Raw genomic sequence first — 72,089 nt, 5'->3', positions numbered from 1 at the left:
GTGTGGTGAATGATTTTAAGGTTAAAGTTTTTAAATACTAATTCAACCCCCCTCCCCTTCTAAGAGTTTATTTTTCCTATTGTATGTCCAAAAATTGGTATCAGAGCATAGTTCTCTAGAAAGTAAATTTTTGCATCTTTGAGGAAAGATCTTGGAGATGGAAATATACAAGTTAAGAAAGACTATTAAGAACCAAAAGATTGAAATAAAACTTGCCCTACATTAGCTAAATGAAGCAAGAGATGAGTTAAAACAGTCATTGAAAAGAAGGAAAGAGATAGCTATTGAAGAAAATGACACACATTACCAAAAGAATAACACTACTAAATTATTTGCAGGTGGAATAAAAGTGAATTTGATGCAACAGTTGTACAGATCTGATGGAAAAGAATGGAACCTTAAATGAAGAGGTTAGAAATCTCAAGATAGAACAAGAACTCTAATCAGTATTTTTGTGTGAGGTAGTTGAGCAATAAAAGAAAGATAAAGAGGACAAAGTCATGATTGAAGATGACAAAAGGATATTGACCAATAGACTAGAAGAGAAAACATCAGAGGTTAATAGGATTTCTCACATGAAATTGGAAACATTGAATAATATGATGATTGAAAATCATGAACTAAATAGAAAAGATATTGAGATCATAACACTGAAGTTATAGAATGAAAAACTATGAAATGATCTGAAAAGTGAAAAAGAGTTTGCTAAAAGATTCAATAGACCTAGTGAAGCTATCAAATATTTTGAGAAACTGATGAGATCTCCTAGATCCAACAGTGATACTACTAGATTAGGTTACACTAGTACTAAAGAAGGAGAATCATCTAGAAGTGTTGAAGAAAGAAGTAACAAAGGTAAGAACTCCATAGCTAATTGTTATAATTGTGGTAAGATAAGTCATACTGCAAATGTTTACAGGAGCAAGACTGCAAATCAGAATCCTAAGTAGAAGTTCATGGGTCACTTCCACAAATGCAACAAACAAGAACATTAGGCACATGAATGAAGAACCAAGACCATAAGCACACAAAGATTTTAAGGTTACAGCTATAACTATTAGAAGTATGGACATAGAGCATATGAGTGTAGATCTAAGCCTAAACATTCATCAAAAAAGTAGACAAAGATAAATCACAATGGAAACTCTTATAATTGGGATTATAATACTAAGTACAGTTGTCATTATTCTCAAGAGTGTGGACATGTTGCTGAAAATTGCAAAGAACACATTTTAGAAGTGATTACAAAAGACAGTTGAGTCAAACTAAATGTTTTAGTTGTTTAAAGATTGGTCACATAAGCAGGAATTGTCCAACAAGGTCAAAGGCACCTAGCAGTGAGTTCAACAAAGGTAAAGTAAATGCAGATGTTGAAAATGTTAGAGATGAGATGAACAAGACATGGAAGAGAAAGGAAGATTGTAGCACATCAAGTTCAAATGGGATCACTTCACCCAATGGGTCAAGTGATCACACCACCTCCAATTAAGTAATTAAGAGGTATGTGTGGGATTGATATGTAAAAGAAATACTATACATCAGTTCCAAGGTTTTAGTTTTGAAAATATTATATTTGCATGAAGAAGGACACAAAGTGTTGTTTAGAATCTAGAAGAAATCTTTAAGTTTTTTCAATTTTCATGTTACTGTCAAGCATGAAAATTTTCACTATGGTTGTCAACGAAATATATTTAGTGTCGAGCTATCACAAGTGATAGTGTTGATCGAGCTCATAATGGTTGCTAAGCATAAAGGAAACAACATGGAAGTCGAGTGAGTTGAAATTTCTATTCAAATCAAGCTTATAGTTGTGTAAGCACTAATCATTAATTGCAAAGTTTTAAGGTTTATATGATCGATTTTCACCTCATTTGACATCATTCAAAATTGGAGAGAGAACAAAGAGCTAAAGGCAAGTTGAAGAGATCATTCCAAGCATTTGCAAAGTGAATTAAACCAACCATTTGACATCATTCATTAGATTTGTGAAGGTATTTATCATGTGTCAAGCTACATTGTTTGAATTTGTGCAAACCCTAGATATTGGAAATGGTGTCTAGTTCTTTTGCTACTAAGGTCAAAGAGGGAAAAGAAGTTTGAAATGTTCAACTTATCAGTAATGAGATTAGACAACCAAATTCAAGCCAATTCTTGACATTTCTTATAAACAAGACCTATTTGGTGTGTTATCCATGATACCACCATAAGTCCTAATGATTCAAGATGTGAGATGTTGTTACACATGCAAGGTGGGTAGTATAGGAGATATGGAAATCAAAAACCTATATGTAAAATTTTGTGGAAATGGAGTATTAAAGGAGGAATACAAGATTGTAGAGAGAAAAGGGTTAACCCATGCCCTAGAATTTCCAAACATCTCTAAGACAGAATGGATTAAATTGTCTTGAGTAGAATTTGTGATAATTTTGTATGGTTAGAGAATGGACCGATCAAGATCACTAAGAAGATTGTGTAGAGGGTAACAATGTAACTAACCCTAGACAAACCCAAAACAATGAGGAGTGATCCAAAAGAGGTCACTGAGAAAAACATAGGGGTAGTATGGAAAAAAAGCAAGGATAACTTTAAGAAATTCCCCTTGAGAAAAAAGTATAAAATTTTGGTCAATCGAACATTAGTTCAAGTGGGGCGGAAATTCTATTGGCAAATTTTTTATTTTTAAGTAGGAAATTTTTTAACTTTATTGGCGATTATTTTTCAACCATATGAAAAATCTATAAAATCTTGGTGACTCTTCATTACTAATGAAAATTGTGGAAAAAAGTACACATACGTAGAAATAATGACTTTATTATTATTATATGGAGCCTAATTAATTATCAAACTTTAAGGTTAAATTTAGCCCACTTTTATCATTACAATTTCTCTCCAAATTATTGAATGGTGGTTTGGGGAAGTATTCCTATTATTTTTAATCATTGGATGATCCTAAATCAATGGATTGAATCCCTTTTCAAGCCAAACTTTTAATTTGATACCAAGTTTTAAAGAAAGTTTCGAAAGCAAAGACACATGTCCCCAATCAATATATTTTGTGGAAGAGTGAGAAAGGATAAAAAGTTTCAAGAAAAGTCTTCAAACTAGAGACACATGTCATATCTACATACTTAATCTTTAGTGTAACATAAATTTCTACCAAATATTGGCAAATATGACCATCAATTAAGACAAGCCTTGAAAATTGTAGGAAAAAGTATTTAATTTAGTACGTAGAAAAATTAGTTTTCATTAGCAAAGTCATCACTAAAATATAAATACTTCTATATTTTTATTGGTGATTAGCCTAAGCATGAGACCTAATTTTGGTAAAGTGTAGGCGACATGGACACCCCAAAAGTACAAAAAAAAAGAGGCAAATTTGGGGTCATCGATGAGTGAGATTAACCAATTGGTGAATATTAGCCACTAAAGTTATCCTTGAACAAAAGAGGAGTGATAATTGATACAATCACAGATCCCCTAATTGCTTTTGTAGTAAGGATTATCTCACACAAATTCTTTCAATCTAGCAAGTTAAATAGTGTACCTAGTATTGTTTTTGATGTGGGATACAAGATAGTGAAGAAGGGTCATACTTATGACCTTGCCGAGCTATAGTTGCAATAATTACCAAAAAACTTGGGAGCCATAAGGAAAACCAAGAGTGCACAATGCAAGTTTAGATCAATACTTCTATGTATATTTTTCTATGTGTAGAACACATTTCCTTCCTTTGGAAAAATTGCATGGAAGACAAATAGGTTTATTGTAGTACAAATAGGAGAATACATTGAGAAAATGGGAGAAAATTTTGAGTCTTTTATGACTAGTTATTTTGAGGACTTTAAGAAGTATATGAAACAAAGACACAGGATTCTAGCGTCACTAGTTGAGAAACATTTTAATGATGTTTTCTTTCTAGTTGATAATGACTTCACATATGTATAGGTTGCAATTCCAAGGGTAAGATGGTTAAGACTTATAGGATACAAGATCAATGTAGATGAGGCATCTACAACAATTACAAATTTTCTTGTAGAAGAGGTAGATACTAAGGCTACTACCTTTAGAAATTATGATGTTGCAAAATCAAAAATTACTATGGACTTGAAGACAAAAATAGTAATAATAAAGAAGAACAAAATTGTTAAGAAGCTAAAAGAAAACTTTGGTGAAGGAGTAGAGGAAGATGAAGAAAAATAAGACAATGAAGATGATGAAGAAGAAGTTCCTACTCAAGCACCACTGGACCTAACACAAGGTCAAGGAGAAGATCAAGATGAAGAGGAAGTCAAGCTTGAAGAAGGTGCTAAGGGAGAAGAAGCCAATGAATCACTTATAGCCATAGAAAATAAGAAGAGAAAATATAAAGCTCTAGTAGTTAGTAAATCAGAGGTTGTAAAACCTAAGCGTATAGTTCCAGCTACTAGAACTAGCACAAGAGCAACCGCTAAGAAAGTTCAAGAAGTGGCAAAGTCAAAAGAGATGAAGGCTAGAAAAGAAACACAAGATGATGAGTTTATGAAGATACCAAGGAGAAAATATGTTTCTTTAGTTGAATCAAATGAGGAGAGGATAGAATCCAATGATAATAGCCAATTCCAAGTGGTAAGTCATAGTTCTTCCTCTAATTTGGATAATCTATGGGAAAATATAAAGAATAATGCAGATTTAAGTGGATCTTCACACATTGAATTTGATAAGCTTGGAAAGTTATAAATGGATAAGGAAGAAGATTCAGTATATGCCATGATGGCAATATTTAAGATGACTCCAATTGAGATTTCCAACTCACTACCAAAGAACTTATATGATAGGGTTGAGCAAAGATGGAAATATAGTCTCACAACAAAAAGTAATATAAGAGAGAGACTACACTTGCAAGATTGATGCCAAATTTAGATGGATCTGAGATGAAAAAGGTCATTAAGAAGTATGCAGGGAGATTTTCTCCAAAGTACCAAGCATTCTATATTTTGCAGAATAAAATTGAAGCTATTGTTCCATAAAGTACCCAAATATGGAAGGTAATTTATGGGCTAACAAAACCTAAGGTAATTAAGTAGACACCTATTGAGGTAGGTGATGAAAAAATGGACAAGAAATAACTAAGGTTACTATAGTTGATACTAAGAAAGGTGCACATGTGGAAGGAAATGAGACAAATATAGATGCATAGGAAATAGATGAAGATGAGTAACAAATAGAATGGAGTATACCATATATACAGATGTCGAGTGCTAGTCCATAACATGTGACACAAGAAAACACTAAAATAGTAAAGATTAAGGATGTTTCTGACAAAGTGACTTAGAACATCAATCCCCTAATAGAGGAGGACATACATAAAATATTGCAAGACACCACCACCAAAGCACAATTATGCGATCATCCTATATTGGTGAGTGTGAATGAACTTAAGAAGGCAGAGAAGGCATCTACAGAGGTGGAAATACAAGACATGTCAAAAACACCTCGATTTACTATGATACAACCTACATTACCCTTTGTAGTGTATCAAAAAAAAGAGCCATCTGTGACCAAGATCAACAAATTGGTACACAATGTGCTAGTACCAGAAGTTGCTATAGAAGAACAAGATGGAACACTAGTTCAAATAGGTCTAGCAGCTACTCCTACACCTATAGCACAAGTTCAAGGTGAAATTGAAATTAAAAGGCAAGAAGAGAAGAGGATTGAAGATTCAGACTTGACTACATAACCTGAGGAGCAATTATCAATAAAAATATTGGTTGATTTGCTACCAACTGCTACTCCTCCAAGTCAAGCACTTCACAAGTTAAATGTAGAAGCTACACCACTACAATCATCAAGGCTAAGTTCTAGTACATCCAATATAGATGAAGTTACATTATTTGGTGATGTAAACTTGGATGAAGTGATTGTTCTACCAAAGTTTGACCTTGCAACTATCACTATTGAACAAATGGGCATACTACAGGATGCACTTGCAAGGAAAAAGCAACAAGAATTGTTCAGAAGGGAACTTAGGAAGAAGAAAGCATTCCAAGACATCAAGGAAATATTTCTTGATCCATTCAGCCTGCCAACACCTAAAGAAGAAAATCCTATCATGGAGTAGTTGGTAAACATTATAGAATAGATCAATGATGCAGACTTGGATTCCAATGTAAAATTACTTGAATGGAATTAGAGAAAATTTCAAGGAAAGTTAAATGAAAAGATATCAAGTGCTATTGCACTTAGTCAGGTTGATTTAGCAACCAAGATTGACAGTGTAAAGAAAGTCTTAGAGAATATTTTCTCACTTTGCACTAAGTTGTGTGATACAACTCTATTCACACAAGAAGTGTAGCACCATATTGACAATTTGGAGGGAGATATGAAGAAAATAGGTACAAATCTACCTCATTCTCCAGCTCAAAGTTAGAGGCACTTTAGGAATTTGATGAATTCCTAGGGTCAGTTGGCAACTCTGCATACTCAAGATGCAAACATTCAAACTACATTGATCAACATTCAATCCATGCTGACCCCACACATGAAAATACTTCACAAGGAGCTAGCCTTTGCAGAGACATTAATACAAAAAGATTCCCATCTTTCAACAGATGAAGGCTTAGTTCATCTTGCTGTCAAGTTAGACATCCAAATCAAATCATTGGAGGTAGCTTGTGATAACTAGGATGTAGCTCTGAAAATAATACTTGAGGTCCACAAAACTTTTTTGGACAAACACACTATAAGTGTAGAGCCCATGACATAAGTGTCAAAAGGGGGAGAATATATGATAAGTAGAGATAAGTTTTGAAGATCAAGCAAAAACCAAGTCAGTAAGTCAGCATATGCAGAATCTACTCAAAATGAGTATTCAAATTTTTAGGTCAAAATGATACAATCAACTTAGGAGGAGTTATTAAATTTTGAGGTATGACTAATGAGTCATAAGTTTTGCAAAAAAAATGAAGTTTTGAAATTTTGTATGTAAGTGGATATTATCTAAGCTATACTTGAAAGACTAAGGTTATTCATGCATGACCAAGTATTTTGTGACTCATGTCAAAGGGGGATATTGTTAATCTCATATTGGTTTTGACATATGAGTGACAATATAATTAAGTCATTTAAATAGTTCATTTTGAATGAGTAATACATGTCAAGCATAAGTTGTCAGATAGTATATGTCAAGTGAGAGATATTCAGTAAGTGTTGAGTAACTAGTAAGTGTCGAGCAGATAGTAAGTGTTGAGTAACTAGTAAGTGTCGAGCAGATAGTAAGTGTCGAGTTATTCAAATACTAAGTGATCAATGGATGTTGAATCATTTAGAGGCCAAGTTACCACATTGAAGTTGCAGTTGATGCCAAGCATCATGGACTTCAAGTGTCGAGTAATAAAGTTTTGACATAGTTGTTTGTAATGGCACAAACTATTATATAAACCATTTTTCAGCTGACTTGGGGATTGTTTTCTGATCTTAGATGATAAGGATAGATCTTTATTGAGAATCTCCATGTAGTACATGAAACCAATTAGATAAAGGGAAGGATTAAGTGATAATATGGGTGAATCACAATCATTCATTCATATCTAACCCTAAGTCACGTAGGTCTTCTTAAGGAGGACAAACCCTAATATTTGATTTGTATGTGGAAGGATAAATGGAGAAGTTTGCATGTGCAAATAGAGTATTCATGGTGACTAAGTAATTATGAATTGAGTTACATTGCAGAATCAATTAGATGAAAACAAAGGAAAGGAATTAGAAGACAATAGAGATACATTTGATCAAGAAGGATCAAGTACACATTAGGAAAGAGGTGATCTATCATCAAGCAATAGAGTGCTAACCGAAGGATTATTATTGAGACATTCTAATAGGTGAAATCAGTTAAATCTCTTAACAAAGTAGTCTTAACAGGCTGTTGTAAATCCTTTAACAAGGTGTTTACTTCATTGTAAGTCAAAGTCCTTTTAAAAGGCACACTTCTAATAGGGTGTTGAAATCCTTTAATAGGGTAAGATCTAACAATCTTGTAAGCCTTTAATAGGGAAAACCTTTTACAGGGTAGATCATGTTTCATGATCAAAACATTATAACCTTCATTGGATACACTTTATGAGTATAGTAGTGGAGATTTGTGGGTGTCATCCTCACCCCAGTTTTACATTCTCCTTGGAGGGTTTCTAGGTAACCGAATATCTTGTGTCATACATGTGTTGAATGCTTACTTACTTTCGAGTTATGGATGTATATGCTTAATTTGGTATTTTAGTTTACATGCATAGATTGTGAGATGGATGTGTGGTGAATGATTTTAAGGTTAATTTTTTTTTAAGTACTAATCCACCCTGCCCCCCCCCCCCCCCCCCCCCTCTTCTCTCAGAGTTTACTTTTCTTATTGTATTTGTATTTTCAACATTTTTGGCACAGCATGATCTTGCGCATACCCTGCTTGGGGTTGATACTAACAATTCATTCAATGCAACAAAATAGTGGGGTTGAATATTCAAGCAAACTAAAAATTGATGCAAGGCATTGTTATGCTAATTTCCAAGATAACTAAGTGATTGTTGTCATGAATCAAAGATAAAAGAAAATCCTAGCTAATATTTGGCATTATGGCTCTGGTTAGCCTAAAAGAAACTAACATTTTTTAAGTGCATTGAATCCAACCACAATTCACTAAGCCAAATAAAATAAAATAAATCTCAGAATGACTTGCATTAAGTATATTGTTTTCTTGGCTTAGGGTCTAATTAGAATGTATATCTTCATTAAGTAAAAGGAAGCTCCAACAAAAATTTCATTATGCTCTCACATATTATTGTGATGTTTACTATATTTAAATTACATCTCCACTTGAACCTGAAAGCTTTGCTCTATAATAGAATAGTTTTGCAAACTGTTAATGTTTTATGTAGGGAGAATGCAGAGACACCTACCAATTAGAGACTCCTCAATCTTTTGCATAGGGAGAATGCAGATCAAGGGCATAGCATGGCAATGGAATTGCAGAACAAGGGCACGACATGGAAACAAAATGCAGAGAAAGGGCACGGCTAGGAAATTGATCTCCACCCCATTCAGAGCTCTCCACACTCTTTCACAACTAATCTCCACCCTATTTCGGAGCTCTCTACACTCTTTCATGTGCATCTCTCCACAATCGATCAAATGGGGAATGATTAATGTCTCATTTTCTTTTTTCTTTTTTTATTATCATGCAGCCATCACAATTATGATGCTGACATCAGTACAACAATGACATTAGGGAAACTTGTAAAAAACAACATAAAAATCAAAAACAAATCACACTACCATCGCAATTTGACCCCAAATGTTGTAGTGTCAACCTGCCAATTGAGGTTCAATTCCATATGATAAGTATTGGTGAAGTTATTGTAGATTTTTGGTATATATTTTTGGTACAAAAATTTTGGGCTTATTTTTGAAGGCCTAAACATGCCCGAATGAGGCCCGAAAACTCGAAGGATGGGCACTTGCACAAAATCGGGCCTGTAGATCAAAAGTTGAGGACTTCGAAAAGGGGTTATAATAGAAAATCAGAGCAACGGTTTAAAAGTTATGGCCTTCCAAAGTTGGGTCAACCAAAACTTCCAAAATAAATGTGAAAGGTGTACTTGGTCAACTCTATATGTATTATTAGGGTCTATCAGCCTTAGGTATTAAGTTTGAGTGTCTAGAACCTTCTTCGGTGGCATAAAATTGCCTATTTAATAAATGCATGTAGATTTTCTAGGACAACTCCGGGTGATAGTTCGCAACTCTATGTTGCAAATTATTTTAATGAAGGCACCCATGTGGGTTTGCATATTGTGTTTAGAAATTATGTATTTCCACATTTGCGGTGATAATAAGAAGCACATATTTTGTTTTCGACAATTATTGTTATTTCTTTGTTTATGTCATGTGTTTGTGGTGTTAAGGGGAGTGCCCTTCATCATGAATGATGCTCATTCAATTTGATGTAATACATAATAAGTCTACTCAAATGATGTATGAGTTGGCAAGATAACAATGTCAAACAAAATCTTATGTCATAAACAATCTAAGAAAGGATACTTCTTTGGTGTGCTTAGCTTGGAGGAAGGATTAATTGTACAAATTTTAAAGATAATCCAATGCCCAATTTAGATATGAAGGAAGATATTTGTGTCCTTTTGTACATTCCTCTGGTGCATAAGAATTATTGCATCAGTTGATTTGCAATAAGACAAGAATTTGTATGTGTTGGACGACTTGGTGAACTATAATTGTAGGGAATATTACAATAGTCAATGTTTAGTTTTACAACCATCTTTGTGAATAAATTTGATGGGTTATTTGTGATAGAATCAACTTTTCCAACTCATATCCATTTATTCCACCAATGACGAGCAAGTTTTTTTTCTCATGTTTGGTGATACCTTCCTTTTGTCAATCTTGTTCAAATTATCTAATTTTTGAATATGAATGTAAACCATTAGAAACTATGCATATGCACATATTAAATAGACATTAACGTGGCTATAGAATATGCTAATTTTTGTTCAAGAAGAAAACTATACCTTCTATGATTTTAATTTTGGGATATTTTTGAGCTTGTATGACCATGCCAATTGATGTTGAACCCACTTCTTTCAATTTTTGTTATTTCCTTTTCATGTAAGTTGTGTTGAAGTGTACCTAGATTGGAAACAAAAAAATTCCATTATAATTTGTTTTAAAAAAAAATTGTAGTAGACATTTATTTACAATGGATATAGACCTCTTTCTGAAGGTAGAGAGTAGATCTCCAGTATTTCCCATTTTTTTTTAAATTTGATCTGTACGAGATTAAAATTAGTAGGTGATTAGTAGTAGTAACTATTAGGTAATAAAGTTGTCAAAAATATTCAAGCTTATCGATATGAATACTATGACAATATTTTTCCTTTCCTGGGCAACCATTTGTATGCTACCTTTGTCTCCCTCAATATGTTGTATTTGGTTCAAGTAGACTATTTGAACATGGGATCATTTCATTTGATATCTTGTTATTCTTAGGCATGCCTTTTTCTATTGTTGGTTATTGCCTTAATTTTGTTAGTCACCTCAATAATGTTTCTTCTCGTGAAATGAGTACTTTGGCTAAATGAGAGTACATTGTTACCTAATCTGGAAGAGCTTGTACTTAGTATTTTATTTTTAGTAGTCACTATTAGGTAATAAATAATAATACAGTACAATCTTGTCAATATGAATTTGATGCAGGAACATCTTGGGTCTTTGAGCAATCTTGCATCAACCAAAAATATTTCCAGCTCTTTTGTACTAGTATATTGTTCATGAAGTAGTCATTGTTTCTTTTTTTTCATGTTGCGCACAGTTATCATCATGTTGAGGACCTAATCTAGATCCTTGTCCTAAGTGTGTAGATTCTTATGTTGGATATTTCTTGAGTTCTGTGTCATTTTTCAGGGCTCTATTTTCTTGTTGTTTACACCTTGCATAACATGTTGATCCAATTGGCATGATTTCAGTGACTTAAGTTGAATCTTGTGCAGTTAGGAGCCAACTCCTAGCACGTGTGGACCTACCTTCAAGTGTGTGTGATTTCATATGACCATTTGCATAGGTTTTGTTTACTCTTCCAAGTATGGTCATAAATTGTAATTAAATGCTTGACTAGCCAACTTGTGGCTTAGCTGGCTATAAAAGAATCTTGTTTAGATGTAGGAAAGGTATTTTTTTGAAGCTAAGTAGTTAGAAAAGGATTCCAAATAAGAAGATGTGAGGTAAGGCTATGATTTTGTATATTTATTTTTTTGTTCAAGACCGCAACCTAGAAGACCTCACAATGGGGGATCTTGTGGTTGTTCTATTTATGAAGTTAAATAATCACACCTAAAATATGTTGCATCTAGCATTATGTTCTCTGTGGTTTAATTGTATTAAAGTGTAGCTTCCATGTGTAACTCTAAGTAGAGGTGTGAAGGATTCAAGTTGGGTTTATTCCACATATTTTTTTAGACTCCCTGCACCGTCCTTGTGTCAGGTGGTATCAGAGTGAGTTCTTTATTGTGGCTTGGATCATCGAGAACCTTGTTGAATTTGGTTGTAGGGTGGCAGATCTGAAATATGACCTACAACTTGCATAAGGTTAGGTTCTTGCAGGAACTATTAACAAGATGGTCCATGGCAAATGAAATGTTAATAATGTTATCATGGACATGTTGATGTAGATTCCAATGAGACTTGAAGTTGTGGAGACAATGTAGAGACTTGAAGTTGAAGAGGTGTTGTTTCCAACTTTCATAATGTGTTGATCCAATTGGTGTAGTTGTGGCATATGTGTCATCTTGCACAATTAGGAGCTGACTCCTAGCACACATGTGGACCTACCTCCAAGTGTGCATGATTTCATATGACCATTTTCGTGGGTTTTGTTCGGTCTTCCAAGTATGGTCCTAAATTGTAATTAAATGCTTAACTAACTGACTTGTGGCTTAGTAGGCTATAAAAGAATCTTAGTTAGATGTAGGACATGGATTTTTTTAAAGCAAATTAGTCAGAAAAGGGATTCCAAATAAGAAAACTTGAGCTAAGGCTCTGATTTTTTATATTTCTTTTTTTTTTTGAGGCCGCAACTCTGAAGGCCTCATAGTTGGGCATGTTGTGGTTATTCGATATGTGAAGTTAAATAATCACACCAAAAATATGTTGCATCTGGCCTTGTTTTCTCTGTGGTTTCATTGAATTAATGTGATTGCTTCCATGTGTAATTCTGAGCATGGGTGTGAAGGATGCAATTTGAGTTTATTCCACATGTTGTTTTAGACTCTCCCTACACCCTCCCTACATCATAATTTTGTTGAACTAATTTTGCATAAATGGCTTAGCTTTTTTTGTATGGTAATTATATGAGATATTTTTTCTCTATAATTATGTTGTTTTGGCCATTTGCTAATTTGAATGCTCATTGATGATAGTGTGATAGCTCTATCTAAAGTTGTATGTGATTCTTCTTAGATAGATGACATAGTGGTTCCTTGTCATTTGACTTTACCCATATTGTTTATGAGCCAATCACCTTTAGAATGTGTTAGAGATGTTACAATGGCCATTCTAGAAGACATACAATTGTTATCAATCAAGGTTAATTAAGTTTGTCATATTCCTTTTGTAATGTAAGTCATTTTCATTTATTCATTATTGTGAAAATCAATGTAATAAGTCGACAAGTATTTATTTCTAAAGGCTTAGTAAAATTTGTAAATTATTTCCTACATTGAATATGAAATTGAAAAATGAGTAATTCATTTTTTAGAAGCATTAAACATAGAATAACATATAAGAAAAACAAACCCTTTTTTATGGGGGAGGAGGTATGTAAATCTTCATCATCCTTAGTTTGAGAGTAGAGCTATAGATAGTAAAATATATTATTTGTCGTGCTCGTAATAGTTGTTAATTAAGTACTAATTATGGCTTTATTAGTGTGAATAATGTAGACGTTGTCAATCACACCTTTCCTTACTATTTTGACAACGATTGCAGATGAACCTCTTCTCTTTCCTTATAATGTTGTATGGATTCTTTTTCATTTTGGGATAGCAATCAAAAGAGAATGGTGGTTGTATCAATAGCCCCTGTATGTGTTTTTACCTAAGATACTAGGTTAAAGGTGAGGCCTTGGCATTCAACTTTACCAATATCAATTGTTGCCTTCTTAAGTGTCAAGCCTTGTGATTTGTGTGTAGTGATAGACCATGTCATTGATAGAGGATTTTTCTTACAATTATCTCATGTTATAGGTTGAATTGGTATTGTTTTTGGGTTTTTTTTCATCTTGAAGTGAACCATTATAGTTGTCAAATGTTACAATCACATATGTTGGTAATTCTAGTAGTTTTGATCATGTGTAGTAGACAATATATTTGACTTCTCCAAGTGACCCATTTACAAGGCTAGCTTGGATCCATATGTTTTCATTAGCATTAAATGTTGAGATTTTCTTAGTAATACTTCTTGAGGTGTTTCTTAGCATTATCAATATTACCCGATTTACATTGTGTGCTTACTATAAGGCTCAATGCAATAGGGACATTTAGTTGTTGCTACCTTTTTCTATTGTGTATTGTTACAAGTTCATTTGTTGGGAATGAGTGGATGAATAGGTCAAGATCTTGTTTAGTTTTTGTTAGGTTCTTGTTTGTTGTTTATCACTAACAATTCCCAATCCAATTGTTTTGGTTATGTGTTGCACATATTTTGTAATGTTTCTCAAAATTGTACTTGCATTTGATTGCCACCTTCTTATTTGTATATTTTTTACAATGTTACAACTATATTAAATTTTTTCCATAGATTTTTCACAGTTGTATGATATGTGTAGATCTGTTTGTCCATCATAGGCAATAGTTGTGCAAAGTTGCCTACATGTATGATACTAATGCCCTTGAAGCGAAGATGTTGATTTTGGGGTATTGCTTCATGGAGCCTACCATCAATTTTATAAGCATCTTTGGCCCAAGGAATCTCATCTCATTGATGAGAACATTTCTTATATTTTTCATTTCTTCTTGGAGAGATGCTAATGGTTATACTTGGAGAGGTCGCATGTCTTTGATTGAAATCTTTAGGGTTCCATGTATTGTTGAGGCTTGTAAATTAAATGCAATTATTCCTATTGGAGCAAGAACAAGGAGTGGGTTTACATCTTTTCCTTTCTTTGTAGTGTGTTTCTTATGCAGTTGATGAAATATATATATTTATTCAATTAATACAAATCTATTTTATTTATTATTCTTAAGATTTAAATATCTTATTATTGTTTATTTTAATTTTATTATTTTTATTCAGATTTATACTAGTTATTTTAATTATATAATTGTTTTTTTTTTTCAATGAGGATATATCATGTTTTATTTAATACAAATCTATTTTATTTATTAATGTAGAGAATTAAGAATCTTATTATACTTTATCTCAATTTTGGTACTAATTTTTTTAGTTATTTTAATTAACAAATAATAGATAACAAGATTTTTAAAATTTTATTGTTATAAAGAAATAAAATTATATATTTTTTCAATTAATACAAATCAATTTTATTTATTATTATGGAGCTTTATGAATTTTAAAAAAAAAAATTTAATAGATTTTTTTAATTAATTAATTATATATTTTTTAATGAAATAAAAAATATGGAAGAAATTTATTTTATTTTTAATATAAAAAGTAATATTTAGTTTAATATATAAAGTTTTTAAAAATTAATTAAAGAGATTGATATTTATTTTATGAAACTATTTATTTAATTTTAATATAAAAAGTGATCTTAAATTTCGTTTATACTGTAATATTGTAATTTATTTAGTTTAAATGCAAGATATTATCATTGATTTATATTTTTACATTTTATTTGATTTATACATTTTTTTTTATATTAAAAAAAAAAAACTTTTAAGGTTCTATACAATTAATTTTATTATACAATATTATTATTTATTTTAAGTATCAAATTGATTAAATGAAAAGGGAATTAATTTGATTATTTTAATGAATAAAAAACAGATAAAGAGGAGTATTTCAAATAAAATTAGAATAAATAATGTTGAACATTATTTTCTTAATGTTAATAGATTTTTGGATCGCTTATTTTGCGACTTCTAAAGTGGTTTGAACACATGAGACAAATTTTCAGCGCAAAAATACAAAGTATCCCACATTAAAAACCAATGACTAATTAATTTTTTATCAAATATTTATGCCTACCTTAGTAGACATAATAGAAACTGCCATTGTATTCATGTATTCTTAATTTTATTAGTTGTAAAGTTTTATAATTTTATAGCTTTATGTATTTTATAATGTTATTAATTTGTACCATATGAATGAAACGTGACAGCACAATAATCTATCTGACAGATCGTTATATCATGATTACAGAATTTGGCCTGTACATAGTGAATCTCCTCCAGACGAATGATTACTCAAATAGATAACATATAAGAATAATCTCCTATGCTCTATTTCAACAGAATTTGGCCTGTATATTGTCAATTTCCCAGAGAACGAAACAAGTCTGTACTCTATTTCAATTTAATTCTTTGACCGGGATAAATTAAGTCAGGGTTCTTTATTTCAGAGTTCATAAAGACTACCTCCTTCCAATTGGATTTGCCAGCTCTTTTGGATATGTCTGATAGGGTATCTCCTTCCTTAATCTCAGTTTCTTTGCGTTTCCTGCTGTTCAGCGGCAAGCAAAAGACTAGAAAAAATGGCAACCATAATTTGAAAATTGCTAATAATGAAACATTCCATCTGTACCAAATTTCTTGCTAAATTTTTTTCATCTTTTTTAACAATTTGTAGTGTTTTTGAAGGCGAAATGTATCAAATGTTTTATAAAGAGAAACCAGAGAAACCAGTTTTTTTTATAAAAAAAATAGAGAAATTATATTCCTGGGTGAAGACAAAATAGCTTACTAAAAAAGCCAAACTTTTTTCAGTCAAGTTTTGAATTTATACCTATTCCACAATCGTATTGCCCCCATGGTTACTCCAACTGCTATTCCACCAGCAAAAACTGAGACCCATAGCCTCTTCCTGCGAGACTTTCTTGTGTGCTTATTTTCTTCTGATTCATCCTTTTCAAGGCTTCTTTTTCCCTAAGAAAATCATGGGAGACTTTGAAAGTAAATATTTAGAAGCTAAGCTTGTCGAAGAGATTTTACTAAAAAGTTGAGATATCAGGCAGTAGCACAAATCAAAATATAAATTGGAGAGCTTAAGATTAAACGAAGCAGGTTAAGGGTTGCATTACAATTTCCTTTTGTTGGATTTTGTAATAATTGTCATGGTCATACTCAGCCAATGATTGAAGTTCATTTCCACTATCACTAGCAATCAATGTGTTCTCCTCTGGAATTTCAGATGGCTTGAAGTTTCTAGTAGGACAGTAATCAGAATTGATATAATCTTTGTCGAAGTCTGATATGACAATGTCCATATTACTTGCCTCTGATCTATTTGGCTCAACAGCCTTAATGTTATTCACCATTTTAAGATTTCCAGCATTATCAACAGCAGCAATATGTGGTTTCAGAGGTTTTCCCAAGTGATTGTCAACATTATTTGGCTCTATCCCATTGCTGTCATTGACAACACTATCATCTTCAATCGCAACTGTACAGTTGATATTCCTTGTTTTTTCATTTGAAGGATTGCCAACACAAAAATTGGCAGCTGTAAGCACATTTTTAGAGTCATTCTTGACTTCATCTGTTTGTAACTCACTGTAAACATGGAGAGCACTGTCTACTAAAGTCACAAGTGGACAGTTGATATCCCCTGTCATCATACATGCAGCATTATCAATACCTACAGTTTCCATTCTTAACATTTTTATGTAGTCATTATTGATTTTCTCTGATATCAGCATATTCCCAAAATGGGCATTACTCTCCACTTCACCCATAACTGGACGGTTGACATACCCTGTTTTAATGTGCACGGTATTGTTAACTCCTACAGTCTCTAGTTTTAGCATATTTATGGAGCCTTTGGCACTGTCATCTGCTAGTAATGCATTCCCAGCATCATCAACATTATCCTTGTTGGCCACAACTTCACCATTGATTTTCACATTTGTTGAACTAAAAGTATCTAATGTTAATACATTTCTGGCATTCTCATCAATATTGTCTGCTTCCAACTTATCCCTAGGATTAACAATGCTCTTTAGCTCAGTTCCAAGTGAACAGTTTGTAACTCCTGTTTTTACATCCAGGGCACTGTCAAAACTAACAGTCGCTAATTGCATCATATTACTAGTGTCATCGACAGCATGAAGTGATTTGAAACCATTAGCAGTGCAGGCTCTATGATCCTCTGCAATCACAACTGAACAGCCATTATCCACCATTTGCACATCCATAGCACTGTCAATATCAACAATCTTTAAGTTCACCACATTGGAAGACCCATAGTCAATATTAACTGCTTCCAACCCATTCCACTCAATAATGCTAGCATTTTCAGCCACAACTCCATCATTAGAACCCCTTGCTCTCATATATACACCACTATCAAAAATAGTATCCGACTTCAACACCTTTTCCAGATGATTAGTAACATCTTGCAAACCATTCTCAGCATTGACAGCACTCTTTATTTCAGTAACATCGAGGAAGTCAACATATCCTGTTTTAATATTCAAAGCATTGTCAACACCAATGTTATCTAGTTTCAACACATTTTTCAAATCATGGTCAAAATTATCTGCCCCAAATCCATTATCATTATTTGCAATACAATCTTCTTCAGTCACATCTGTACAGTTGGTTTCCTCAGCTTTGATATTCAGAACACTGTGAATATCAACACTCTCCAACTTCAGGACTTCTTTTGAATTTTCATTAACATTCCTAGCATTGGCAACACATATTTCTTCAACCATAGCTGCATAGTTAATTTTCCCCATTTGCATATTTGCAAGATAATCAACATCAACAATGGCTGGATTCGGCACATTGATAATGTCACCATTGACATTATCTGATTTAATCCCATCCCCAGAATCAACAATACATTCTTCTTTAGTCAATACTAAACACTTATTCTTCACTTTCATATCTCCAGCATTGCCAACCTCAACAGACTGTCTGGAGTCATTGTCAATATCTGCTTGTAAATCATTTGCAGTATTAGCATTATGTTCATCAGTCACATTTGTAAAATTGATTTTACTTGTTCTCGTATGCCTAGGATTGTGAATATCAACAACCTCTGACTCCAAAATAGTTTTGTAGTCATTAACTATAGCGGCTTCCAACCCCTTCTGAGCACTCAGAGCCCCATCTTCAGTGTGTGCATATGCGAAGTTTATATCCTCTGTTTGCTTATACGCAACACTGTCAACAACAAGAATCTCTGGTTTGAACATATTCATGGATGCATGAACAACATTATCTGTGCCCATTTCATTCCCTACAGGATTGACAAAGGTATCTTCTACAACTGCGAATGTGCACTTGATATCACCAGTTTTCACACTCATAGCTCTCTCAGCATCAACAATATCTGCTTCCAAATCATTTTGGCAATCGTCAATATTATATACTACAAAACTGTTACCTGCAGGGACAACACTATCTTCTTCATTATCAATTGCACAGTTGATATCACCTGAATTTATATTTGCAGCACTGTCAACAACAGTCTCTGCTATCAGCAAATCTGCAGATTCATCACTGACAATATTTGATTCCAAACCCTTCTCAGAAGTAGCAACATGCTCTTCTTCAATCTCCACTTTACATGCACTATTGAAACTACCTATTTTCGGCACTCTAAAACTTGTGTCCACCATATCAACACTCACTCCATTTAGTGTGACTCCACAGTCTATATCCAGATTCTTCCTGTTCACACACCGATCAATGTTAACACTGACTTCTGGAGAGACTTTGTCATGAAATAGACTGTATGCTTTATGTGTATATTTGAGGCCAACCTCCAAGCTCTCTAATTCTGGTGCATTTGTGGGGTCGCCATCAAATTTCTCTTTGTGTAGGACTTCGGTATAGACATCCATCCTATTTAGTTCCCCTTGTTCAGTACCTTTGGAGACAGACACGGAAGTAGAACGTTGGTGTTCCTCATTAGCATTGTAACTCATGAAATCTGCTATTAATGAAGAACCAGTGATCACAAGAAAAGACTCCGTTGGACTTGGCATGGAGTCAACATCCATGCTATCTCCATTTGGCATATTAATTATCGCCGTGTCAGCAATAGCTGTTTGTAAGGTGTTTCCATAATCTGTTTTTACATCATGTATAAAATCTATATCAAAATATTTTGTTTGTGGTTCATGAATGTAACAACCAATAACATCATTGGCATGTAACACTTCTGTTTCATCAGTGTAAATGCCTAATGCTTGTGAAAACTTCGTACAGTAAGAATCCACACTCTCTCCTTTCAATGCATTTTCATGACTGGAATGCAACCTCCCTAATTTTGGTGCATCAGTGGGTCCAACATCAACTCCCCATTCTTTTGGCACATTTTTAGAATCAGCTTCCATATCATCTGTACTTCTTTCTGCAAAATCATCAGAGACTTGTACTGAACTTGAATGTACATATCCAACATTAACAGTGTCACTCAGATGGTATGAATTATTATTCACTTTAGACACAGAGGAAGGGACATTGATATTGTGCAAAAGCTCTACTTTCAGGCAGTCCACATCAGTGCCTCCTGTTTTTGAAACATTCTCATTCAACGTATGAAGAATGGCTTCATTTGGCATGGTTACATGGTCTATATCAACAGCATTTAGTTTTCCCTTGCTTGCATAATCCATGGCTAAAAACTCACTTTCCAGTTCATTTACATTGTAGTAATTAACATCATTGATATGAATATCAGACACGGTTGCTGGATTGGTATCACAACTAACTGCCACTGGTCCTATATTTTTCATTTCTCCATTGACAGGATCATTTTTATAATTAACTTTATCTCTGGGATATTCATTAAAACAGATTCCATCATTACTTAATGGAGTTCGAGGATAGTTAACATCAGTGGCATTAGTTACAGTCAAATGACCTGATTTTTCTAAGTAAATACAGAGAGGATCTGTTAGGAATGTATCTTTTATTCTAGAACATTCACTGTCTTTCTGGTCACTATCATTTTCTGGTATGAAAGGAGCATTAACATCACTGAGAGAATCCCTTACAGATGAACCCCCTAATGTTGAACTTTGGGAATAAGAACCATGAAATGTGGATAGTGGACTTCTTGGAGACACTGTTGCAACACTATTCTCTTCCCAAGAAAAATACGAGATTTCAAAACCATTAGATTTTAATTTATTTTCTGCATCATCAAGGTCCTCAGTTGTTACTTCAGGTGGACTGGCAAAGAATGGCTGATTGATCTTTCCAAAAAAGAATCAAGTGATCAGATATGAGTATAATTAGTGCATAAAATTGTCACTACAATAAAATACATAAACTGCATACCATTCTGCCCAGCTATATCTCAGAATCTATAATTTAGAGTCTTTTATATTTCTACTAACCTTTGCTGATCCTTTCTTTGTTTCTGGATCAAGGTAGGAAGTTGTAACTGACAGACTATACATGTCCTGCTTTAAATATTTTTGCATAACATCAACCATGTCTGGGGGCATGGATAGTAGATCCGTGACAAGATCAAAATCAGGCACCTGCCACAAAAGCAATTAGATCTTTGTAAGTCCAATAATATTTTTGAAATCTCAGACTGCACGAAGTTTTGAACAAATCCTTCAAAATACGTAAGGGTGAGAATATCTGTAAAAAAATCTTACATCTAAATCATTTGAACGGGCTTTCTTTGATAAAGCTCGAATGCATAGACAAACTCTTCGAACATCTCTCTTCTCCACAGCATCAGGCGGAGAGAATAGATCTACACTAGTGAGCCCCATCTTCTTACAGATCTGTAATAAAACAGTTTTGTTATCTTGGTTAACAAACATGACAAATAAGACCATAGCTTCCTTAATTTTCTTTAAAAAGTGCAATAAGCCAACTGAAGAGCAATTACAAACTCATTCGCATGACATGATTCAATAAAAAGGAAATCAATGTCCCTAAGATTGACAGTTGTATCTTGTCCCATTACTAGTCTCTCACAAGATGGGAGGTTATGTGACACTTTCAAAATGTGTTCACTGTTCCACATATAGATCATAACATTTGATTCCAATGAAAGCATAATATTATTCCTTTTATCCAGATATCGAATTCAGAAAGGAGATACACTATGCATTTGAATTTAAAATGATCAAAGGAAAACCTACGTAAAATGACAATACCTTCAGAAATGCATCCGTATACGAATAAGGCAAATACTTGCCACTCTGCTTTCCAAAGTGATTTGCTTCTGAAACTGGAGAGTCAATCTTTGCGGCAAATTTATTTTCCATCAGTTTACTGATCAACTTCGAAATTTCATACCTGCAAACTCATTAAAGAATCACAATAATTTTACTTTGAAAAACATAGATCAATTGTACATTTAAACATAAGTGGAAAAGTGATTAACAAGATACAAGGTGAAAATGATGTAATATATCTTTAGAAACATTAATTTTTTTTTTTGAAAAAGAAAGTAAGAAAGAAAAATTAAGCTAAGCCAGCAACCTGTACTGGACATTCATCAAGATAAACAACATATTGGAGTGAGCTTGTGAAATAGGTAGCAGTTGTGTGCCAGTGGGCAAAACATGATTCATTCTAAGACTTGAAATTATACACAAGGCAACTCACTGTAATCGCATGGTAGATAAAACCTTGAAATGGTATAGATGAGGGATGGAAGCATATGTAGAAGGAGAGATATAAAAAATGAATATTAAAGTTAGTACGTATTTCCATGAAGCATCTATCAAATGCATGCTAATTTCAAACCCCTGTAAAACCTTGCTCGAGGCATTATCCTGGCATTTCTATATCAGTAAAACTTTCTATTCCGATAGTTATATTGTATCTGGAGTGCCTGCATTGCCTCTGTTAATCTACAAAGTGCCACAGAATGATGGATTTTCACCATCTTTTATACAACAAAAACGTAGTTTTAACGTAGTTTTTCTATTTATAACTTACAGGATTTCTCCGTCTGCAAGTAAATCTGCAACAGTTTCTTCTTCATCATAACTTTTCTCTAAAACTTTCTCTATCCATATTTTAGCTTGTGTCTGCAATTAAGGAAAATAAAAAAATATGTCAAATATAGAATAATACCATTATTAAGTTTGCAGGTGAGGAAAACGTTGAAAAGAGTACCAAACTATCACACTAACTGTTAACACCAAAACTTATTAGTATCAGAAATTTAAAAAACTCTGGAAACAGCGGATTATGGCAGTTGTTCATTTTATCAACTTCAAACTTCCAGATCACAACAAATACTACGAGCAAATGAGCAAGGGTTTAATCTTCTTAAATTACATACTAAGGGCGACAATTGAAGCCAATTGAAGGTCCACTCCGCTAGTTTCATACCCATTTCCTCACACCTCTCACCTGAAGCACTGAGTCCAGAGTTCAAAAATAATCATCAATACCATCGTCATAGCCACAGGCTGACCATTGAGACAGTACATGGCACTACCTCTTGCATATTTCTTCTCAAGCGTAATAGCAAGTATGCAGGATGATTTCAGGAAATGCTACTAACTCCAGCATGTTCTGCTCAAAGCTTATAAAAGGCATTTAGGCCAATTTGCGAGGGAATCCCAATCAGGGTAAGTTTCACATTTGGATAAAAAGTAATATAAATTATTAAAATCCACACTACCATGGTGAGTAATCTAAAACTCCATGAAATCTGCAAGGATTGGTAATTAATTTTCACCAAATTTTAAATAATAAATTAGTTTGGCTCAAATTTGAAGTCCCACATAATATTTTTATAAGCGCATTACAACACATTATTAGGAAATCCTCATCATGTCTTCTTTTATAATAGAAAAATATTATGTTACAAAGGGAACAGATTTCTACGAAAAGCAGCAATAATTCTATCCACTAGCACCCAGTAGTCAGAAAAACAGCAAAAATATCACTCCACAATCAAGTGCCTCATATATCATCAATGCTGCTGAACAGAACCGAAAACAGGACCTTGTATACTCATTTGGTTTTATTTAAATCCTTGAATTTGGGTTAATGATGAACTTGTAAAGATCTCTCTGACAACTTCGCCACTTAAACCACAATAAGTATATCACAGATTATACACAGAATCGCAGTGACAAACACGAACTCAAAACAGAATTTTTACCGTCAAAAATTCAGTGTCCAGGTCTCTGAAACTGCTGCCGGAGGAAGTACAGCTCATTCTTCTCGAAGACTTCTTTCCTTCTTGCGAAGAACTCATTTTTTCTGCGAAGTTAGGTAGAGCGGGAGAATTCTATAGCGATGATGCAGTGCGCACTCATAGTACAGTGGCTCTAATTCCCGGTCGCCATGTTCCACATTTCATGGCGGTTTTCTTGGGTAGCGGGTTGCACAAAAAAGCCAGTTTTCGTTGACTGTACGCCAAATATTGAGGGATGTTCTGATGCCCTTTTCTGCCATTACGTTTTACTGTTGAGCTTGGAAAGGTTTTTTTCGTTCTTATTCCACGTCCTTTGTCCTGTTATTTTGTTCACATTGATATTATGTATGTTTGTGATGGTTATTATTGTACTGGCAAAGGAGGGGAGGAGGGAGGGGAGTTTTTTTTACCGGTTTATGTGTTTAAACTAGCACTATGAAGGTTTTAGTGATTTAGATTATAAGTTGTTTTCTTTCTATCAAAAAGTCACATTGGATATGGTAGTTTACACAATGTAAACTTATTGAAGTAGAAATATATTCCAATTTTCAAAGGGGGCTAATGGTTGGAGACATAATCCATCGAAGGTCTTCACTCTAGACAAAAATGTGAATGCTAATCCCCACCTTAAAGTCTTGCCAATGTCAACCAAATTGCTTTCTTGAGAGTCAACCCTTGAGATTTGTGTATGGTGATTGATCATGCTTTTGCCATTGGTATTGGTCTTCTAGTGCATAAGGACATCGGTATTATTGGCATATTTTGGAGTCTTCATCATTCTATGATTCATCTATCTATGTTACAACAGACAATAGTACATCTAGCAGCTTTGATCTAATACTATAAACAATGTTTATTACCTCACCTAATAGTTCGTTTAGAAGACCTACTTGTGTCCAGATGCTTATTGTAAGCGTGATCATTTGACCTTGGCAAAGTAATGCTTGAATTGCGAGTTGTTCCTCATCTATAATTGTATTTGTAGCCATACTACATAGGTGCAATGGTTACATCAATAGAAGGTATACCTTATTATTTGCAATTTACTTTGACTTTTTCTTCTTTTCCTACTTTTTTTTGCCTTTCCTTTATGCTTCTCATCCATATTTTCTTCTTGGTCTTCTCCTTCTTTATTATGTCCTCCTCACCTACTACTTCTCATCTTCCTCATACCTCTCCTTTTTCTTTTGTTTTTGCTACTACTCCTTTTGCCCCTCCTTCTCCTCCCCCCTCTTCTTTTGTCACTCCTCCTCCTCCTCCTCCTCCTCATTCTCCTTCTACTCCTCATCCATGTTCTTTCATACTCCTTGTTCATCTCCTCCTCCTCCTCTTGCATCATCTCCTTATTCTTCTCCTTCTTCTTTTCCTTCTCCCCCTTCTCTTTCTCCTGTTTTGGGTATTGGTTTTCCTCTTTTTGCTTCTTCTTTTCCCCCTCTACCTCTCTACTCCTCATTTCTTCTTCTTCCACCTCCTCTTCCTCTTCCTCTTTTTTTTCCTCCTCCTCCTCTTCCTTCTCCTCCTCCTCTTTGTTCTCGTGTCCTCCTCCTCCTTCTTCGTCTTCCTCTTTATCCCTATCCCCATCCATATCCTTGTCCTCTTCTTCCTCCTCCTCTTGTATTCTTCTATAAATCTACAATACTAACTTTATGTAAAACCTAGTCATTATTTAACTATAATGCAAATATTTTCCTCATAACCTTAATTTTTTTCTAACCATAATAAACTCCTTGTCATATCCATAATCCTATATTCATCTAATTGATCGCTAGTCTGAGTCTAACCCTAACCTAATTTGAGCCCTAATGCTAACCTTAATCATAATCTAATATTAATTTTACTAAATAATTAGAAGGTGGTAATTATTATATATATGAATATATACTTTAAACAATGAAATAATAAATAATAAATATATGACTAATTATATTGAAAATATATAACATAATATAATGTATAACTAAATATAATTCATATTAAAATGTAGATTTGATGAAGGTTGTTCCCCTTAATTCCACAACACACAGCTGAAACAAGAAACAATGAAAATTGAGAGAACATATGGGCTTCTAATTACCACCGCAAATGCATAATTATATAATTACAATATACAAATCCACATGGGTGTAATATCCCAAAACTAGTACATTGTCATTCTGAACCAATTTCAGTGCATTAGTCTCCAACAAAATTTCTTAATCAACAAAGTCCTATTTTATTAGGCATTTCTGACCAATTATCTCTACTTGATCTTAGTATCAAATTGCAAAGAAATCCTAAAATTGCAATAATCACATATCTTATTTAATTCCTAAACATCAACTTAATTTGGCTAAATAAACCCTCTAATTGAATTAATTTAATTATAAGTCGTAGTACTTTAATTAAAAAAATTCACCCCCTTTAGCTAAAACACATGACATGAGGAATTAAATATATTTGATTTAATTAAATACCCTCATCCTAATTATTGAATTTAATTATTTAATTGATTAGAATATTCAATTATGAGGTCACATTTAAATAATTAAATCAAATATTCTCTCTAGTTCTAAATTGGAAATTATGAGTTAACTTTGAACCGAAAAATGAAAAAATCAGTTCACTCCTTATTCTCTCCAAAAACAACCAGTTAACTCTTTCAATTTTGGAAACTCTTGAGTTGAACTGAACTCTCTTTTAATCTGAATTGTTCATTTGCTTCAATATCAATTGTCAGTTGGTTCTGAGATTTTATAAAAGAGACCTTATGCCTCTCATTTTAGGGGGATGCAATTGATGAGTATTGAACCTGAAGCAATTTGAGAGCTCACCATTTGTGCATTCAAAGCTTTCTCACATTTTCTTGTTTTATTGTTTCATTCTAGATTAATATGCATACATTTAGTTTAGTTCACTCTTCCTTTCAATAGATTAAATTTGCATAATCATATAGATTAATTCATAATTGTGCATAAAAAATCTAAAAAATATATCTTAATTGCATTTCTATTCTAGTTTAATCTTGCATTCATCTATATTAAAATCCTCCATTCTAGTTGGTTTGGTTGCTAAACTCTCGATTCTGAGAGCAAATAGTAAAACCCTATCTGGATAAAAGGCAATAGATTGCCTTGTGTAGACATTTAGGGTGAATAACCTCATGTTCATTCCTGAATGAACTTGACAAATATTGACCATGTTGAAGTGTGTGGTTGAATCAGAGGCCCATATTTAACACAAACTATTAAAGTTGATAAAAGATCAACCCCATAGCTCTCAAGAATCACCTGCATGCAAACACCTATCACAAAAAGAGAGAAGCAAAAGTTATGGAGGCTAAATTCCTAGATCCAAAGAGGAGGCATTCTTAATGTGCAAAAAAGAATTTGAAAATTGTATTGAATGAATGATTATTACAAAGAGAGATCAATCCTTATAAAAGGAGATCAAAACCCTAAAAGGTAACTAACCTAGGTTACATAATAATAATTAATAAAATAATTAATTATTATATGCCAAAAAATTAGCTTAAGTAAACTCGAGATAATAAGTGACATAATAATTAAATCAACATGATTTAATTAATAAGAAAATACTTTAGTACTCTAACAACCCCCCTTAAGATAAACTTAGGGAATAGCTAAAAACCTTGAAACTTGTACTAAAAGTAGATTTGGGTCTTAGAAACAAAGGCCTGATGAGGTACCCAAGCACAACCAAATCTCTATAAAGAGGAGAAATAGAGAAAACCACATGGGGAAAACCCTACTCCATGGAAAGAATGTTGAAAGAACTAGTGAAGGACTAAAGAATCCTCCAAACTAGAGAATGTCTGAGAAGATAGGAACAAAAGAGATGATTATGTAGAAAACCATTAAAGCATGTAAAAGTTGCAAAGCTCTATCAAAAGTAATTGTTGATCTGAAGAATCTCCATTGAAATAGAACCTAACCAGGTAGAAAAGACTATAATTTGCATGAGTACTCTTAGAAGACATTACTTGAATCAAGAGGCACACAAAGGCAAATAATTGAACTCAAAGATACAAATGATATAAAACACCAAAGCTTGAAGAGATGATCAATCGAACATGGAAGGTTGCAACCAAAGTAGGAACAAAAGTAAAAGTGTCCATATGGTAAATGATACATCTCACTAAAATGCATAGGTAGCCAGCCATTGCATCCATCTAGTACATAGGAAAAAATATTAAATACATAGCTCCCTCCATTGAACCAAGAAAACATGAGAAACAACAGAAGAACCCCCTAATGCAGATAAGGGTAAGGTGGTAGGCAACTAGAAAAGTATGTGAAAAGAACTACATGTCAAGGAACTACAATCAAGATAGGCAAAATAATACATATGTGTGTACTTAGGTGATCAATCTCAGACACATCATGAGACTAATATCATGGATGGAATACTCACTAGCAAAGGAAGATGGAAAACAAAGACAAAATATCAATCCCCATGGCACTTTAATCAAAGTAGTGTATGTATAATAAGGCACAAGATATGGTGAATCCTAAGAATATAATAATTTTCCTAAATCTCCTCAGATGATACTACTTGAATTAGAAGGCAAAACTATGAGAGAAAACTAAAACAAAAATACAGATGCAATATGACATTTTATCTCACTACATGTGCAAGAATGCATAAAAATGATGTCTATATAGACCAAAAAAGACATAAGGTTGACACAACATATAGTACAACCCATGAAAAATCATCTAAAGCAACACAATTGATCTCTGGACCTAAACAATTAAGATATCCACCAAAATGAAAGAATACAAAAAAAAAAAAAAAAAAAAAAAAAAATCTTCTTGAAGCAGAATCTGGAAAAATAACCAACTTCACTAGAAAGAGCTCTAAAAGACCTTTCCAACAATATAAAAAATTCCCAAATCGGAGATTGGATGCTTAAGATATGTCTCCTAGAATGCAAAATAGAACCCCTAACTATGACAATATAAATCAGAAACCAAACATAATCAAGAGTCTAAATAACTTGCACCATCACAATAGACTTAGAAAGAGCTTTTTAATGATATAAGATTTGTCAAAAAATACCTCTGTGTGCCCAAGATATGACAAAAAAACCATCAATAGGTATTTAGTACAAAACAAATTAAAGAAATGATGGCTAAATAGCTATCAAATTTTGGCTCCAAAATTAGTGACATCATGACCTGGGATTGTCAGATGTACTTGTTGCATCACTACTATGCTGATGTTAGCACTGTGCAGGCATCCTTTGCACTTTTTTAAAGTTTTTTGAAAAGAAGACAAAATAAAGGATTTTTGACTTCTTTTTTTGCATGTCTTTTCTTCACTTTTTGCATGGGCCCTTTTTTTGTGAAAAAATAAACTTTTCCAATGCCTATTATTTCAAAAAAGTGATTTTTTAAATTAAAAAAATTCATAAAAAATTAATTGTTGCCTCAGGAATTGTGCTACATCTACGGGTAATTTTCTTTTTGCCTTAGATTGCAACTATTTCCAAATTTGACAAATTTTATATGGAAATATGGGTTTTTGGGTGCTACAAATCCAACGATGAGGTTCATTTGGGCTCAAAGTGCATCGAAAAATATCCCACTCCAAATCCAATACAACACCTTTGAAAACTAAAATTCTTTAAAAGAGAAAACACAAATTTGAAAAACCAAGCCAAACTTCTCATAAATAGAACATGGACATGAAGATCTAGAGCTCTAATACCATGTGAGAGTTGATGAAAGATCAACGCCATAGCTCCCAAGATTCACCTGCATACAAATATGTGTCACAGAAAGAGAGAAGCAAAAGCTATAGAGGCTAGAATTCTCATAACTATAGAGGATACATTCTTAATGTGCAAAAAAAAAAATTGCAAATTGTAATGAAAGGATGAATATTACAAAGAGAGATCAATCCTTATAAAAGGAGATCAAAACCCTAAATGGTAACTAACCTAGGTTACATGATAATAATTAATAAAAGAATTAATTATTATATGCCCAAATTTTAGCTTAAGTAAGATCAAGATAATAAATGAGTTGATTATTAAATCAACATGATTAATTAATAAGGAAATACTTTAGTACTCTACCACATACATTTCTGGCTCCCACTGTAGGGCTCAAAAATTGATTTTCTGGCCTCATTTCTTCATATTTTCATCTTTCAACATTTTATTTCTATACATTTCACTATTGGCTCATCTGGGAAGTTATTTCCTCATATAGTTTTTGGCATAATTTTACACGAGAGAACATTTACTCGCATAGGAAGTTGCATAATCTCACGCAACAAAACATAGGCTCATGCAAGAGATTCGTTCTCTCATGTAGCTCTACATTTTGTCTTGCACAAGAGATTCATTTTCTTGCCTAGAAGCAACAAAATTCCATGCAAGAATTGGCATAAGTGTTCATTAGTTTACATTATCTGCATTTCTAAATTTTCTAATATGTTTCTTTCTAACTATGTTGGTTTGTGTTTTTTGTGATTTATCTAATTTTCTGAAACAACATAACAATTGTCTATAGGATGCATGTCAAAGAAACCTATTGAAACTACTTGAACTTTCTAATGATTTGATTATAGGATGTAAGTCAAAGATTATTGAACAAGTCAAAGATAATTTCAAATCCACAAAACATTTTGTCTTCTTTTCATGCTTTCTTCACATAGTTTAAATAGGCATTGTGAACTTCTCTAGGGCTCTAGATGAAGGGATAGGGGATTATGCTCTTTACTACTTGGTACCCAAGAGTAAATCAGAAGTGATGCCCAAGAGTAAATCAGAAGCCTAGACTCCTTTCGATGATGGTACCCTCTGATGGAAAGGAAGGTACTGGTTCTCTTGACAAGTCTTTTATTAAGGGGAGTATGCTCTTTTCCCTTTTGGGAAAATTATAAACCTAGAAGCTTCTAGATGTGTTGGGATTGATAAGCTAGCTTGGTGATGAATCCGTTTGGCATGTTTGTGTAAGGTAAAGAGGTAGAGGAGTATTCTCTTTTTCCTTTTAGGAAAATTAAAAAAACTTGGGCCCTTAAATCCTAACCAAGTTCAAGTCACCTTTAGTGGGCCTTCTGGAGTGATCCAACCTCCAGGAATGACCCAAGTGAGCACCCACCTTTTTCCAATGATTCCAACTCACTTTAATAAAGAAGCTTTGTAGAGAGAAAGACTCCAAATCTATGTTAATTCCTTCCTCTTAGTTTTGGATATCGCATATCTTGAGGAGGCTCTATTTATTTTAATGAACATGAGGTTATTCATCCTAAATGTTTGCACAAGGCGAGTTGTTGCCTTCTATCTAGATGGGGCTTAAGTATATGCTCTCACAATTGAGAGTTCAGTAACCAGACCAACTAGAATGAATGATTTTAATCTAGATGAATGCAAGATTAAGCTAGAATGCAAATGTAATTAAGCTATATTTTTTAGATTTTCTATACAAAGATATACATTAATCTATAGGATTATGCAAATTTAATCTATTGAAAAGAAGAATGAACTAAACTAAATATATTCATATTAATCTATAATAAAGCAATAAAACGAGTAAATGTGAGAAAGCTTTGAGTGCACAAATGGTGAGCTCTCAAATCTACAAAGTTTCAATACTCATCACTTGCATCCCCCTAGAATGAGAGGCAACATGTCTCTTTTATAGAATCCTAGAACCAATCGATGGTTGAGATTGAAGCAGATGAACAATTCATATTAAAAGAGAGTTCAACTCAACTAGAGAGTTTCCATAATTGAAGGAGTTAACTGATTTCTTTTGGAGAGAATATTTGAAGATAATATTTGATTTAATTAATTAAATGTGACCTCATAATTGAATATTCTAATTAATTGAATCATTAAATTCAATAATTAGGATGAGTGTATTTAATTAAATCAAATATATTTAGTTGCTCATGTCACATGTTTTAGCTAAAGGGGGTGAATTTATTTAATTACAGTACTATGACTTATAATAAAATTAATTCAATTAGATGGTTTATTTATCCAAATTAAATCTATGTTTAGGAATTAAATAAGATATGTGATTATTGCAAATTTAGAATTTCTTTGCAATTTGATACTAAGATCAAGTAGAGACAATTGGTTAGAAATACCTAGCTTTTTGTGAAAAAAGTTGAACATTGAAAGGAAATTTTGATATTATAAGATTCTATTGTGAAGATTGTATCAGAAAGATGGACTACACAAGAATTTGATCATTTTAGTCCTAAAAATTTAAAATGCAATTTTGAGTTATTTATGAGTGTCAAATTCTAATTTTGATTTTGATCCCAAAAATGGGTCCAAGATAGTCAAATTAGATAGGGGGTAAATCCATCACTTATGTAGTCAAGATAATGATGTGACATGTGTGGAGCACTCTACCTCTCATTTGGTCAGATGCAAGTGAATAAGAAATTGGAACCATAGTGAAGTGCAAATCCTCAAAATACAGTGCAAACCTAACTGAATGCAATCCTAGGACTTGGTCAGTGAACCATTATGGTATAGTTTTCATCATAGACCATTTTAATAAGGCCACTAGATGTTGAACAACCCTAACTGATATTGATATCATGAGGATATGAATATGAACTAAAAAAAAGGCCACTAGATGTTGAACAACCCTAACTGATATTGATATCATTAGGATATGAATATGAGCTAAGTCATAGTTTTGTCAGAATTAGATGTAAGCATTAAGGCACAAGAAGCTAGAATGACTAGAACATAAGTTCTTGTTGATTTAGCAAGTGAGCATAAGCATCGAAGAATAAATTCTAGGATGACCAGAATGTTTCTTACATACAAGCACATGAGACATGTAAGAGATCCTTCTCATGCTAAGTAACCAGTAAGTATTATGTCTGCAATGACCTTTACATTCATAACCTAAGACAACAGTGTTATAACATACTCATAGTGATCCATGCGTTCACTTCACAGGATGAGTAGCAATATTTATTGTAGCATAGAGAGTTATTTCAAATAAACAAGGAAAAGAACCAACCTCATCAAAGTTTCCATATAAAATGAGTTGTGGTATCCACATAGAGAAATTCATGGTTAACAAAGGTGAGTTAACCCTTTAAAAAGACAAAAAATAAGGGTCCAACTCTAGCAAACATAAACCCAAATACATAAACAAAAACTAAGATGTGGTGCATGATGGAGTAGTGAACAATATCACTCCCAAATATTTTAAGGAAGCTTTCAATCTCACATACAATATACATGCTGCCAAACCTATTGAGAAGGTTGTTGTAGACACTCAATCATCTAGAAATAGTGTTAAAAGAAAATATTGGCTTCTAAACCAAAACATGAATACACACCTCTAGGTAAACCTCTTGAATTAGTCTACAAGAAACTTCTTCAAAATAAGATCCTCGCTCCTCTAGAAAATTCTTGTCCATATGATACATAGCCAAGACCTAAATGGTGGAACAGAAATGCATACTATGAGTATCACCAAAAGAAAGGTCATAAACCCAAAAACTACATTAATTCGAGAATTAAGATTTAGGGCCTCATTGACGATGGTGGTGTAGTCATGGGAGGATATAAAAAGAACTTGGATTGTAAAACATTCAAAGAACCCTTTCCTACATATGGAAAGGGATAAATATCTAAACCAAAAAACAACAATAAGGTCAACTACACATATACCAACGATGACAACGTAATCAATATGGTTGAACCTCTAGAATCTGAGTACTATAATGTCATCACAATCAAAGAGAAAAGTAACAATATAAAACCAAATATTGTATTCATCCATAGAGGGTCCACACCTCTTGAATCTGATCAAGAATAATCATAGTGTTGTGCTAACGTTGTCACACCGTCCCATGCTAAAATAGTGCTCAAAGGCCCTATGCCTTCTACTCCTAAAACTAAACAACTCAAAGACAAGAATGTTGTTGTTCCAACTAGCAAGAACACAAAACTTGCAACATATTCTAATACTACAAACTATAGCATCCTCAAATAGTTACAACAAACTAATGCTCAAAAAACCATTTTTGAACTACTTAATATCTCACCTGCTCATAGGAAGATTCTTAACAAAACTCTTATTGAGGCTAACATCCCTAAGGATCTTGATTAGTTTTAATCCATGGTGGGTCACTTGACTTCACCTCACTATATGTCCTTCTTTGAAGAGGACAATAATTCATTAAGTCATCCTCACAACCAACCACTACATATCAAAGTCATGATCCATTAGAAACACATCTGTTGTGTGCTCATAAATGATGGTGCTAGTCTTAACATTTGTTCTGCTAGTTTTCTTCCAAAGCTAGGTTATTATGAGGAGTCCATTGATCCTCAAAGGAAAACTACCATCTATAGATGCTAAAAAATGGTTCATGTCTACTGTTTAATCATATTTTCATACTAACCTGTCCCATTTTTACATTTCAATAATTCAATCTTTTGGCCAACTTGATCATCATTCGAGTGTATTTCAAAAATATTCTTCATCATTCGCTCCCCCTTTAAAATCAATTGTAGATCATTTTAGAATTGGTTCCTATTTTATCCAAAAAAATTAGAATCAACTTTAATTAATTTCAACATCATCAAACTCCCATCGAATCAACCCCAAACCATTTCAATATCATCGAAATCCTTTCTAATCAACTCAAAACCATCCAAAATCAACCCTCAATGATCTAAAACATGTCAAATATCTCAAATCTATCATCATCTATCCAACTCTAGGCATTTTCATGTCCCTTAGTGCCTTGGAAATCTATCAAATCTATCAAACCTATCAAATCTGACCTTAGCACTACCATGTCCCTTAGTGCTAGGTCAAATCTGTCATTTTTATCATCTGATCATTGACATTGTTGAGTCCCTTATTGTCAGATCATGGAATTATCCAATCAATTTAATAACATTGACAATGCATGTTAGTATTATTGTGATCAATCTTATCAATCAATTTCAATCTTGTGGCCTTTACAATGTCTATTAAATATCACATGTTCTTAATCCATGTCATGTGTCCTTGGCATGTTATCAATCCTAATCACTTGATCAATTGGATCATGGCTTTGATCTTCTCACCATCATCCTAGTTGGTTTGCATAACCATCACATTTCATCAAAAGGATAATCATGTATTTATCTAATCAAATTGACCAATCATTTACTAATTCATCCTATAGAAATAGTTAACCCATAATCTATACCTATGTCATTTCAATCATTTTCACCCCATATTACTAATTATTATTTTTAACTAACATTCTCAATTAATTAATTTTTACTAACTAATTGATTCATCTTTGCAAACTATGGGAATTCTCAATATCTTAAGTCTTATTTTCTGCCTCTAATTTCTATTTTTACTAATTTCCATTTGTGTGGAATTATGAATTTTTAACTCAAATATTCCACCTAGTCTTAACACATGGACATCATACATCATCGATTCTCTCCCTACACTTGGCTAATATGTATCATATTTGACATATATTATTACTTACACATGACTATAATAAGTCACATTCATCATAAGATTCTTGTCTACAAGTGGCTTTGAGGTGTCATATGCACGTCATAGATTCTACTCCACTTTTAGCCATGTTGAATTTTATGTATCATAGAATCCTATATGTGGAATATTTTGTCATATTTGTCATAGATATTCTAAGGAATATCATGCCAATTTGCACATTCAAATTGTCAAATGTCCATCTCCTCATTCATGTCTCACCTCTTGCATTTTGGCTATAAATTGAGGCATCTTGCATTCATTTTCAATCCTTAGAACCTCTTGACATTGGGCCAAAAACCATGCTTCTAGTACTATCAATACCATTCACCCCACCATTGTCATTTACTTTTAATTGTGTGCACTATAGCCAATTGAAGCTACATCAAAATGGAGAAGAAAGAAGGACCTAAGAATTACAATTGAAGAGGGGCTTTTACTTGTGTTGATTCTCATTGTTTTAATTGGTTTTCATGGTAGATTAGAAGGGTTTTGTATATGCTGATTGAGCTTTGCGGTTTCTGATAGTATGCTAGATTCTAACTTTTTTTCTAGTCCTACAATTGGTGAAACCAACGTGAACTACTAATGGAAAGCATATTTCAAGATTCATCCTAAACTACATCATATGTCATTATGGAGTCCCCTTGGCCATTATTTCTAATCATGGTAGTTCATTTCAAAATAAGGAAATTGCTAAGATCTGTGAGAAGTAAAACATCTACCATGGATATTCTAGTATTTACCATCTACAAGGCAATGGCGAAGTAGAAGCATCTAATAAGACCATTGCCAAGATCCTCCAAAAGTCTATTAATGACTCTAGTCGAGACTGACACTTACAACTAAATCTAGCTCTTTGGGCCTACAGAACAAGTGTGCATGCTCCCACTAGTACAACACCATACTCTCTAGTCTATGACACTAATCCCATACTTCCCATTGAGATTGAAATTCCATCATTGAGATTATCTCTATAGGATATTATTGATCATGAAAATTACAGAGTATCTAGACTGCATGAACTTGGAATGCTAGATGAGAGAAGGGGAGCCACCTTGATACATTTGCAAGCTTACCAAAATTGACTCAAAATGAGATATAACAAGAATGTATGAGGTCATAATTTTGAAGTTGATGATTTGGTCTTGAAAATGAACTACAAGTTTCAACAACATAGAGAGAAACCAAGCAAATTTGAACCAAATTGGGAAGGACCCTATGTAATGACTACGACATTTGGGTCTGGAGTATATCAGCTTGCAATATTGGAGGGCAACCCACTTCTCGTATCCATAAATAGCATGCATCTCCATAAGTACTATACTTGATTCCATCTAAAAATCCTGAAAAAAAGTAGAAAAAAGGCAAAAAAAATTCTAAAAAATATCAAAAATGGCAAAAATTCCTTAAAAAGAAGCAAAAAAATGAAAAAAATTCATGAAAAAATGGATGCCTTGATGAAAACTTGGTAAATAGGTGTCTTGACATGAAAATTTGAGTCAAGAGAAAAACTTCATCTAAAAGTGAAAACTTGGAAAATAGGCACCTTGGGCAAGTACCATGGTGAAAACCTGGAAAACAAGCATGATGTGTAATCAGTTGTTGCTCCTCCATCTATCAGGATTCCATCTGGTCCCCCCCTCCCTTATCATTCATTGATCACATCCTTCATACCACAAGACATCCTAGTCCTTGATCATAGCCCATGAACTAGTTAATATCTATTGTTATCTTATCCAAGTGTCACCTATCTATACATACTCTGTCTTTGGCCTTTGTACATAGTTTGCATTTTGTCTAGGGGCATATTACCTACATAGTGTGTGAGTTTTAAATTGAACCGAGGGCATGTCCCTAAGCACAAGCTATCCATTGGACTTATCACATATCAGATTGGAGATAACACTTATGAATCCCTTGTGATCCTAAACAAATCCTAAAAATTCAAATATGATCCTTAAAAAAGGCCTAAAAATCATAAAATGTCCTGAAAAAATCCATAAAAATCATAAAATGTCTTGAACAAACCATAAAAAAATCATAAAACATCCAAAAAAAATCCATAAAATATTAAAATGTTTGGCATAAATCCATAAAAATCTTAAAATGTCCTAAAAAAATTCATAAAAATCATAAATATCCTAAAAAAATGATAAAATATCTTCAAAAAATCTCTAAAAATCATAAAAATTCTAGAATAAATGAGCAACACAAAAACATCAAATATCGTCAAAAACCCTAAAAATCACAAAACTCACCAAAATTTTACAATAAACCTTGTAAATAGTCACTGTGGATAATCACCCATTTTCTTAAATACTTTCACTTTTTTAGACCAAAAATCAAAGTTGTGCTTTACTGACAATCACACCTTAACCTACTATCTAAGCAATGTGAACCAACAATCAATCTGGCTTGTCACTATGACCCTATTGACCGAACCAACACACAAAACTAGCACACAATGAATCTATCAAACACTCTCTCAAAAACTAAAAAGACACTAAAGCAAGTAATAATGGATGAGAATAGTTGTTGGATCACATTGTTTAGTGAGTGATTTATTTCTTGCTTTATTTTTCTTTGATCATGTTTGTCTGCCACTCGATGGTATAAACTAGTCTATGAGAGTGGTTGGGATGGTTCATGATTGCCTTTCTTTGTTTGCTGAATGTCCCTTTGAGAGTCTAGGGCATGTACATATATTCCTCAGGTAGGATAAGATCATTCTTTGTATGCATCATGCTTGTTTATGCAAAAGGCTTGCATCTGCACTCTAGCCTTTTATGCCATGATGTGTTGCATTCCATTTGGCATATCAAAATAAAGCTCCTTTTACATATAGTGCACTTTATGAAAGAAAAAATTCCTTACCTCATACTAACTGGTCCTCATCTTATCGCCTCTATCTTCTAAGATCCATCTCATTCACCACCACTTGGTTTAAGTGCTTTGATACACCAAAAGCATTATCATCTTGCATTCCTGCATATGTCAAAAGTCCAAAAAATCCAAAGCAATGCATATATATATATCACATCCATATCATTTTACATTTCATTTGCATTCATCTTATGAGAAAATCATGGCATCACATTTTACATTTCATTTGTATTTAGTTCATGGGAAAAACATGTGGCAAAACTAAAGATATCATTTCTTAAGCATAACATGTGATAAACCAACACATGATGTCATCATATAAAGTCCACATAGAAAAACATAACTACATCCATATAAAGCATATAAACATGTGCATAATCCATCTCATATAGTCATCATAACATAGGTACATCTCATAAATGTCTCAAATAGTATCAGAGTACATGATCATCATTTACATCAATACTAATTGCCTATAGGTATGAACCATGAAAGAACAAAAAAAAATAAAAATAAGCCCCTCTGTACAAGAGAGTCTCTATGTCAATCTACACTATCCCTGGCCTTGTGGCCTTTTTCTAGCCTCGATGATGATCCCTCACTTGTCTATGGTGGCCTTATTGGTCCCATCACACCTCCACTACTCTATGTCTTCTGTGTTTTCCAAGAATGAGATCTTTCTTCCCGATAGCTCTCTACACTCCACTACTATGGCACTGCTATCCCATAATGTGCCCTCTAATATTGTGTCTCTCCATGTTCTACACTCACCATCCTAGACAACTCTCAAAAAGATGCATCCTTGATGCTAGAAATGAAGTCTCGAGACTCCTGGACTAATCTCTCTGCCATCCGTACTACTATATCTTGAGCGAATATTGCAACATCCCTCTCTGTTATAACCCAGTCAATCATTGCTTGATGCTCCTCTGAATCTGGAGCCCTCTAATCACCTCCATCATTTATAACTTTTATTGGGTAGGCCTTGTCTATATTGGTACTAGCACACCCTCTATGCTATCTACCAGATCCTCCTTTATATCCATCACCACAACATACACAACTCTATCCTTACCTCTATTTGACTCCCTTCTATCCCCCTCAACATCCTCTCCCTTGGCATCATCCTCACCTTTATCATCATCCCCATCTCCATCCTCGCCATCATCCTCCCTATCCTCATCATCTCCTCCCTCCCCATTTTTCTCCTCCTCATCAGAACCCTCCTCATCCTCCTCCTCTCCACCCTAATTTTCCTGTGGTCTCACCTTGTACTTGAATTGTCAGATCTCTCAATGACCTCAGTTAATGTTGAGCAAACCATCTATCATATGTTTTTGTCATGCCCACATCTATCACATCTACTACTACTCCCCGTAACCTAGGTTGTAGCTCCTCGAACTATGTGTAGGATACTTGTGTCTTGCTAGGTGCCCTCCACTCTCTGACCTCTTCTTTGGATCGAGAAAATAGAGAAATCCCTATAGGCACATCTTACCTCTCACCAAACTATTGACATACTCGCTCTGGAAAGTACATCTCAATAAATAGGTGTCCAATCATAGTAAAACCAATCAAATAGCACTCTTGTCTACAATATGGAATGTGGATCTCATTATCATCCCACCATAGGAAATCTTTGTAGGTCTCCATATAAACTATGTCATAGTGTCCAACTAATGCCCAAAGAATTAGGTGTATCCTAGTGGTCCTCATGCCAATGCCCCTCTATAGTTGTATGTGTATAGCATATCCTCAAACAACTCTCTCTCTCTCTCTCTCTCTCTCTCTCTCTCTCTCTCTCTCTCTCTCCACAAGAGACCTAAACATGGAAATGTTCTCATACACCCAAGTCTATAGCGATGTACCTCATGTGTTGAAAGACAATCCACCTCTATACACCACCTAGTGAGGATAGTAGTACAACATCCTAAGCATGCAAGAGCCCCATGCAAACATAGTCTCGTCCATCACCATCCTCTTCAAAACTCTATCCCATGCGATAGGGAATCCATGCCCTCTCCTATCTAGTATAAGTAAACCTCCCACAACCTAGCATATCACTACTATAAGATGCTCATGTCACACCTCCAATACCTCCCACCCTATCTCATAATCTTTGATACCTAGCCCCATGTCTCTACAACCAAACCTCTCTATCAAATCTTCAACAACTCCCTATTACCTCTAACCTCTAGCATGAAGGTGATATGGTAAAACCCAAGCCCTACTAAGATCTCCCACTTACTGACAGCCATCCTATGATGTAGAGCTAGGTTCTAGGGTTTGTGTCCCCTTGTTCACAATAGGGGCAGGTCCTCCTACATAATCATATGTTGTCTGTCAACCTTCTATGATTTTCTACCAAGTCTACCTTAAGTTTGACCAATTTAGACCTAGGTTTGATCAATTTTGATTGTTTTTTACCATGTTTGACTAGGTTGACCTATGTTGTGAACTCTTTCTAGGGTTGCAAACATGTATACCAAACTTTGGGTCATTTTGAGTTCATTTGCACTATTTTCGACCCTTTGCATCACTCCCTGTGAACTTTCTACTAAGTTTGACCTAAATTTGACCTAGGTTTGACCAAGTTTGACCACCTTTGACCATGTTTAACTAAGTTGACCCATATTTGGACCTCATACTAGGGTTTTGGGCACACGTGTAGAGTTTTAGGCCATTTTGGTTCCATTTTCCATGTTTTCACCCCTTAGAGCATCCTAGAGTTTATTGGGCCTCCCAACTTTGCTTGGTGCACACTTGGTCATGCCAAGTGTACTTAGTGTGCACTTGGGTGCATTTTGAGCACACTTGGGGTAGTTGGATGCCCCAAACTACCCCTGGGACCCTGATTGGGCCCCGATTGACCCCTACCTAATCCTAAAATGCATGAAAAATATAAAATACACATAGTGGTCTTGATGTACTTGCTAGTGGTCCTACGTCTACCCATCATCGGTAGCTACATGCTCATTCTCCATGATGTTTCTCCTTGGGTAGCCTATCCATCTTCCTTGCTCCAAAGCTCTTTTCTTCCAAATGAGATGGTGAAAATGACCTCCAAACCCCTCTCCAATACCTTTTATGGCCATATTGCTACCTAGATGGACGTACAAGAGGTATTTTATGTGTTGGTAATGATGCTTTTTGCACTTCAAACCCCATAACTTTATAATTTGAGCTTTGATTTATAATCTGTCATTTGGTATGGATTCATCTTCTTGTTGTCAATAAATTGACTGCATTTTTTGGTTAATTTCTTGAGGGGGAACCCATATATACCACTCCTATTGGGGTATGCTTTTATGGCTTTTTCATCAGTATTCTTTGACATAATGTTATAAATCACATTGTATCAAAGAGGGGAAAAATGTAGATGCTCAAAAATAGTTGATGTCTACTATTTAATCACATTTTCATACTAACCCGTCCCATTTTCTCATTTCACTAATTTTGATCTTTTGTTCAACTTGATTATCATTCAAGCATATTTCGACAATATCCTTCATCGTTCACTCCCCCTTTCAAATCAATTGCAGATCATTTTAGAATTGGCTCCTATTTTATCAAAACTTTTTGAAATTGAATCTAAACAATTTCAACATCATCAAAATCTCATCCAGTCAACCCCAAACCGTTTTAATATCATCAAAATCATTTCTCATCAACCCAAAATTGTCCCAAATCAACCCTAAATGACCCGAAACATGTCAAATATCTCAAATTCCCCATTATCTATCCAACCCTAGGCATTTTCATACCCCTTAGTACCTTAACAATATATCAAATCTATTAAACCTATCAAATATTACCTTAGCATTTCCATGTCCCTTAGCGCTAGGTCAAATCTACCATTTTTATCATCTAATAATTGACATTGTTGAGTCTCTTAGTGTCAGATCATGACATTATCCAATCAATTTAATAAAATTGACAATGTATATCATTGTTATTGTGATCAATCTTATCAATCAATTTCAATCCTGTAACCTTTACAATTTTCTTTAAATATCACATGTTCTTAATCCATGTCATGTGTCCTTGGCATGGTATCAATCCTAATCACTCAATCAATTTGGTCATAGCTTTGATCTACTCACCATTGTCCTAGTTGATTTGCATAACCATTACATTTCATCAAAAGGATAATCATGCATTTATCTAATCAAATTGGCTAATCATTTATTAATTCGTCCTATAGGAATAGTTAACCCATAATCTATTCCTATGTCATTTCAATCATTTTCATCCAACATTAATAATTATTCTTACTAACCAACATTCTCATTTAATTAATATTTATTAATTAATTGGTTCATCTTTGCAGACTATGGGAATTCTCAATCTCCTAAGTCTTATTTTCTACCTCTAATTTCTATTTTTGTTAATTTCCATTTGTGTGGAATTATGATTTTTTATTTCAAAATTTCCACCTAGTCTTACCACATGGACATCATATGTCATAGATTCTCTCCCTACACTTGGATAATATATGTCATATTTGATATATATTATTCCTTATTCATGACTATAATAAGCCACATTTGTCATAAGATTCTTGTCTACAAGTGGCTTTGAGGTGTCATATGCACATCATAGATTCTCCTCCACTTTTAGCCATGTTGACTTTTATGCATAATAAAATCCTATATGTGGCATATTGTATCATATTTGTCATAGATATTTTAAGGAATATCATGCTAAGTTTCACATTCGAATTGATAAGTGTCCATCTCCTCATTCATGTCTCACCTCTTGCATTTTGGCTATAAATTAAGACATCTTGCACTCATCTTTGATCCTTAGAACCTCTTGACATTAGGCCAAAAAACATTCTTCTAGTACTCTTAATAGAATTCATCCCACCATTTTCATTTTCTTTCAATTGTGTACACCATAGGCTATTAGAGCTACATCAAAATGGAGAAGAAAGAAGGACATGGGAACTACAATTGAAGAGGGGGTTTTACTTGTGTTGATTCTCTTTGTTTTAATTGGTTTTCATGGTAGATTAAAAGGGTTTAGTATATTTTGATTGAGTTTTGTGGTTTCTCATAGTATGCTAGGTTCTAACCCATTTTCTAGTCCTACACCATCAAGGTATATGATGAAGAAGAACTAAAATCCAAGGGTCTTGTTGTGTTTCTTATCATGGTAGGACATATAAAGAGAGATTCCATAGTTCAAGTCCTTGATATTCCTTTGGCATACATCATATTGTTTGGAAGCCCTTGGATTCACAAGATGCAAGCAATTGTTTCAACTTACCACCAATGCATAAAATTCCCATTCTAAGGGTCAGAGGTGACAATACCTATTAATACCAGCTACACTTGTAACATTCTCCAATCTATTGATAGTCTTGTTCCAATGAATCAAGAGTCTATTTAAAATCATGTTAACAAGATGAAAGACATGGAAAAGAGTCTCAAACTAAAAGAAATTGGTATGGGAGAATATCAAATTGAACCAATACTATCTATGATGTCTCTTCCTATATCTCCTCATCACTATGGGAGACCTTCTAAAGCAAAGAGACCCCCTATTGTACCACCTAAGACTATCTTCAATGGAACTTTTATACATGCCACCATACCTTTAGAAGAAGAAGATGAGAGAAAAGCCATTATTTCTTGGTTCCATAAGGAAGAGGTCCCAACTAATATCATAGTTCATTCTTGTTAAATAACCCCTGAAAAATATGGATGAGGTCTCATCTAATGAAACAACTTGGTTATAAAAGAAATGGTCCCATAGGATGAAACAATAAAGGCCTGATAGATCCAATCAAAGCTACATCTAGATGACCTTGTGACACAGTGGGCCTAGGTTTCATGAAAGTACCCTTTCACTTGGGAATCAATAGATTTGTGCTAGAGTTTGATAGTCTATTTGAACTTGATTATTTGTCCAAGTCTAAAAATTAAGAGAAAAGCTTTGATGATGAGGATATTGTTAGCCAAAATGCCCTCCCACCAAAAAAATCAAATTCAAATGATAAGCCACTCAACAATCACCTAGGGTTTCAAATTTTAGATATTTGAATGGTTTTCATGAAATGATTTAACTTGGGTCATATCCTTTTATCCTAGGTCTCATGGCCCTTATTTTCATATTATGCCTTCAAGCTTTAAATTGTGACTTTGTGATCACCCCTTGGTTGCACAGTCACGATGGGTTAAGAATTAACCGACATTCAGATGGAAAAGTAGCAAATTATTTTATTTGTAGGTTCATTGATGGTTAGGCTCGAATCATGGTTAAGGTAGTGATGGGGTGATTTCATTATGATCACTCATTTGCAGGGGTTAGTGTTGGAGCCATGAGTTAAGGGTGCAAACATGCGACAGGATGCCATGTGGACACATTGGAAACATGGAAAGAAATTGTCTGGTCAAGTTGGCATACAATAGGGCCTTGATTGGTCAAAGAACTAACATGGGTTATAGGGTGGACCACTTCTTTTGGGCCGTCAGATCATGCAACATCGAGGGTTGTGGGTTTGTTTCTTTATGAAGATGCATAGGTTTTATTTCATACAAGATAGCGATAAGCCAATGTGTGTCATGTAGGACCTATTTTAGTGTGGCTGCTAGGGTTAAAAAGGATTGTTAGATGATGTTGAGTTGTCAAGTGGGGTAGGATATGCCTTGCCTTCATCGCTCAATCGCATGAGCTATTTTATTGACTCAAGTTAGAGTTTCGAAGGCACAATTCCTTTATATCGCACAACCACCCCAAGTTAAAAGTAACCTTAAGTTAGAGAAGTGATGATGTGAGTGTGATTAAGTCTCAACCTTCATAAGATCATAATAGTTAGTGAGTAATGTCAAGGGAAAGCTTCATAGCAACAATAATAGTTTGTTCGCTCAATCGCAGGCAATTGATGTTAATTGAAAGGAAAGATGGTGAAGTTGTGATTGTATGAGGTGGTCAAAATCATGAAGACCTTTTGGGGTGGTAGAAAGAAGTAACCTTATTGGTCTATTTGGGTCATTTTGGTTGCATATCCTAGTTTGACTATTGATTTTGAGAATTTCTCAAGCCAAGAACGAAAGAAGTTGATTTTCCTATGCCATCTAATCTCCATGATCTATCTTAACAATTCCCAAATGAATTTTGGACTAGAAGAAACACAAAGGAGATTTGATCACCACCTAGTTATCCATCTACCTAGTCAGAGCATTAATGGTACTATTTTTGTCACCTTGAAAGTTATTGTAGGTCAGGGTTTTGATGATTTTCTTGCCTCCAAAGCTATACTAGATCAGATTTATCATACAAATTGCATCCACTTACCCTCTAACAATCTTAAATGCTTGAATGAATTGAGAAGTGATCTTTGAGTTATGCTCGAGCTATAAAAGTATATTTTGTAATCTTTTGAAGGGTCAACTCTTTTCTATTTCTTTGGCATTGCACTGGCATGCTTATAATAAATTCCCTTTGCCTTTGAACTTCATGGCATTCTGCCTTATCCTTTTCAGCCATTGATGTACTATGTAAGACTCATTTTGCTCTCATTAAATTATTATGGATGTATATAATTCACATGACTGTACCTCCATTGGCCTATGAATGATATACAATGAAGCTCTTCTTCCTTGTGTCACTCATTTGGTTATCTGATCTATATGTGGTTACTGGATTGAAAGAAATCTGAATATATATATTTTTGATGTCATGATAGTTTAACTATGCATGTATGGGTAGAGATTGGTTTGAACACTCTATTTTTGTGCATCGCCTCTTTAGAATAGACTAGGTAGTTTTCTTTCATGCATTCCTTCTCCCTTTTACTCTCCAAGTGTAGTTTAGGTGCATCTTGATAGTAGAGGAAGTCGGCCTTCTTCAAAGACTCAACCTCATAGTTCAAGTCCCATATCTTGGAGTTTGTTTCCATGTTTCACAAGGATTCCTTTAGGTAAAAAATTTAGGAAAGGGTGCAAACTTTTGTGACAATAGATACCTTTCCTTATCCCATTCCACTAGATCTTGCTACACTCTTTTCAAAACTTGATGACTTTGTACTACATGTCAGTATTAAAAAAATTAATAGCAATTCCATTGAAACTATTACTGATACTCCCCTAACTCATCTGGAGCTGGGTGAGTCTAGTCATACTCTTATTGCTAGAAGAGTTGACCAAAACCAAGATGAAACTAAAAGTGGAGAATGGGTGCACATGACTGTTGGGGAATACTTTAATCTACCTCCATGTAGCACCGATTCTCATGAGTATGAGTTTGATTCCCTTTTAGATGCAACTTTAGATAAAGATGTAGATAGGGTACACATATATGAAAACCAACTCAAAGTAGAAGAGTGGTCTAGGGCTTAGTCTGATGAGTCTAATTCTACTAATGTTGATGTGTCTTTAGTTGATTTTGTTAGGAGTTAGAGGAATTTGAACATACCTCTAAATAAAATCATGCTAGGCCTTGACTTACTTGTTCATGCATTTGATGACTATACTATGAACACACTTGAACCTACCAATTCTCTTCACTCACCTATCCCAAGCTAATAGACTGAAACTCCAACACTACATCTAGAAAAGTCCTTATGTTCCAAAATGACTATGTTCTTGCCTATTATGCAAACGTTGTTGAACCAATAATGTCTTCCACTACTAAATAGAGAGTACACAAAACTGAAGTTGACATCAAATATCTCAGTTATTCAATCAAAAAGAAAAAGAATAGGTGCTATGATGCTAAAAACCATGTTGTGGTAATATTAAATCCTAAAATAGTAAAAAGAAAGGACACATCTAAAGGTGAAAACCTCTCTCAGGTCCCTAAGAATGGGATATTTGATGCACTTCTGAGTCATTTTTAGGAATGATCATTAGTGCTAATAGAAACAATGCAACCATTAAATTTGGGTTTCACACATCAAACATCTTGCATGTCAATTAAAGAAAAAGAAGAGTTCACTAATATCTTCTGGAAAAGGAAAATCAACTTTTCATGGACATAATTAGATATGCCAGGTTTGGACCTTGACCTCATTATGCATCACTTGTCCATTGTGCTAGGGGTAAAACCTATTAAACAGAAACTCTACAAGATGCACCCTCATGTGGAACTTTTGGTCAAAGATGAATTGGAAAAATTACTGAAAGTTGGATTCATTTGAGCCATCGACTATGCTAAATGGATATCAAACATAGTTCTAGTTTTTAAACATGATAAATCTCTCAGAGTTTGTACTAATTTTTAGGATCTCAAAAAAGCATGCCCGAAGGATGACTTTCCATTACCTAACATTGACATGATAGCTGGGTATCAAATGTCCTCACTAATGGATGGTTTCTCTAGCTATAACCAAATCAAGATTGCGCTAGAAGATCAAGAAAAGACTGCCTTCACCTATGCATGGTGGACATTATGCTAGACCAAGATGCCATTTGGCTTAAAGAATGACAGTTCTACATACAACTGAGTTGTCACAAAAATCTTCTATGATATGATTCACAAAAAAATAGAAGATAATGTTGATGATATGTTGGCCAAAATCATATGGAGAAGCACTCATCTCAAAGACTTGGGACCTATATTAGATCACATGAAAAAGTTTAGTTTCACACTAATCCCAAAAAGTGTGCATTTGGTGTCACATCAGGAAAGTTTCTAGGATACATTATTTGTACAAAAGGCATAGAGGTGGATCCCAAAAAGGTTCAAGCTATAGTAGAAATGGCTGCACCTTGAAACATCAACTAGATGAGAGGACTACAGGGGAGACTTCAGTCTATTTTCTAGTTCATCTCACAACTAGCAATAAATTACAACCCTTTACTAAGACTTTGGACAAGGGCATGAAATACAACTAAAATGAAGAATGTGATCAAAGCTTAACAAAAAAAAAGCAATGTCTTGCCAACCTACCTATATGGATGCCTCCCATTCATAAGAAGCCACTTATTTTGTACATCTCTACCACCAAATCCTCCTTGGATGTCTTGTTGGCTCAAGAAGATCACAATAATAAGGAATGAGCTATTTACTACATTAGTCATGGATTAGTACCGTATGAAATAAATTACAATATTATTGGGAAAGCTTGTTTGGTAGTTGTATTTGCTTCGTAGAAGTCAAGAGACTACATGCTTGCTCACACTACAAGACTGACTGCAAAGATTGATCCATTAAAATATCTACTAAGAAAAGCTACTCTGATAGTAAGACTACCAAAATGTATCATGATATTGAGTGTGTTTGATATTGAGTATGTGGAAAGGAAATCCATCAAAAGAAAATAAATCACTCATAAACTAGCAAAAGCGCCATTCTAAAATCACCAACCAATGAATGTTGAATTTCCTAATGATTCCATTCTACTGTAGACACACCAATCATGGACTATGTTCTTTGATGGATCACTCACTCATTAAGGATCGGGTGCTAGAATACTATTCATCACACCACAAAAATATTCTCTACCTAAGGCATACAAGAATATTTTCCCTTGTACAAATAACATTTTTGAATATGAAACCTTAATCAATGGAATGAAGACCCCCATTGAATAGAGAGTAGATGAACTGAATAAATTCAAAGACTCATATTTGGTAATCAACCATGTCAATGACATTTATCAAAAAAAGGATGGAAAAATGACATCCTAAAAATGAATGGTTGATGATATAAATAAGTCTTTGCATATGTCACTTTCCAACAGATTCCTCAAGTGGATAATAAGGCAGCTCATGCAATGGCTACTCTAGCTTCCATGCTATAGATTCTAGCAAATGACTTCAGATACTAGTTCTTAGTGGAAACATTACCCTACCCTTCTTATGACTCTCTTGAATCTTGGATGATTTGTTCTATCATAGGATGTGATTCATCTCGCTACCATCACATAAACTCTTACCTATGTAACCACATTGTTCTAAATACTCTAACCCAGAATGAAAAATGTTACCTTATTCAAATGCTTCACAGTATGTCATCATAGCAAATGAATTGTTTAGAAGATGTGTGGATAGTACACTCCTAAGGTTTATAGAACCTGAAGAGTCAAAATATACATTAGTTGAGGTATACAAAGGAATTTTTGGATCCCACTCAAATTGCCTAGCATTGGCTGACAAAATTATTAGAGCTAGTTATTATTGGATGGAAATGGAGAAAGTGGAAATCAAGTATGCTAAGTCTTGCAAGCAGTAACAACTCCATGACAATATGATCCATGCTCTAGCTAGGGAGCTAATTCCATTCATCACACTTTGGTCATTCTAGAAATGGGCCTTTGATTTGGTAGGTAAGATTCATCCTTCTTCCTTGAATGGACACATGTTCATTATCATAGCTACAAACTACTTTACAAAGTGGGTAGAGGCAGTACCTCTTATTGAGGCCAATGGAAAAATTGTAGCTATGTTCATTCTAAATTATACCATATGTAGGTATGGTATACCCTCCTCAATTATCACTAACAACTACAGGGGGTTGGCAATTCAAAAACAAGGATCTGAAAGAGCTATATTCAAATTTCAAAATCATGCAACATTGGTCTTCCATCTACTACCCTAGGGAAATGGACAAGAAAAAAAATCCAATAAGGCTATCCTTAAAATTGTATACACATCACACAATCAAAAAGTGTGGAAGTGAATGATACCTTCAAATCAATTTGGCTCTATGGGCTTACATAATAGGTATCAAAATGCCTATAGAGGCAACAACCTTTGCTTTGGTAAATGGAGTGGATGTTGTGTTTCTAATTGAGGTCGATATTCCTACTCTGTGAGTCTCTCTTAAGTCCCTCATCATTGATAATGACTATAGAATATCTTGGTTACATGAGATAGAATTACTAGATTTGATGTAGGGAGCTCCCATTAATACCATAAACTCATAACAAAAACATAGAAACAATAGAAAATGCAAGAACAAAATATGGACTTCTTATTTGCACCAAAAATGTAGAATTACAGAATTCATAAGTACAATATACTAACCCATATGGGCGCCTTTAGTACAATAATTTGAAAGACAAGCTGCGAACTATCACCCAGAGCTGTCTTAGACAATGTTTGGGCCTCTCTTAAATAAGTAGTTTTATGCCGCTAGGGAAGGTTCTATATGCTCAAACTTAATACCTAGGGCCAACAGACCCTAAAAAAACATATAGAGTTAGCCAAAAACATCTTTGACAATTATTTTAGAAATTTTGAGTAGCCCAACTTTGGAAGGCCATTACTCACAAACTATTGCTTCGATTGGCTATTATAACCACTTTTCAAAAATTCCAACTTCTAATCTATAGGCTCAAATTTGTGCTAACGCCCTTCTATTGAGTTTTGGGACCTCATCCGGGCACTCTAAGGCCTTCAATGGTGGCTTGAAGATTTTTCTACAAATTTTTCCACCGAAAATCCACAATAACTTCTCTGATACTAATGCTTGAGCAATGAGATTTTTATGGTAGGCTTACAACTCTAAAATGAACCTTCTTGTAGAAAATGAGAACATTTTGAGCTTGTATAACAAACTTACTAAAAATAGTAAGTTACCATAAATAGTAACCACCATGTCTACTAGTCCTTATTAGAATGAAAAAGACTGAAAACAAAATATTTTTGGGTGATGCAAGATTGCCCTTGCACCGAGGATACTCCTACATCAGACACTCAAGGTAATTTAAGAAGTGACCCCATCACGTCTTAGGTGTTCAGAGGAAAACCAAGATGGATAACATCCTCCTTTTCTAGCCATGATGAATCCTCAACTGGTATCTCTTTCCATTTGACTAGATATTCCTCATAAGTTCTATTTCTAGTACTTTTTCCAACACTACTATCTAGTATCTCCTCAATCTCCTTTGTAGCCAAACTAGCTACTGGAATGCTTCACTATGCTTTTGCAACTTCATCTCCATCACTTCCTTCATAATACTCTATCAAATTTGAAATATTAAATACTGGTGAAATATTCAATTTAGCAAGCAACTCCACTTCATATGCATTTCTAGAATCATGCCTCTTCACTATCTTGCACGGTCCAAACTTCTTCATCTTCAACTTATTATATGTACCCACTGGAAAATGTTCCTTTCTCAAATGAACCATGACTTCATCTCCAATCTAAAATTCCTTATATCTCCTTTTTACATATATCTTTGCCTTATATGGTCTATTCATCTTTATGATGTGCTTCCTCACCTCCTCATGGATGTTCTTCAAATGTTTAGCAAAATTTTCTGCTTCAGTACTACTTATCTCTCCTTTATCCAACTACCTTAGTTCAGAAGCATTTCTGGGACTACTCCCATATACAATCTAGAATGGTGATTTACTAGTACTCCTATTGATAAATTTATTGTATACAAATTCCACCTATGCTAAAATCATATCCAATCCTTTTGGTTTATCTCCAACCAAGCATCTCAACAAATTTCCCAAACTATGATTCACAACTTCTGTTTGTCCATCAGTCTATGGATGATGTGATGAACTGAACTTCAAATCTATCTTGAACTTTTTCCACAATGTACACCAGAAATACCCAACAAATTTGGTATCTTGATCTGAAACTATACTCTTTGGCAGACCATGTAATCTCACCACTTCTCTGAAAAACAACTTTGCTACATGAACAACATCACTAGTCTTCTTGCAAGGAATAAAATGTGCCATCTTTGAAGACTTGTCAACCACCACAAAAGTAGAATCATACCCACACTATGTCCTCAGTAACCCTAGAAAAAAATCCATGCTGACATCCTCCCATGGCTTCTTTGGTATAGGTAATGGCTATTACAACCCTATATTTTGCTTCACTCCTTTTGCCATCTGACATACTCTACAACTCTATACAAACTTCTTCACATATTGTTGCAACTGTGGCCAGTTTTAATTCTTAGCAACCAAAGCTATGGTTTTATCTCTGCCAAAATGTCCAACCAATCCTCCACTATGCTTCTCTTTGATGAGATTCTCTCTCATTGAACTTCTAGGAATGCACAACTGGCTTCCTTTGAACAATATATTATCAAGGATCATGAAATCACTTTGTCATGTCAAGTGTAACAACGAGCCTTCCATGCTTCACCAAAATCAGGATCATCTGGATACAATGTACAGAGCTCCTTGAACCCAACCACCTCTATCTACATGTCCGTTAGCAAAAGTTACCTTCTACTAAGAGAATCTACAAATTTGTTAGACTTCCCACTCCTATGTTTCAAAACAAATGTATAACTCTGCAAAAATTCAACCCACTTTAAATGCCTTTGGTTCAATTTTTCTTGACTATTCAAATATTGCAAAGCTTGATGATTAGTATACAAAACAAACTCCTTAGGAAGAAGATAGCGTCTCCACTTCTTCAATGCTTGAGCTATAGCATAAAATTCTTGATCATAAATAAAATATTTTCTTTTTGCATCATTCAACTTCTCACTAAAATAAGCAACAGGTCTACCTTCCTAGCTCAAAATAGCTCCTATTGCAGTACCACTAGCATCACAATCTACTTGAAACACCTTGTTAAAATTAGGAAGTGCTAAAATAGGTTGCTTAGTAACTTTTTGTTTCAAAAAATTAAAACTCTTATCTGCTCCTATAGTCCACTTAAACTTTTTCCTATCCCCTCTCATTGTTTCAATCAAGGGTCCACAAATATTGCTAAAACTTCTTATGAACTTTCTATAAAATGTAGCCAGTCAATGAAAAGATCTTATCTCTGTAACACTCCTTGGAATAGGCCATTGAAGGATAGCCTTCACTTTCTCTAAGTCCATTTTTAGACCCTCTCTTGAGACTACAAATCTCAGGTACACCAACTCTTTCTTTACAAAACTACACTTCTTCAGGTTTATCAACAACTTTTCTTCCCTCAACTTATCAAACACCTTGTGAATATAAATCAAATACTCCTCTATATCTTACTAAAGATCAATATATCATCTAGGTAAACAATGACAAACTTACCCATAAACTTGTTCAGTACCTCATTCATGAGCCTCATGAAAGTGCTTGGTGTATTGGTTAGCCCAAAAGGCATGACTAACCACTCATATAGTCTTTCCCTTATCTTGAAAGTAGCCTTCCACTCATCACCTTCTCTGATATGAATCTGATGGTACCCACTCTTTAGATCTATCTTTGTGGAATACTTAGCTCCACTCAAATAATCCATAATATCATCCATGCTTGGCAATGGAAATCTATACTTTATTGTGATCTTTTTGATAGCATGAGAATGTGTGCACATCCTCCATTCTCCATTCTTCTTTGGTGCTAATACTTCTAGTATAGCACATGGACTCACACTCTCTCGAATCAACCGCTTTTGCAACAACTCACGAGCTTGCCTATTCAACTCTTCACTTTCTATTGGTGTCATTCTATACGTTGCCTTGTTTGGAAAATTGGCTCCTAGAACCAAATCTACTTGGTGACTGATCTACCTCATTGGGGGAATCTATCAGGTACATTATTCGATACAATATAAAAAAACTCTTCCAATATATCTGCAACTTCTACAAGTACCTCCTCTACTTCTTCTTTACTATCTTTAGGAATTATAGCAAAACACATATGCTCATGTTTCATACCTTTAAGAAACTCTTTTCCATCAACAAAACATATTCTGGCAGCACTACATACCTTTTCTTCTTCATCTTTCAATGACTTCAACTTATATTTTACTCCATCCTTAGAGTGTACGTATTTGCTTGCCCATCATGTACAACATGCCTGTCAAACTGCCACAACCTACCCAATAACATATGCCATATGTCCATAAGTATGATATCACATAGTACCTCATCCTGGTAGCTTCCAATCTTGAACTTCACTGAACACTATTTTTACCATGACCTTGTGGTCATCTTACACCCAAGAAATATGGTATGGGAATGGGTGTTTTTTCCTCTTTAGCTTGAACTTGGTGACCATCATTTTTGACACTAGATTGTTAGTACTTCCACCATCAATGATCACATCTCAACACTTATCTTCACATCTGCACCTTGTGGAAACAAGCCCCTTCTTTGTTCAGGTTCATTCTCACCACTCAACAAGACTCTTTGGTTATCTAGGACTTCTCCTCTTTCAACATCTTCAGAATGTGAGGATTTGGCATCTTCATCAACATGTGCAACTCTTGCCTAACTTCTATTCTTTGATCTGTCCTTCCTTGGTGCTGGTTACATTCAAATGCTCTATGCCCTTCTTCTCCACAGTGAAAACATTTTCCACAAAAGCCTCCTCTTCCAGATCCTTTTCTTTTGCTTCTTCCTCTTTGATCTCTATTGTTCTGATCACAGAAATGATTGGAATTATTTCCCCTCTTGTTTTGATTTCTACTTCTAGTGTGATCCTTGTTCTTTTGATCATTGTTACAACCACCATAAGATTGTCCACCCAATCTTCCAGTGTGACCTCTTCCACTGTTCTTATTATCAAACTTTTTTCTTAGTTTCTCCTCAACTCTTAGGGAAAACTAATATGCCTCCTTAATACTGCTCATTCAAACCAGAATTAGCTCATCCCGAATGCTAGGCTTTAACCCATTAAGATAACGAGTGACTTTCTCCTTATCAGCTTCTACATGGCCAGCTCTAATGAGAACTTGGTAGAACCCTTCAATGTACTGTGTTGCATAAAAATGTAACTAAGGGAATAAACATCAAGCAACTAATATCTATTCCTACATGATTATGCAAAATCTCAAAATATGAAGGAAAACAATGTAAAATAAAGATAACATGACCATCAAAGTAGCACTATGCAAACCTCAAAAATCATCAAGTGTAGATGATTTCCTTGCTCAAGGGATGTGGTTGCTCAGAAGTCAAGCAACATAACAATAAGGTAGATAGTTCTTGTGAAAATGAGGAGAGGGCTCTCCATTTATAGGAAAATGGATGCAATAGATAGTTGAGATTGAAGGCAAGATGAAGGGCTAGGATCCCTTAGGATTGATGAGGTGTCCATGAGGTGGAGGCCAAGTAGACTCCACATGGATTAGGGTTTTGACTATTCAAAGGGGGCAATATGCTCACACATGTGTGAGCAACCTTTGATGGTGACATGATCAATGAGGTGTGAGAAGCATGGCTTCTCACACATGTGTGAGACAACTTGATTCTCATGCAAGAGGACAAGTGTGCAAGAGGTGTGAGAAGGATGGCTTCTCACACATGTGTGAGACAACTTGACTCTCATGCAAAAGAACAAGTGTGCAAGAGGCATGCAAGACATGATGGATGAGGAAAGTGTGAACATCTCTCACACATGTGTGAGGATTCCTCACACATGTGTGAGAACACACTTAGGATTAAAAAGTGATTAGCTAGGATGATTAGGAAAAGAAAGCATGATTAGGAAGTGGGTAGGTTTAGCAAGATGGATTAGGTAGGCTAGTGAGGTTAGGCGAGGGTTAAAAGTAGGAGCCATGTGCTCAAATAGGATTAAATGTAATATTTAATTCCAAGTGGGATTAGGAGGGAATTAATTAAGTAAATGACATACTTAATTAAAGTGAAAGGGGTTAGAATTTAAATAAACTTTAGTTTATTTAAATCAAGGTAAGGCAAACATAATTAAATAAATGTAAAATTTATTTAATTAAGGTAGGGGAATTAAATAAATAATGAATATTTATTTAATTGGTTAGGAACGGGTTTTGGACAAATTTAGGTGTCTAAATTTTGCCCCTCTTTGATATAGCATTAGTAATGTTATATCAAAGAAGAATAAAATATAGTGGCTAAAAGGATAAGACTAGTAGCATGATGCCCCAATCATGGAAGGATGAGGAGGGATGATGAGGATGGAAGGGTATTCCCCCTCGAGAGGACATGCGGGTTAGGAGAACACAAATGTTCTCTCGAAATGGAAAGGAAGAGAGAAAAAGTTATGCTGCAATGGTGTGAACAACCTAAGTTTGATATTGTACTCAACACTATGCACCAAGGTATGAGGAACCAAGATGACAATGTGTCAAGTACATGATAAAAAGTAGTCTAATACAACCATATGCCTTATGAAACCATGATATGGAAGATCATGATTCCTGGGACAATAGGATGCAAAGACCATGATACATGCAAAAAATGCTAATGCATACAAGTAATCAAGCAACCGTGAACAAAAGACCAAAAGAAAACCACCATTTTACCGCTAGTCAAGCTGAAAACCCATTAATGGATCAATTGATGATGATTGATTAAGGATGGCAAAGCTAATGCTAAGCATAATGCACATCCAAGGATTGAGAAGGATTCATCCCATGATAATGATGTTTGAGTATGGTTAATGGATTATCAGCTCATTGGGTCAAAGTAATGAATTGATTAAAGATTGATGTACAAGATTGCAAGATTAGATTGATTGAATTAGTATTGATTGCACAAGTGATTTTTTGATTTTTTTATTTTATGGTAGATAGAAGAATGAACATGGATGAGAGTGGAAGAATGATGTTGATAGGATGAAGAATGATGAGAGTAGGATCGATATTGATTGGAAAGGATTAGAAGAATTACAAATTGATTGAATTAGAGGATAAATGAATTTGATTAAAGTGATTGGAAGAATTAGATTGAATGAATGTGAGATAGAATGGATAGAAATGAATTGATCGAATGAATGTGAGATAGAATGAATATAATGGAACCAATGACAAGAGAGGATCAAGGTATGGTAAATGGAGGAAAAGCAACGTGATGTTGGTGGATGCAAGGAATAGTGAAAGGATATGGGGGGCCAAATGATATGGTGTCAGAAAATGCGGAACCAAGGACCATGTTTCAAAGGAGTCCAAATGCCCCATACAAAGGATAGGAAAATGGAAAGAGATATGGTGGGAAAGGATGCATGAAAAGGGAAGATGGCATGAAGGCATGTGCTCTTCCAAAGCATGTATGAACATTTTGTTATTGTGCCTCTAAGGGTGATCACGAGCATGGGGATGAAAGAGGAATGGATAAGGAAAATGTGAGGGAGGGAGTTTATGAAAAAGGGATAATGATATGAAGAGTATGAATAAAATGTGGGATATGAAGTGGATGAAATGGAGGGATAACCAAGATCAAGGACATATGAACGATGAATGGAAGTATGTAGGAGTATGGATGGAAAAGGGATGAACATGACAAGGACTATGAGATGCAAGATATGGATAGCATGTCAAGATCAAAGATGTGAAAGTGGATGGAAATATGTAGGATAATGTATGGATAATGTGCAAGGGATATGGAAAGTGATCATGTGGATGGATGAAGGAAAGTGAAAGTCAAAATCAAAGATGGAAAAGGGGCTAATGAATGGTAGAGGGAAGGAGGGAAGATATGTATGGAAGCTTCTGTATGGATGGAGCTTGTCCCCAGTGTAGAGTGCAAGTGGAAGAGGAAAAGTGAATGGATGGATAAGCGGACGTGGAAGACTATGGATACATGATAGGAAAATGAAGGGAGGACTCAAGCATCTATATACGTGGATGGTATCCCTTGATTTTATTTTTCCTTTTTTCTTTTTTATTTTCAAGAAATTTTGATTATTTGCTCATAGATGTTGATAGGGTAGTGAACGAAGGAAAATGGCTTATGAAAAAGTTTGGATTAAGGGATTGGAGTGGGTGGGAGGAAGATATGGTTGATGGATGCTAGGTTGGAAGGCTTGTGAATGGGTGGATGAAGGAGGCGAAAAGATCGTCATTGGCACACACCTTGAAGGGTGATGGAAAGGAGGAAATTGTGGGGGATAGGTAGGAGAAAGTTTGAATTTTGGGATCTAGGGACCCAAAATAGATGAAGGAGATGATGGGTTTGGGATGGTGGATTTAGTTATATAAGGACCCAAAATGGATGTGGAAGCCTTTGGATTAGTAGAATTGGATGTCATTTGGAATCTTTCTTTGAGATTCATTGCTACATTAAGTAGCTTTGGTATCCACAAAATTTTTGCATTTTTGATTTTCAGCCTTTGCGGCCTTTTGATGTTGCTTTGGATCAGATTTTCTTTTCTTGAACATGTCTTTTAGAGGGGGCATGTTGATCCTTGGATTTTTGTGGATTTTTGACTTTATGCTCTTTTTCTTTAGCATCCAATGTGCTTCCATTGACCATGGTATGGGTGGATGAAGGTAAATGAGATGGAAAGCTTAGGGATGGTGAACATCGGAAGGAATTCAAGGATGTGTGCCTTTGTTGATCTTGACTAGAACCATGAGGGGATACAGTGGAAGACATGAATACGGTGGATGGATGTATGTAAGGACCTAAATGGAAGGAAGGGAGGAAGGATTTGGATGTGGAACATACGGACCTAGAATGGATGGAAGTGAGGAAGGAATGGGAATATGGATATAAGGTCCCAAAATGGACTTGGAAGATGAATGGTGGAAAGCTTTAGGTTTTTATGGAGGAATTGTGGGGTTGGAAGAAGTGGAAGGTGTACCAACATCTTGAGCCATGTTTTCTACAATGGGATACTTATTATTTTCAACACAAGATGCGAGTCCAAGTATATGGGGTTCATGAGTGGATTGAATAGGTGGGATAGGATCATGTGGAAGATTATGAGGGCTAATGGTATCTTAAGATGGGGTGGGATCATGAAATGGAAATAAAAGTGTGCTTTGATCTTGACTTAGAAGAGGATCATGAAGTGGAATGACTGGATCATGAGATGGAAAAGGATCATGAGATGGAATGGAAGGAATGGAACCATGAGATGGAGTGATTTGATCTTGACATGGAGGAATATGAGTGGATGGAGTGGAAGGAACTTCTTCATGAAGTGGAGGATCTAAGGAGGCTAACTTGTGAGATGGAGTGGAAGTGGTAAGGTGTATGGTACATGGAATGTCTTGATCTTGATTAGGAAGGGAATCATGAGATGAACTAGGAGGGATAAATAGATCTTGAGGGATAAGGGAAGGATGGGATGGAGAAATGCTCGGATCTAGAGGAAAAGAGGCATCTATAATGTCATGTTTTGGAGGAAGGCCTGGAGATGGAACTGGGGGTATCACTTTGGGTGATTGGATCGCTTTATCTTGTTCTTTGCACTTAGCCAAGAGTGATGTGAAAAACCCCTCACTAGGTGGGGATGAGGTTTTTGGAGGATTATGATTGTGAAGGGAATTGCATGGAGGGTTAGGGTTGGATGGGACATGAGGACTAGGATCTTTGAAACATGGGGGAAGAGGACACATGGCATGGAAGGTGGCCTCTTGCTGTTGGCTTGCTAAGAGATAATTCTTTAGTTGTTCCATTTCCTTGGAAAGGTCATTTGTGTTTGAGGAAGTGTGTGGGCTAGGAATGGAATTGTACATAGTTGAACGATAATGAGGTGGGTTTCCCTTGTCAGAGGTAGAGGAATAATGAACATGAGATGGATTAGATTTGGATATGAAGTGTGAAGGATGGATTTGATATGCAGGTTGAATGGGAGGTATAACTCCATACTATCTTTGAAGATTGTCAACCATTTGATTAAGCAAATTCAGATCCATAGATGTTAGAAGAAGAAAGATGGATGATGAAGGAAATATGAACTTAGGACTAGGAGCTTTGGAATTTGCATTGATTCGAATTGGATTTGATATTGATTTGATTGAATTAGGGTTTGATTTGATTGGATAAAAACCCTATGATATTGCAAACAAGTGAATGTTAGATTTGAAGGAAAGTCCAATGTTCGTGACAATGCTCCTATGTCCAAAGTAGAAGATTTAATGCAAAGTTGAATTAGAAGAAGATGTAAATGAAATTAGAAAGATTGACTATGGATGAAGATTTAAATGGATTGAATTAAGAATTGATTAGAAAGGATTGAATTTGACAAGGGATTCGATTAGAAGAATGATGATGTGGAGGATTGAATTAAGAATGCATTATGAGATTGGCAGAGGAAATTGAAGATGGATGAAGATGAAGCATGACTAGGATGAAGATGAGGAATGAGATTGAATGATGACAAAATGATTTGGACAAGTACAGATGATTAAGACATCAAGGAAATGGTTTGAAAGATGAAGACTAGATGTATGAAGGTGATGAATGTGATGGAAAGAAGAAGTGACATAGAATTGATGTGGACAACTTGACTAGGAGGACCTAAACCAAGACTTGTTTTTATTGTTTTTGAAATTTTTTTGCTTTTTTTGGATTTTTAAAGTTTTATGATTTTTTTTGATTTTAGGGTTTAAGATGCAAAAGAAAACAAGGAAATATGCACAAGGCAAGTGTGTTTCAAACACTCAAGAACATGAAACACACCAACAATCCTATAAGGTTTTGACTAGGATGTACAAGGATGAACTATAGGGCATCCTCAATATACGCAAGGTACATGAGGCCCAAATCTGTAGATGAAAGAAAATATTGCCACACAGCCAGGGGGAGACGATAACCCAGATCTCCTCCTTCACTTTCCAAAGGTATAAAGTTCTTTGGGGCTTAGCCAAGAGTGACAATATTTTACTTCCAAGAGAGGTGTCTTTCAATTCACCTCCTGATTTTTATACTCCGCCAGAACACTGGAGTTGAGGTCGTCCCAAGGGGTGATGAAATCCCCAAGTAGGCCTCCTAAAAAGAAAAACAAGACCACTTATTTCTTGTGCACCCAAGATCACCCTAAGGCGTGAGGGGAGAGAATACGTAAGTGGCCTTGGGGTTCAAAAAGACATGCGTTCGTTCCCAATGAAATTTTAGTTTATGTAATCTACTTGAAGACACACGTGTTTAAAGCATACAATGTTCTTTCCAATTTGAAATAGTGCCAACGTAAATGAAAATGCAGATTCGTCAACAAGAAAGTAAATCAAGCATGTGCATAAGCAAAATTTCTGAAAATGAAATCAATTTCCCTTAAGGCATTCAAGATTGTGTGAGTTCATTTTAAGCACCAATTCCATATGTTTGCTAGCCTAAGCATACATGTCCATTCCCTTAAGGCATTCAAGATTGAATTTGATTGTTTTAGCATTTAACCATGCATTCAAAGATGAGTGTTTAGGCATACAAGTTCATTCCAAAACAAACTTAAGGAAAAAATTGCAAGCAATATGGTTAGTGATCAAAATATTCCTGCAAAAAACACAAGTTAATGCAGCAAAAATGTGAGAAAAACGTGAAACAACCCTGCAATGAAAAGGTTAGCACAAATTTTGGACTTTGATAGAAAAAATAGAGATCTAAAATACATCAAAATTTGATGAAACTAGCACCATGACAATGGGCTCAGAATCAGCTTTTCGACGATATTTTGTTTTTTGAAAACGGAGTTCATATGCTCAAGTTATGAGCAAAAAGGCGAATGCTGCTCCTTATGGCCTAAAAGGGCATGTGGACTGCTGATGCAGTGCTGACATCAGTGACCTGCGAACAAAAAATTAATAGTTAGGGACATGTCAAGCAAATTTTTTTTTGTTTTTGGATGTTTTTGAAAACAAAAAAAAAAAAAAAAAATCTGCTTGGTTAGTAAAAAGATTTTTTTTAAAAATTATTATTATTATTATTATTTTTAAATTAAAGGTTTTTAAAGAAACATACAATAACACTACTTAAAATTTTAATCTAAGTATATTTTTAAAGATAATAATAATAATATAAAAAAAATTAAAAAATTAAAAAAAAAAATGGAAGGGGGTTGGAGGGGTTTTAGAGGCTGGGCGGAGGAGGAGCAGGGAGTTAGGGCAGAGGGGGCTGAGCACAGAGGTGGCGTCGTGGCAGAGCGAGGTATGTGTTGGCTGTGGTCAGCAAGGTGTAGGTGAAGTGGTGGTTGCAGGCTGAGGCAGAAGGATGGGCGACGATGTTTGATGCTTGCAGGTGGCGGTCAGAACGAGTAGAGGAAGAGGGTTTGGTTGCAGAGGGGCCGTCACGGGTAGAGGGGCAGAAGGTTGGAGGCGGGAAGAAGAGGTTTTGGTGCAGGGTCACCGCAGGCAGAGTGACAGTGTTGGTGGATGCAGGCGGTGGCTTTTGGGCAGCGAAGGGAGTGGCTTGGTGGAAGGGATTGTGGACTATGAGGGGATCGGCCGCAGGAGGTCACAGGCCGAGCAGAGGAGTGGAAGGCACGTTGAAGCGACGACGTGGAGCACGGGGATGCGATGGTGAGTGGCACCGTAGGTGCTACAAATAGGGTGAGTGGGAGTGTTCAATGCGCGGAGGGAGTGAAGGAGGAGGCAGGGCAGAGCGGGGGTGTGGAAGTCACGGCCACGACAGTGAGAGGAGGTGATGCTCATAGGAGGTCGCAGGGCAGCAGCGCCCGCGGAAGGCAGGTGCAGGGATGCACTCAGCTAAGTAGGAGAAGGTGAGCGGAGATGGCGAGCAGCGGGAGCAACATAGGGCAACCACGAAAGTGATCGAATGAAGTAGTGGTTGCGAGGGGAGGTGGTGCCGGCGACAGGTGGTAAGATGAGTGGTGGAGGCGGCAGTGTCACGAGGAGACTGCGCTGGGTTGAGATTGGGAGGAGCTGCCGGGAGCAACGTGTTGGGGCCGTGGCGGCAGAATTGCAGAGGGGAGGGGGGTTGCTGGGAGACGAGCGGTGGCGCTGGGGGAGAAGGGGGAGCCGCCGGGGAGCGGCCGCATGGGCGACGCTCGCGGGCGCTGCTAACCTGCAAAAAAAAACAAAAAACTATTTTTATTATTATTTTTTTGAATTTTTTTTTTGTTTATATGTTTTTTTTGTTTTGTTTTTTTGATTTTTAAACTAACCTATTTTTAAACTAACATAAATAAATGAAACTTCATTTAAAAAAAAATAAAAATTTAAAAGTATATATATATTTTAAATTTAATTTATACAAACTAATATAAACTAAAAAAATGTACCCCCACTTCTTCTTTTTTTGATTTTTGATTTTTTTTTTTAAAACTAAAACTAACCCCATATTTTTTTTATTTAAAAAAAATCTATATAAAACCAAAGTATCAATAAAGTAAAGCAACCCTCCCCCCCTTTTTTTTTTTTTTTTGCTTTTAACCTATTTATCTATGAATAAAGGAGTAAATTTTTTTTTTTTTAAAAAAATTTTCTAATAACAAATATTTAATGCATATGTACCCTAGAACTTGAAGATAAAGTCATAAGCAAAATATAAAGTGTTTTATGTCAAAAAACTTCCCTTAGGTCCTCCAAATGCAATGATGGGCTTTATGGCTTGATTAGACACTCCTCATGAAACTTGACCTTCAAATGCAAGTCTTCAACCTACAAGCTTGAACACTCACAAAACACTCAAAACCACATTAGATGGTTAGTTTGAACCCGTGAAGTGGGTCCCACCGGGCGTGCCAAAAATGTGTTGCATAAAAATGTAACTAAGGGAATAAACATCAAACAACTAATATCTATTCCTACATGATTATGCAAAACCTCAAAATATGAAAGAAAACAATGTAAAATAAAGATAACATGAACATCAAAGTAGCACTATGCAAACCTCACAAATCATCAAGTGTAGATGATTTCCTTGCTCAAGGGATGTGGTTGCTCACAAGTCCAGCAACATAACAATAAGGTAGATAGTGCTTGTGAAAATGAGAAGAGGGCTCTCCATTTATAAGAAAATGGATGCAATAGACGGTTGAGATTGAAGGCAAGATGAAGGGCTAGGATCCCTTAGGATTGATGAGGTGTCCATGAGGTGGAGGCCAAGTAGACTCCACATGGATTAGGGTTTTGACTATTCAAAGGGGGCAATATGCTCACACATGTGTGAGCAACCTTTGATGGTGACATGATCAATGAGGTGTGAGAAGCATGGCTTCTCACACATGTGTGAGACAACTTGATTCTCATGCAAGAGGACAAGTGTGCAAGAGGTGTGAGAAGGATGGCTTCTCACACATGTGTGAGACAACTTGACTCTCATGAAAAAGAACAAGTGTGCAAGAGGCATGCAAGACATGAGGGATGAGGAAAGTGTGAACATCTCTCACACATGTGTGAGGATTCCTCACACATGTGTGAGAACACACTTAGGATTAAAAGGTGATTAGCTAGGATGATTAGGAAAAGAAAGCATGATTAGGAAGTGGGTAGGTTTAGCAAGATGGGTTAGGTAGGCTAGTGAGGTTAGGCGAGGGTTAAAAGTAGGAGCCATGTGCTCAAATAGGATTAAATGTAATATTTAATTCCAAGTGGGATTAGGAGGGAATTAATTAACTAAATGACATACTTAATTAAAGTGAAAGGGGTTAGAATTTAAATAAACCTTAGTTTATTTAAATCAAAGTAAGGCAAACATAATTAAATAAATGTAAAATTTATTTAATTAAGGTAGGGGAATTAAATAAATAATGAATATTTATTTAATTGGTTAGGAACGGGTTTTGGACGAATTTAGGTGTCTACATATACTCTTGAACAAATTTCTCTACTTGCTTCAAGCCTTGCATCTTCTTCAATAGATCAAGCTCATAATCCAAAAGAATGAATTGTCACTTCAATTTATCTTTTATCCGATCCCATTTGATAATTTTGTTCTTTCCCTTTCTATTTCGCTCTAACTAAACTTCCTGCCCATGCCCCTTTAGTTTTTCTTTTGCAAACTTGACCCTATTAGGATCATCAATATCTTCATACTCATAGTACTCCTCTATTTCATTGATCCAATCGATCAACTCCTCTGGGTTAAGATTTGCCAAAAATGTGGGAACTTCAAACTTAGGTCTTTTTCCAATCTTGGAGATGGCCCTAAAAAGCCTTTGTTCCTCTAGATTTAGAATTGCCTCTACTTCGGCATTTTCTTCTACTTCATCCTCATCCTCACTTTCATCTCATATGGGAAGATTCATTTCTCTACACATTTTTTCTTCTAATGCTTGCATTTGTCTTTTGAGGGCTCAAAAATCCTCAGGTGTAACACCTACAACTCTTTCACCATGCTCTCTTTGTGGAGGCATTTTCACATTTTCATTGAAACCCTAGTGCAAAATACCTCACAATCGATGATCTGTCTACATGCTCAGTGCAAACCACAGTTCTAATGCAAACTACTTCACAGTCGGTGATCTGTCCACACACTCGAGAACTCTAGCTCTAATACCACTTGATGAAGGGAGCTCCCACTAATACCATAAACTCATAACAGAAACATAGAAACAATAGAAAATGCGAGAAAAAAATATGGACTTCTTATTTGCACCACAAATGTGGAATTAAAAAATTCATAAGTACAATATGCTAACCCACATGGGTGCCTTTAGTACAATAATTTGCAAGACAAGCTACAAACTATCACCTAGAGTTGTCCTAGACAATGTTTGGGCCTTTCTTAAATAGGTAATTTTATGCCACCCGGGAACGTTCTAGATGCTCAAACTTAATACTTAGGGCCAACAAACCCTAACAAAACATATAGAGTCAGCCAAATACATTTTTGACAATTATTTTATAAATTTCAGGTAGCCCAACTTTAGAAGGCCATAGCTCATGAACTGTTGCTCTGATTGGCTATTTTAACCACTTTTTAGAATGCCAACTCCTCATCTATAGGCTCAAAACAAAACTAGCGCCCTTTTGTCAAGTTTTTGAACCTCATTTGGACAATCTACGGCCTCCAATGGTGAGCATGAATATATTTCTACAAATTTTTCCATCAAAAATCTGCAATAACTTCTCTAATACTAATGCTTGAGCAATGAGATTTTTCCTATAGAAAATGAGAAGATTTTGAGCTCATATGACAAACTTACTAGAAAAAGTAAGTTTCCATAAATAGTAACCACCCTGTCTACTAGTTCTTATTAAAATGGAAAATCCTAAATTTTTTTTTTTTTTGGGTGATGCAAGATTTCCCTTGCACCCATGATGCTCTTGCATCAAGATTGATGCAAGAGCATCATGGGTTGGCTTGGTGACTACTTTGGAGGTCTTAGAGGAATGCTCCGTAGTTGCTTTGGAGAGTACTTGGAGTGTTACTCAGTCAAAGAAGAGGTTCTCATTGATCCTAAATATGCTCAATTATTGAAGGTACTTAGCATGCACTAGGAGCTCAATGATGCTTGGATGCAATGTTGACCATGTAGCTCAGTCAATGAAGGAAGTCGGTCACCAAATGAATAGAACTTGACATACATCGGGGAGGTTGAATTATACTACATGGTTCGGTTGCTATGTTGACTAAGTAGCTTGGTCAATGAAGGGGCTTGGTTATGCTTGGTCAAGTTCCTAATACTTGGAAGTGATTTTGTGATGCTTGGTCAGGTCTTGGTTTTGGCTTTTCCTGAGTTGTTTGTGTTCAGTTTCTAGTGTGAGATGACCTTGGCATTTAATTTGGTTGTATTTAATCTCTATTGTAAGCCGAATTGTGGTTTAAATGTGTATTTAATGTAAGGGTTTATTTAATTTGTAATCATGCTAGGCTGATCTGTGGCTTAGTTGGGTATTAGTGGGGGGTCTTGTGGAGTCTTGAGTTATTATGGAGTGTGGGATCTAGCATGGAGAAGATGGAGTAGTCGAGTGAACTAAGTTTTCCTAAGTGTGTGGATAGAGCACCGAATGCAAGGCAGTTTACACCTAGATCTTGGTTAAAGTTGAGAAGGGGTAGTAGCCAAGGCTTGGGAAATAAGGAGATTGCTTGGTGGGCTTGCAAGCACAAGTTTAGATCTTCTTTGGAGGTTTCTACTAGAGTGTAGATTTGGACTAGCTAGGGTTTGGTTGGATCTTGAGGGATATTCTAGAACTATTATTTTACTTGATTTCTATTTGGCCATAACTAGGAAGGCCTTACAGCCTAACACATTGCATGTAATCAATTAGTTTATGAATAAAGAGTTGTATTTGGTATCAAATCTTGCATTATTATTTTGTTTCTAATGTGTGGTTATTTGTTGGGGGGATAAGACATCTCTTTTGGAGATTCTCCTACCTTGCACTACATTAGATAGTATCAGAGCATAGTTGTTCTTGAGCATGTAGATAGATCGTTAAAGTTGAGGCAATTTGCACTAGGACCATGGGTTGGGAGAAGTTGTTCTGAGAAGATCTTGATCTTGTGGTGGATTTTTCTTTCCTAAGTCCTAGATAACTTAGTTGTGAGGTGGAAAATCATGGTTTTGACTTGCAATTGTAGAGGACTTGCAGATAGATTGATGATTGCAAATATGGAAGGTTGATATTGTTGGAGTGTGATTACAAAGAGTTTTTGTGATGTGTATTGCAGATTTGTATTCCTAGTCTTTTTATTTTTTATTGGTTCTTCATGAGAGGTGTGAAGGTTGCCATCTACCTTATAAACAATTTAGGTTTGAAACAAGTTACATGGGAAGAATTTGTTGCAGAGGGTTTGCAAATACCTTGGAAGATGTCTTTAAGAAGATTGGACCTTGGGATGATTGTAAATCTCTGTAATGTGGTGGAGAAGAAAATTTTAGAGATGTTTTCTTGGTTTGAAGCTAAATTGACTGATCAAGTTAAGGAAGGGATGGTTGAGTTTCATAAAGATTTGTAGATCTATAGTCTATTGATTTGCAAGAGAGTTGTCTGGCCAGTTAGAAGACTTATTCAAGAGAGAAGATGGAATAACAAGGTTGAGGTGGAAGAGGTTGGTTTTATTGATCAGTTTGTGAAGTCTGATAAAGAACCTATAGAGAAACTTTTTTTTGTTGGGAAAAAATCCCTAACATTGTTGATGTTGGGATGGAGATTGGTTTTCATTATCAATTGGTTGAGTTTGACATGGAGATTGTAGAGTGCTTGGTCATGGATGATCATGTTATTATGGGTGATGAGTTATATGTTGCAAAGTATCTTGTTGTGAGCAGTGAGATTATTGGTATTGAGAGTTTGACATGTGTTTCTGAGGAGTTACATATTTCAACTGATGTTGATTTGGTCTTTGATCTATATGTTGTCATTATGGATGTGGAGTTAGATACACTTTTTGGTGATATGGATGGATGTGATAAGTTGCATGCTGATTGGTTACTGGTGATTCAGATGCTTCTAATGTTTGGATGGCTGAAGCAGATCTAGATAATGTAAAAATTGGTTTTCTTGTCCTCATTGGAGTGGAAACCTTTGGTGAAGATGAAGATTGGATTGGATCTATCTTTGAACATCAAAGTGTGGGACACACTTTTCTATTTATGGTAGGATTATGATACAAGAGCATTATCGGTTGGCTCTGTAACTACTTTGGAGGTCTTTAAGGAATGATTGGTATTTTCTTTGGAGAGTACTTGGAGTGTCACTCAGTCAAAGAAGAGGTGCTTGGTGATCCCAAAGGTGCTTGGTCATCAAAGGCACTCAACATGCACTAGGAGCTTTGTGATGCTTGTTTACAGTGTTGACCAAGTAGCTCGGTCAATGAAGGGACTCAATCACCAAACTAGTAGAACTCACCATACACTGGGAAGCTCAGCTTATACTACATGGTTCAATTGCTATGTTTACTGAGTATCTTGGTCAATGAAGGGGCTTGGTTGCACTTGGTGGAGTTGTTGATACTCAGAAGTATTTTTGTACTTTGGTTGTATTTAATTTTTGTTGTAAGCCAACTTGTGGCTTAAATGTGCATTTAATGTAAGGGTTTATTTAACTTGTAATCATATTAGGCCAACCTATGACCTAGTTGGGTATAAGTAGGAGGTCTTGTGGAGCCTTGTGTCATTGTGGAGTGTGGGATCCAACATGGAGAAGATGGAGTAGCTGAGTGAGTGAATTTTTTCTAAGTGTGTGTGGATAGAGTGTCAAATGTGAGGCAATTTACACCTATATTTTGGGTAAAAAAGAAAAGGGCTAGTAGTTGAGGCTTGGGAAAAAAGGAGATTGCTTGGTGAGCTTGCAAGCAAAAGTTTAAATCTTACTTGGAGAATTCTATGAGATTGTGGATCTAGACTAGCTAGGGTTTGGTTGGATCTTGAGGGATCTTGTGGAACTATTATTTTACTTGCTTTGTGTTTGGCTGTAATCAAGAAGGCCTTACAACCCAACGCATTGCATGTAATTAGTTATTTTATGAATAAAGAGTTGTGTTTAGTATCAGATCTTGCATTGTTGTTTTGTTTTTGAAGTGTAGTTATTTTGTAGGGGCTAGGAAATCTCCTTTGGGGATTCTCCTACCTTGCACTACATCATAGATGAACATCGAAAAGTGTCTTTTGATCATCTAAGATCTTACCAAAAGAGGATGACCAAGAGATACAATAAGAAAGTTAACCCATGAGACTTCCAAGTAGGTGACCTCTCTAGAGGGAGAACCCCAAGAATCGACAATATTGGGTATAGAAGAATTTTTTTGAGCTATATGCTATAAAAATCCTAGTTTTCAAAGAACATTAAAATTAGTCTAACATTCACAAACTAAAATAATATGATAATATGGCTATAAAAATCCTAGTGTGCAAATAACATTAAAATTAGTCTAACATTCACAAACTAAAATAATATGACAATACATATGAGAGGACAAAGGAGACACATAAGAGGAATAAAAACCAAGTATGGTAAGCTCCCCAAGTGCGACTTTGATGCTTAGATATGTCCACAATGATGGTTGGATGTATGTTTAGATAAGTTCTAGCTTCAAGATGGATAGGAGCCTTCAAAAGGGTAAGGCATGGTATATAGTGTGAGTGAGGATTTTGGCATGGTAATGGTGTGATTCAATGATTTTTTCTTCAAAGGGGCATTATGAGTTTGTATGAAAGTTGATATCAATTGTGAGAGTGGAAGTGTCCAATTTATAGGCCAAGGGGTGGTGAGATGGATGGATAGGATGTAATAATGGATGAAAGGTGAGGGAAGGCTAGGATTGAAGGAAGGGGAATCACATGGATTATTATTTTTCAAATCCATATCCTTGTGACAAGTGTCACAAGGGGATTGGATAAGAGAGGAGGGTTAAAGTGGGTGGTCAAAGGGAGTTATGAGGGATGAGTGTGGAAGAGGGATGTAAGAGGCCTTCAAGAGCCATTAATACTTTGGATAGGGATGTAAGAAGGATGTGATGAGAGTTTTACTTTGGTTTGGGTTAGGAAGTCTTAACCCTTGGTTAAATTTTTGCACATTTTTAGGAAGAGGATTGGGCTTAGCTTAGGAGGGGATTAGGATACAACTGGGTTAGCATTAGTGAGATAAGTTAATTAGCTAGCTAAGCAAGGTTAGAATGGGAAAATGAGTTGTATTTGGATAATTATAGGGTTTAGGAATAGTTTGGGGTTGGGGGGTTGATTTATTACATGATTAATTCAATAAAAGACGATGTGGGATTAAATAAAATAGGCATGGTACATTTATTTAATTTAATAGGAGAATAAGGATTTAATTGATAATTAGACTTTGGGTTTTTCATTTGATTTTATCAATTGGGCTATAGTTAACTAAATTAATTAATTAACTAGGGGATGGAAATTAATTAATTAAATATTAACTACTTAATCAATAATATATTAAAAGATGACTAAACAAGATTACTTAATGATGCAATTAGATTTAGGTGTTTACATTTTGCCCCTCTTTGACATAGTGTTGGGACAACACTATTTCAAAGAAAATTTGAATGTAAATGACACAACAAAGATTTTTAAAGCAATAGAGTTTCCCCAATCTTGCATAGTAAGAGGAGAAACTAGATTGTATGATTCCCCCTCAAGAAGGTAGTGGGGAGAGAAGACGAAACTCAATGACTTCTTGAAAAAGGGTCAACAAGATGAGGTGAGAAGGAGGATGTAGATGGACTAAAAGAGGGTTAAAATTGCAATAAACTTGCAAAAATAATATGGAAAAAGTGAAAGGAGTCACCAAAGGTGGAAGAGAGGGAAGTAGGACACCATAGGGGGGCTTATAAGAAGGTCTAGGAGGGCTAGAAATGATAGATGCAATTGGGCTGGGTTACTTGGTGAGGTTGCCACATACTTGGACATATATGAAAATGGTCATGACGTTTTGTGAGCACTAACACAATGAGACAAGGATGTTTCATCTGCCAATAGGAAAGATGACCATCAATTTAGAGGATGTCTATAGTGTTGGTGTTTTAAAATTTACTAAAACTACTAAGTGACAAAATGCTTAATACTAGAATGACAGTACATACACAATCTAAAGACTAGCAAATTCTTATTAACAATTGTATATGCAAAGTATTTGGACCCAACTTCAACAAAACCACAGATGGTTTTCTACTCTTTTGGCTCTGCAAAACCAAGGTGGGTGTACCCAGGGATGATTCAAAACTGGAATAACTGTATGAGGATTATTCTTAGTTTCATTCTAATTCTCATTTCAAGATCCTCAAACATATACATAATTCTTGCTAACTTGATAAATACATCCCATAAAACAGATATGGCCAAGAATTCTTCTATATATCTGCAGATGTTCTTAACAATAGTGGCTAACTGAAGCTAAAACATTCCATTCAGACAAGTGCTAGCCAACTTTGAAGATCTACAGGAAATAAAAGTAAAATTTGATTTGATGCTGTATTTTGATAATCATTTATGATATATTTCTCCTTCAGCTGTATCAACTTGATCAGTGCCTAATCCATTGGGGTTCAGAGTCTATAGCAAGTTCTCAGATCTAATTTGTTTCCTTACAACAAATTCTATCAGCAATTCATATTAGAATTCATCATTCAAAAACCCTTTTTACTACTAAAGAAACCTTATCACATTCATCAAAGCTTTTATTTAATCCATTGAATCAACAACAATGATAAATAGATATACAACTTGACTAGATTGCATTCAATTGCACAAGCCTTTACTTATACAATATCAAGACAACCAAGTAATTGAAAGGAGACAAGATTCAAAAAGAATAATATGGGGACAATTCTCAATTTTTATTCATCTTCTTTGAAAATGGTATACCATTTACAATAGACTCAGAATGACCTTCAGAAAGAAACACAGGTCATTCTAT

General features: G+C 35.0%; 1 protein-coding gene across 3 annotated transcripts; it reads right to left on the bottom strand.

Moving 5' to 3' along the window:
* Positions 1-15,887: 15,887 nt before the first annotated feature.
* Positions 15,888-24,108, bottom strand: LOC149542615 (uncharacterized). 3 transcript variants are annotated; one of them, XM_089797505.1, is made up of 8 exons: positions 23,821-24,108; positions 22,641-22,732; positions 21,851-21,992; positions 21,341-21,472; positions 21,071-21,217; positions 16,796-20,926; positions 16,501-16,640; positions 15,888-16,218 (listed from the first exon to the last, which is right to left on the bottom strand). In XM_089797505.1, the coding sequence occupies exons 1-8, from the start codon at positions 23,914-23,916 to the stop codon at positions 16,062-16,064; spliced, it is 5,037 nt and encodes a 1,678-aa protein (XP_089653631.1). In that variant the 5' UTR covers positions 23,917-24,108; the 3' UTR covers positions 15,888-16,061. The 3 variants fall into 3 exon arrangements, with proteins under 3 accessions (XP_089653631.1, XP_089653632.1, XP_089653633.1); XM_089797506.1 differs by having other exon boundaries at positions 15,888-16,215; XM_089797507.1 differs by lacking the exon at positions 23,821-24,108 and adding an exon at positions 22,990-23,194.
* Between the last annotated feature and the right edge of the window lie 47,981 nt (positions 24,109-72,089).

The sequence above is a fragment of the Cupressus sempervirens genome, chromosome 8 (genome assembly GCF_028749045.1).
Source record: "Cupressus sempervirens isolate cs-2001-9-10 chromosome 8, ASM2874904v1, whole genome shotgun sequence".
Taxonomy (NCBI): domain Eukaryota; kingdom Viridiplantae; phylum Streptophyta; class Pinopsida; order Cupressales; family Cupressaceae; genus Cupressus; species Cupressus sempervirens.
Note: the sequence above shows the minus strand (reverse complement) of the source record. Positions and strands in the feature narration are given on the sequence as shown.

What these genes read in the sequence shown, in the direction of transcription:
- LOC149542615 (XM_089797505.1), bottom strand. Translation starts at nt 23,916, where the DNA reads ATGAGTTCTTCGCAAGAAGGAAAGAAGTCTTCGAGAAGAATGAGCTGT. An exon ending in TGGACACTGAATTTTTGACG is followed by an intron (nt 22,733 to 23,820) that starts GTAAAAATTCTG and finishes CCTTAATTGCAG; the next exon opens with ACACAAGCTAAAATATGGAT. An exon ending in CCCGTTCAAATGATTTAGAT is followed by an intron (nt 21,218 to 21,340) that starts GTAAGATTTTTT and finishes CTTTTGTGGCAG; the next exon opens with GTGCCTGATTTTGATCTTGT.